General features: G+C 47.8%; 1 protein-coding gene across 1 annotated transcript; it reads left to right on the top strand.

Annotated features, from left to right (window-relative positions):
* The first annotated feature begins 33,120 nt into the window (after positions 1–33,120).
* Positions 33,121–63,826, top strand: LOC149324527 (uncharacterized). The gene is given in 4 exon segments (XM_089565451.1): positions 33,121–34,697; positions 58,566–58,695; positions 62,308–62,420; positions 63,771–63,826. Coding segments are annotated over 4 exon segments (1,848 nt in total). The 5' UTR covers positions 33,121–33,148.
* The last annotated feature ends 8,263 nt before the right edge of the window (positions 63,827–72,089 follow it).

Below are 72,089 nucleotides of genomic sequence, written 5' to 3'. Positions count from 1 at the left end.
TAGCGACAAGCGCGTGTACTGGTTTGTAAGGTGCGCCTCCCGGAGCTCCCGGAAAGTATTCACCACCCCAAGAGCCATCAGCCTGCTGTTTGAAGAAGTGATAGGGAGGTCAAGGGCACGTTTAACAATTTTGCGAAGGATGACCTCAAGGGCGTCCTCCTCTTGTTTCCGTAGGTGGAGATAAGGAGTCGAATAGAGAATTCGACAAGTTACGAAGGCGTTTGCCAGCCGCAAGGCATCCTTACTTCGTAACCCTCCGCGTTTGTTGGAAACCCGGCGGACCATGCGGCCCACCTGGTCCCCCACCTTACGGAGTTTGGCCAATGTAGTGTCTGGCCGCCTGTGTTTGTGGTTGTAGAGTCCGAGTACCCGTATCTCACCACTTTTGTGTATGGGACCACTCTCAAGAGAGAGAGATATTTTAGTTGTGCACTTCTGTGAGGGGCGGAGGTGCACAAATTCCGATTTTGAGGGGAACATTGAAGACCGCAGCGGCGGGCGTAGCGGTCTACTGTCGTCGCCGCTGTTTGCAGGCTGGTTTCAATGTCTCCTGTGCTGCCCTGCGTGGCCCACAGAGTGATGTCATCGGCGTACAGGGCGTGCTGCACGCCGGCGACACCACTCAGCTGGGCCGGCAGGTGCATCATGGCCAGATTGAAGAGCAGCGGGGAAAGTACCGCGCCTTGAGGGGTTCCCCGCGTGCCGAGTAGGTAAGGACCATGGTCCTTATCTTGAATTCGAATGTAGGATTGACGATCCATTAAAAATTGGCTTATGTGTTGGAATGTGTTGAGGCCACAGTCGGTGTGACTTAGGTTAGTGAGTATGATATCATGTGTTACATTGTCAAATGCCCCTTTAAGATCCAAGGCGAGTACTACCCGGTCATTATGGGGGCATTCGAGGGGGTCAGGGACTTCCCGATTGAGTTGCAGGAGGACATCCTGTGTGGATCTGTGTGGGCGGAATCCGAACATGGTGCTCGCAAAGAGTTGTTTGTGTTCAAGATATGTAGATAACCGATCCCGCACCATCGTCTCCATTAGTTTGCCCACACATGAGGTGAGAGAGATGGGGCGGAGGTTATCTGTGTCAATTGGTTTGCCAGCTTTAGGAATAAAAGCGACCAAAGCCGTTTTCCATTCGATTGGCAGGGGGGTGTCCCCGCACCAAATCGCATTGACGTATTCCAGGAGGGACCGGTATGCCAAGTCGGGCTGGTTCATCAAAAGCTTGACGGTGACCTTATCCGGTCCTAGTGCAGTGCCCCGTTTCATTTTGGCGAGAGCCGCCCGCAGATCATGGAGCTGGAAAGGTTGATCCAGCTCCGTGTTCTTTCTGCCTGCATAAGAGTACGCAGATCCACGGGGGTCTTGGGCTGTACACAGATTCTGGTCCCGAAGTTTCTATGCCAGTTGAGTCGTGTTGCCAGGAAAAGCGTCCAGGGCTCGCTGCAAAAGTTTTTGTGTTTCGGTTCGTGTTTGGGTTGGGTCGATTAGGGCTCGAAAGAGACGCCACGTGTTTCGGCTGGACATTTGTCGCGCGGCCGTGTTGCATCTATCTACCCAGTTGGACTCGCCGAGTTGGGCCGGGTACTCTGCCGCTTTCTGGGTAAGCTCGGCAATTCGAGCTTTAAGCTTTCTATTGTGTTTCTGGCGTCGCCAACGGCGGACGAGGCTGCGACGGCCTTCCCAGAGGTGTAGAAGGTGGTTATCCACGTCCGTGATCGCCTCTGAGAGCTGGATGTGTGTTTCATGCGAGGAAAGGTGTGCCAGCAGCTGTTGGGACCATGCTGTGTAGCCTTGCGCGGAAATGGGTGTATTATCAAGTGAGTTAAAATTTTGCCTGAATTTCGTCCAATCCGGGATATGGCTTGTGTTCTTGGACGCTTGAGGGGGCGTGTGCGTAGTGTAGTATTAATGATGCAGTGGTCGCTACCGAGGGTCTCCTCGGTGTTGAGCCAGTCTGCGTGTCGTATGTTGCGAGTGAAGGTTAAGTCCGGACATGTATCCCGTGTCACGGAATTTCCTAGCCGGGTTGGGTGGACAGGGTCCGTGTGGAGGGTGAGGCCCAACGTGGACGCAAGCTCCGCCAGCTTACGCCCGCGCGACTCCTCCTTGCGATACCCCCACTGCTGACTGGGAGCGTTAAAGTCGCCCACAATCAGCAGGGGATCGCGGCCCGCTACTCTTAGCGCGCGGCTAAAGAGGTCCGCAAAAGTCACTCGCTTTAGTTTGGGAGAGCAGTACACGTTGAGTATATGCAACGGTGGGTCCCTGCGGCGGACTGGTAGGAGGATCACCATTACATAAGTGTACTCTAGTTGGAGGTCGAGATCCACTAGGTTGGCTGTGTAGTCTTTGTGAACGAGAAGACAAGACGCGGGGTCCTTTTGGAACGTCGTGTAATTTGAAATTGTGGCGCCTAGGCCTTGCTCTTGGAGGGCAACCACGGCTGGTAAGGACTCGAAAGTTTCAAGGTAGAGGCGGAAATTGGCCCGCTTAGTGCGGCCCTTAAAGCCTCTACAGTTCCACTGTGTTATTGAAGTTGACATGGCCGAATTGGAGATGGCGGAACTCCTTTGATTAAGGTGTCTCGCCATGATTTAAAATTCTTGGGGGGGGAGGAGGAGGGATTGGCTGCCTCAGTGCCAGCTACTTGCGCCATCGAGGGGGTGATGACGGAAGGAGCGCGGCAGCTGTCCTCATTGTCCGAATCAATAATCAGACGTTTGAATTTTGAAGGACGGGATAGGTCCCTAATAGGCCCCGTCCGACGGAGGAGGCGGGGGTTGTCCAAGATGTGTTTTGATACTACCGCGGGGATGGCAGATTTGACCTTGGTCAAGATTTCGCCCATGGCGGTCTCGATCATAGATCGTAGTTTCGAGGTTAAGCGCTCCTCCATCGCGGAGATGGCTGTCACGAGGGCAGACGAGATCTCCGCGTCGCTCTCCATTGCGTCCGAGTTCTGCGGGCTCAGAGCGGCGGACGCAAATTTTGATTCTAAGTTTTGAATTTGGTTGAGCAAAAGCTCATTCTGTGCCCGGAGCACGTCGATCTGTTTTTTGAATTCCGCATCGAGTGCGGAGATGGTAACTGGGGAGGAGAGGGAATGGGAGGAGGAGGAGGAGGCGATCTCAGCCCAGCTGCTCATCTGCTGTTTGCCGTGTTGAGACGCTGATGCCCGGGCGCCGGCAGCGCCATTTGTCTTGAGCGCCGGGAAGTGGCCAGCGTCCCTGCCGCTGGGCGGGGGCGGTGGGGGCGTAGTCTTGTTCCCGGGTGGTGACTTCACCGATGATGATGATGATGACGTTTTGTTGTCATGCCTCGATCCCCGGTAATGAGCGCGTTCATGCGCTGGCCCGAGAACTCTCCTCCCGCACCCCGGAGGATTTAGGCACCCAACCCTGCGCAAGAAGCCCCATCGGTCCTTCTACATATCACCAAATCACCACATTTACAAATTCAGCCGCATGACACTGCCACCACCCCACAGTACCTTGTCACCCTTATCCAGTGCCACATGGCGGCAATTACAGGCAGGCTGCATTATTTCACCCCACCGTCTCTTATGCTTTCACCTCACCTTTCCTCCTGATTGTAACACCTGTGGCGTGCCCAAATCCACACTTTTCCACTACCTTTGGGAATGTCCTTCCCCACAGGCAGTACCCCCCATCCCCAATCCCACTAATTCTTTCTGGGAGGCTGCTTTACGGACCGCACAGCCCGCCGGCCACAAATGGCTAGTGGATCGGGCTTTACGTGAAGCACAAGCCCGTGGACTCCTGGACCAGTAGGGGACCACCCTGGAAGATTTTTTTTTTGTGTGTGTAATAAAGTTGTTTCCATCCATCCATCCTACCGTGCTCTATGGAAGGGAGGAAGGTGGGAGTTAATGAAGAAAGAGAAAGAGATGCCGTAGTGGAGGTCTCCTGAATAATTTCGACCACCGGGGATCTTTAACACGCGCTGACATCGCACAGCACACGGGTGCCTGTTGCGTTCCGCCTCCATCGAAACGCGGCCGCGGCGGTCGGGTTCGAATCCTGGTACTCCGGCTTAGTAGAGCAGCGCCTTAGCCACTGAGCCACCGCGGTGGGTGGCGGTGGTTACAGATGTGCGCTGCCTGCGTTGGCATTAACAGCGTTATGCCAGAAACGCGGCGCTGAAGCCATAGGCGCTGAAGCCATAGCTCGCATAAGTGGCTCCCTGGGTCAGCGGACGCCTGAACTGCGCTTATGGGTACGTGGGGTGATGAGAGAGATGTGGGCTGCGGGCATTGACAACGTTGTAACAGAAACACCGCGCTCAAACCATAGGCCCTTTTTGCGACTGAGAGAAGAATGAAAAGGAAAGTGCACGGGCCTGCCGATTGGCTCAAGCCGAGCCACCACCGCTGCCACGTGCAGGTAGAAGAGAGTTGAAAGATAAGAGTAAAAAGAAAAAAAGAATAAAGACGCGCGTCGCAACAACTGCGTCCGCCAAAGCGGACCCTGGCTTAAAAGACAGATAAGCTAGTAAGCAACACTCTGGCGCAGGCTACAGACACACCCTCTCCCCTCACCCTTTACTCTAGCCCCCTATCATCCCTCCTTCCCAAATCCGTCATGCGCCCTATGCCCAGAACCCTTCTCTTCTTTCCGGCGGAAGAAGAGAAGGGTTCTCTCTGCTCGGCGGACTCTGCCCCGCGGGACCTAGAGAACCTCAAGACCTTGGAGGACTGGGAGACCCTGCTGCGCTCGGAAGACCCGGCCGTGCAGACCATTGGACCTTAGGAACATAAACACTTGAGTGCAGTGGGGTAGTCCGGGAACCCTGGTGGTGGTGGTTGAAACATTTATTGCCAAGCAATGCAGAGGGGGCAAACCCTGCCTCCCCTTACGTGGCACAAGGCAACCCTTAGGGGGTTGCCCTTAAAGAGCAAAGGACAGTCCTTGGAGGGCTATCCGCTTCAAGGCGTCGGTAATTATCCGGCGCTGGTCAGCAGCAGCGGAGCTGGCCAGGAGAGTTTCCCAGTATGACTCCGCCGTGTTTGGGGATGGAGGGTGTGGGAAGGTGGGGCATGTGAGAAGGATATTAATAAAGTCTCCCGGTTTCCCGCAGAGCTTACAGGGGCGTGCCCCGAATTCCTATTGAAGTAAAGTTTTCCTCTCTATCTCTCTCTCTCTCTCGGTGTTTATTTTTTTATTGGCGTTGGCGGTGAAAACGTCCTATACTTCGATCATTTTAAGGAAAGGAGTGCGCATATTGTCTTCATGGGTGGTGGTGGTGAAAACATTTCTTCAGAAGGGCCAGGAGGTGTTTAGATCAGTCCGTAAGGGACCGATCCTTACAAACACTAGGTGGACGTCCCTAGTTTGGGACCCTAGTGGCGGTAGCCGCCGCCCGCGCGCGCCCGACTAAGGCTTGTTGGGCCTGTAAGTCGTGGCAGCCGAGCAGGGTCGCCTCCCAGTCCTCCCGGGTTGGGTTGGGGATGGGGGGAATGGCCAGGTTACAGGGGCAGGCCTACACCATGTGATAGGTGTTCGAAGACATCGCACTACAGTACGGGCAGTTGCCGCTAAAGGAGGGGTCGAAATGTTTCAGGGCTGCCGGGCACAGAAATGTATTGGTGAAGAGGCGGAGGAGGAGCCGCTCATCCGCCTTGTTGAGGCTTTTACATGGGCTAGGGTGGTGGTGGTGGTGAAAACATTTATTAAAATGAACAGGAGGTATGTTTGGATCAGCCCGCAAGGGACCGATCCTTGCTAACACTAGGTGGAGGTCCCTAGTATGGGACCCCAGTGGCGGTGGCCGCCGCCCGGGCGCGCCCGACTAAGGCTTGTTGGGCCTGTAAGTCGTGGCAGCCGAGCAGGGTCGCCTCCCAGTCCTCCCGGGTTGGGTTGGGGGGAATAGCCTTGATAGTAGGTTGTGATATCTTTGAACGTATAGACGGGATTAAAATCGGGTTCCTGATCAGGTGGGGAGGAGAAAACAGCCCGGTGAGAGAGCGCGCGGCCGGCTGCGTCTGCTGCCTCGTTTCCTGCCAGCCCCTGATGAGCAGGGGCCCATATAAGGTAACGGTGTGCGGGGTCCGTATCCCGTATGCAATTTTGGTATATTCGATAGGGTAGGAAGATAGTGCAGCCTTGTTCGAAGTTCCGACAGGCCCCTCTCGGGTCGGTGATTATGTATTTTGAATTGCAACGTGAGGCAGCGAGAGCAATCGCGACCTCTTCTGCTTGTGTTGCACTGCGGGCTCTGAAAGTGAGGCCGTTAACTGTTTTGCTGTTGTGAACTACCGCGGCCGGGTACCATCCCCCGTGGTGAGGGCCGGTGGTGTCCACGTAGTATACACCTGTTTTGTTGCCATAATATCGATCTAGCGCTTCCGCTCGTGCCAGGCACTGACCTATTAATTTTGCGAAGGATGACCTCAAGTGCGTCCTGTTCTTGTTTCCGTAGGTGCAGATAAGGAGTCGAATAGAGAATTCGACAATTTACGAAGACGTTTGCCAGCCGCAAGGCTTCCTTACTTCGTAACCCTCCGCGTTTGTTGGAAAACCGGCGGACCATGCGGCTCACCTGGTCCCCCACATTACGGAGTTTCTTCAATGTAGTCTCTGGCCGCTTGTGTTTATGGATGTAGAGTCCGAGTACCCGTATCTCATCACTTTCGCGTATGGGACCACTCTCAAGAGAAAGAGATATTTTAGTTGTGCACTTCTGTAAGGGGCGCAGGTGCACAAATTGCGATTTTTGAGGGGAACATTGAAGACCGCAGCGGCGGGCGTAGCGGTCTACTGTCGTCGCCGCTGTTTGCAGGCTGGTTTCTATGTCCCCTGTGCAGCCCTGCGTGGCCCACAGAGTGATATCATCGGCGTAGAGGGCGTGCTGCACGCCGGTGACACCACTCAGCTGGGCTGGCAGGTGCATCATGCCCAGACAGAAGAGCAGAGGGGAAAGTACCGCGCCTTGGGGGGTTCCCCGCGTGCCGAGTAGGTAAGGACCATGCTCTCTATTTTGAATTCGAATGTATAATTGACGGTCCATTAAAAATTGGCTTATGTATTGGAATGTGCTGAGGCAAAAGTCGGTGTTGCTTAGGCTAATGAGTATGATGTCATGTGTTACATTGTCAAATGCCCCTTTAAGATCCAAGGCGAGTACTTCCCGGTCATTATGGGGGCATTCGAGGGGGTCAAGGACTTCCCGATTGAGTTGCAGGAGCACATTCTCTGCGGATCTGTGTGGGCGGAATCCGAACATGGTGCTCGCAAAGACATGTTTGTGTTCAAGATATGTAGATAACCGATCCCGCACCATCGTCTGCATTAGTTTGCCCACACAGGAGGTCACAGAGATGGGGCGGAGGTTATCAGTGTCAATTCGTCTGCCAGATTTAGGAATAAAAGTGACCAAAGCCGTTTTCCATTCGATTGGCAGGGGGGTGTCCCCGCGCCAAATCGCATTGACGTATTCCAGGAGGGACTGGTATGCCAAGTCAGTGGACACCTGAATCGCACTTATAAGTACGTGGGGTGAAGAGAGAGATGTGGGCTGCAGCCATTGATAACGTTCTGCGAAAAACGCGGCACTGAAGCAATAGGCCGCCAGCGTTCATTGTGCTCATTGGCGTTGACAACGTTTTACGCTCGGATGATTTTAAGGAAAGGAAGTGCGCATAACAGGCTTCCTGGTTCAGCCAAGGGAATATACGGCTCTGGGTTCAGCGTACGCTGCGTGGGATGGATAAAAATTGGTTATTGAGGAAAGGAAATGGCTCAGTATCTGTGTCAAACTCTGAGGACACCTGATCCGCGCCATAAGGGAAGGGAGGAAGGTGGGAGTGAAAGCGGAAAGAGTAAAGAGGTGCTGTAGTAGAGGTCTCCGGGATAATTTCGACCACCTGGGGATCTTTAACGTGCACTGACAGCGCACAGCACGCGGGCGCCTTTTGTGTTTCCTTTCTTGTATGGATGGATGGATGGAAACAACATTATTACACACACACACACACACACACACACACACACACACACACACACACACACACACACACACACACACACACACACACACACACACACACACACAAATCTTCCAGGGAGATAAGGACATACACCGGAGAGGAAAATTCAAGGTTGGACGTAAAAATTACCGTCGAGGAAATCAAAGTCGCACTGATGAAGATGAGGCGAGGGACGGCACCGGTAGATGACAAGATTACGGTCGGCTTTTTGGCCAACCTCAAACATCCAGCTCTAGAAGATTTTACGCACTACATCAACGAATGCTGGGACTTGGGGGACTTACCGAACGACTGGAAAACATCTGTAGTGACGTTCATCCCCAAGCCCGGTAAAAAGATATACATAGAAAATTTGAGACCAATATCTCTCACGTCCTGCGCCGGTAAGCTTATGGAGACGGCAGTGAGGCAATGGCTCTCCAATTATTTGGAACAGCACGAGCTGCTGCCGCCCTCAATGTTCGGCTTCCGGTCGCATTTATCAGCGCAGGACGTGCTGCTACAAATCAATAGGTAAGTCATAGACCCCCCTTCGGGAACGCGGCGGACAGGGCTATTTTGGCACTGGACCTGAAGGGGGCTGTTGACAACGTTAAACATAGCAGAATTCTTGAGAATTTCAACGCCACCAATTGCGGCGAGAAAACATTCAGACATGTACAAAACTTTTTAGACAATAGGAAAGCTTATATACGACTTGGCAATGAAAAATTCGGGCCCATCGAGATGGGAACCCGAGGGAAGCCTTAAGGATCAGTTATTTCTCCGCTGCTTTTTAACGTTGCCCTCATGGGCCTCCCCGAGAGGCTTAATGCCGTGGATGGCGTACGCCACGCCATCTACGCAGACGACATTACTATCTGGTCGTCCCGGGTCAGCGTGGGGCAGATGGAGGGAGCCCTCCAATAGGCCGCCTCGGTAGTGCAAGACTACGCTCGGGAGTGTGGTCTGGAATGCACTCCGAAGAAATCAGAACTTCTACTCATTAAAACATATAAAAACTCAGCTGATAACATGGAAATTTACGTTAACGACACCCAGATACCAGTGGTGGAGACGCTTCGGGTATTGGGATTACAAATTAATAACAGGGGTAACAATGCGACGGCCTTGCAAAAAATAAAGTCCACGTGCGAACAAATTAGTAGGATGATTGGCAGGATATCCGGCAAGCATGGCGGACTTCTCGAAAAAGAAACCGTTAGCCAGGTTCAGGCGTTCATCGTCAGTCGCGTGGTTTATGCGGCGCCCTACCTCAAGCTGAGGAAGAGCGACCGCGGGAACCTCAACTCGATGATTCAGGCGGCGGTTAAAAAAGCGCTAGGACTCCCTGCCAAAGCGTCCACTGAGTGCCTGCTCCAACTTGGTGTCCACAACTCGGTGGAGGAGCTGATTGAGGCCCATAGAACAGTCGGTGTCCAGCGCCGGCAGACAAGTCCTTCGGGACCTCAATCTCGCGCTGCTCCCCACCACTGAACGCAGAGTCGACATCCAAGAGGCATGGAAAAATACTTAGTCGGTTAAGCCGCTCCCCAAAAATGTGAATTGGGAGTATAATCAGGGGAGGCGTGAAGCCAGGGCAAAATTTATTCAAGATTATTGCGGAATAAGACAGGCATATACTACGTCGATGCAGCGGGTCCAGCCGAGGAGGGCATCTGCACCATTGCGGTGGTGCACGAGGGATAGCAGGTGAACGGGCTCTCTATAAAAACTAGCGACGCGCTAATGTTGGAGGAAGTGTCGATTGCACTGGCCGCCACCCACTCCGACGCAGCGTACATAATGTCAGACTCGCAGCAGGCCTGCCGAAATTACGTGCCGGGCAGGATAGCTCCGCTCGCCCGCAGAATACTATTGGCATTTGAGAGCAATTCAAATTCGGCTATAAGTAAAAAACAGATAGTATTGGTGCCCGGTTATCAGGGGGTTGAGGGAAACGAGGCCGCTCACGCGGCTGCCCGAGCGTTCCTTCCCCCGGGTTCCACTCAATTCCCCGGTTCTGCCGCGGCAATCATACCGATTCCGCTAATCTCTAACGCGGATATCACAAACTATCGACACCTCTGCAGGAGGGTACTCCCGGGACCCGCCAAGGGTCTCGACAGAACGGAGGAGTGCCACCTCACAGGGCTCCAAACCGGGTCTTTCTTAAATCCCGCCGTTCTAAAACACATGGACCCGACATTCACGGGCAGGTGCAAATTCTGCGGGCAGTACTGCCGACCTATACCACATGGTGTGGGCCTGCCAGTTAAATACAAATGTAGCAGTTATAAATAAGCAATCTAGGGAGGGCTGAGAGGCGGCCCTGTCGAGCTCGGACTTGGAGGCCCAGCGGGACCTGGTCCAAAGAGCACGGGGAGCGGCGGCAGCCAATGGCGTCTCGGAAAAGGGACTGCCACCCAGGTCAACGTCCATCAACAGCTTCCCTTCCCAATTCAATACAGTGCTACAATAAATGTTTCTCCTCCTCCAGGGTGGTCCTCTACTGGTCCAGGAGTCCACGGGCTTGTGCTTCACGTAAAGCCCGATCCACCAGCCATTTCTGGCCGGCGGGCTGAGCGGTCCGTAAAGCACCTTCCCAGGAAGAATGGGAGAGATTGGGGATGGGGGGTACTGCCTTAGGGGAAGGACATTCCCAAAGTTAGTGTAAGAGTGTAGATTTGGGTACGCCACAGTGGTACAATCAGGAGGAAAGGTGGGGTGAAAGCATGAGAGACGGTAGGGTGAAATAAAGGAGCCTGTCTGTAATTGTCGCCATATGGCGCTGGATAAGGGCGACAAGGTACTGTGGGGTGGTGGCAGTGTCATGCGGCTGAGTTTGTAAAATGTGGTGATTTGGTGATATGTAGAAAGGGCCGATGGGGCCTCTTGCGCAGGGTTGAGTGCCTGATCATCCCGGGTCCGGGAGGAGAGTTCTCGGGCGAGTGCATGAACGCGCCCATTACTGGGGATCGAGGCATGCCCAGTTACCTACGACAGAGTAACCGTTCGGTCCAGAGAGGTGGCCGTGGTAAGAATACGTTGTGTTGCCGGCGTCGCCACGCCTTTTAGGTAGTGGCGATGCGGGGCTGGGAATTTGTGAAAATTTCGGTTACGTTTTTGTCAATGGTGGAGTGGGCCAGAGCAAGTGCGATGGCGGCTCCTTCCGCCTCTGCAGGATTAGTTCGGATAGTGGCGGCGGCCCCCACTGTGCCGTCTGCATAGGCTGCGACTGCCGTGCAATATCCTGCTTGAGAATTTTGTGCCGCGTCAACATAAAGGATATCGGAGCGGTTGCTGTATGTTTTGATGTAATAGCTCGCTCGTGCCTGCCGCCTACCGTGATGGAGACTAGCACTCATATTGCGTGGTAGGGGCTCCTGATATATGTGATCCTGCGTGCGCAGAGAAATAATGTGCGGTGTAGGACTCGTTGGGGTGTGAATTGTTGGATTGAGACGTAGCCGTCGCAGTAGCCATTGTCCTGTTTCCGTGCGACTCAGGTGGACTAATTGGTTGGTGCGTTGAGCCTCTATTAATTCGATCACTGTATTGTGGGTACCAGTGCCAGGAGACATTTCGTGCTAACCGTCCGTGAAAGACGTAGGGCGGAGGTGACCGCCATGCGTATTAGGATGTAGCAAAGCAGACATTTTGGCTAGTTGGTGTGAATTCATGGTGGAAAAAACAGCGCAAACTAAGACTGAAAACACAGAAAAGAGGGCAGACACTACAAGCGCTGGTGTCCACAAGAATCGCAAGGCCTGTACAACAAAACATGTGGCGCCTTTCATTCCTTGCAAAAAGGGTGTTGTATATCGGTTGCCACTGTCTTGCGGTAAGGAGTACATCGGGCAAACGGGGCGCTGTGTAAATGTTAGGCTCTTTGAGCACCGCAACCTACTCGGCAGTGACTTGCGAGACAACCTTCCCGCACACTGCCGGGTTTGCAAAAGCACACCCCTTTTGCCGAAAACTGACGTGCTTTTTTTCCACCAAGATAAGGTGACCCGGGAGCAGATGGAAGCGTTCTTTATCCGAAAAATCGGCAAACAGTGCGTGAGTGATCCTTCAGTGGCCTTGTCAGAATTGGAATTTAGGTACTTAAATAACCGGGTGCACACGCACGATGCTTCTGTTTAGATTATCTTGCACGCTTGCACGTAATCTGGTATGACGTACGCAGGCGTAGGTGGTTTTTGTATATATTGTGTTTTGTTCTTACTAATAAACCTTAGTTGCGAGTCAGCGCTTGTAGTGTCTCCCCTCTTTTCTGTGTTTTCTGTCTTAGTTTGCGCTGTTTTTTTTCCACCATGTATTAGGATGTCTGCCTGTTATCCTTGCCGCTTAGTGAGTATGTGGTATGGAAGGTGGTAGGTAATGCGTCTAATGATTAGTGCATCTGTCATATTGAGGGTCTCGCGTTCAGACATCCCATGATTGCGTGCTGCCACCTGCCTGATAAGTGCAGCGACCTGTTTGGTCTGTCTTTGCAAGAGCTGAAGGGTGGCGGTTGCATCGAGTGTGTTGTTAATGAGAAGACCGAGAATCTTCACCTGAGGCACAATGGGCACGGATTCCCGTACATGTGCAGTTGATGAGATAGAGATTTGGGCTGCATGCGTTAGCGCTGAAAACGGAAAGCGAACTCTCGCAATGAACCATTAACTTCCATCTGACAGGGTCGCAGGGTGAGTGGGTGCTTTATGTAGACATAAAGAAAAATAGGAATTTCTTACCACTTTTGCGGAGAACATGCCGTTCGTCTCGCTTGTAACGCACCTGAAAGCTGTAACAAGCTCGCGAAATACTTGCACATACCTCATCTTCGAGAACGAGGCATTGGTGCAGAAAGTCGAGCATATATGCAGCTATTTCTGCGAACACAAAGCTTCCTTCGTTACAATAAAGAACTGTTAGTGGAGTGTTTATTCAAGAATGGATGTGTGTGCAAAGTAACAAATTGTCTGTAATTGAACATACAAGCCTTGCTCGAATTCTCTGCCTCAATCTCTAGAAAAGCTGGAACAGCTGATGAGCTGCGCTCAAATTTCGCATTAGGAAGTAACGGAATCATCGGTAATTTAAAAAAAAAAACAGGCCTTTTTTTTAAAAAAAACGATGCACTAGTTCACTGCAGATTTCCACTTACCTTTGCAGTGTCAAAGCGAAAGCAATCAGACCACCATTAATGAGCTTTCTTTTCTGGGAGGAACAATCCTGCCTTTACTCTCAGTTGCCTTGTAAGCAGACCGCAGAAGCCATGTACCTAGTGTAAAGGGGCTATAAAACAATTTTTTTCTCTATTATATTCGACTGTTGTAGTCTGACCATCAGACTGGCTGATTCCAGTGCCAGTGAGGGCATGCGAAAATAACTTCTTGTAATAAGAGTCAGGGTGAAACAGCAGTCTAATGTCTCGCCTCTCCCATCTTTTCGTGAATAATAGAATACAGTAAATCTCCACGCGTTTGTTGTAATTGCGCCTGTCAGTCGTAGAGAGTCATGCGCAGTAACTTGTCGCGATTGAAATTTCGCTGTTAGTCAATGTTTTCAGCCATGTTTTCGAACATATATCACCTGCCAAAATAATATTTTTAGAAAGATGAGCTGGATGCCTTGAAGAAAACGGCGCTCATGATCCTGTAAGCATAACACTACAGTGTGGAAACTTATTGGACCCTTCTTCTGCCCGTTTTTCTTCCGCCAGAAACATCACGAAACGTATTTTCTGACACTTCTCTCACATTGCCATGCAAACGTCTATGCAACAGCGCTCATAACCTATCATTTACAGAAGTACTCTGACAGTGACATATCAGTGTGATGGCGGAGCTCTCAAGCAAACGCAGAAAAGGTGAGGCTGTGTGTTTCAGCCCTGCCTGGTCTAGTTTAGTGTCACCGCTTCATTGCCTCAAACTCCTGAAAGTCCCCAATAGCACCCCATAACGCTAATTCTCCTCTGATGAAAAATTTCGTGATAGTTTTTCTTCCAAGAACTGCTGAAAAGAAAAAACATCATTTAATCAGCAGTGGTCGTCTTCGAAAACGGTCCTTCGGCTTTTAATATACACTAAAGTATTGTAAAAAATTACACACGATTATCAGCGGCTCCACCAATGTCAGTATATCGCGGCGTTTGCCAGTTGAGGTATAAGAAAATGCGATTTATATTTCATACGTTCTACGGGTGTTTACATATTAAACAGGTAATGCACAGATCAGAAAATGCGATTTATATTTCTTACGTTCTGCAAGTGTTCACATGTTGAATAGTTAATATTGAGATCTACAGATATTAAGGGCCGGTATTTACTTGAGGAGAACAAAGTCGCACTGTTCTGTCGGACATCTGGGCGAGAGTTCCCCAGTAGATGGGACCACTGAAGATGCCGACCTATAGCGCTTTCTTTCACGCGCGTACCCGGACTTAGGCCAAAGCTTCGCATTGAGTCTTAGAGTGCACATATCTGAGGCATGTGTTTCACTTGCGTAGAAAGGAGAAAGAGCCGCAACACAAGAGCAGGACGCTCTTGCCTTCTCCCCAAATACATCGGCCGAGTAGTATTCCAGACCGTTTCGAAACAGTCACACTTCTAGTGTTCATAATACCGAGAAAAGAGCTGGAATTGGGGATGTGTAGGGCTTAGCAGTAAAAAATAAAACAATGGGTATTCTTCAAGACAAAACTTTAAAATTCCACTTTCCAGTTTCCATCGCCTGCCTTCGCGCCTTCTCGTTTCTACAGTGTTGTAACGGTGTTGTCGGTGACAAGCCACTCCCGGTCGATGCATCAGACAGCGTAGCCAGGCCTGCAAATGCCGCTTTCTTCTCGGATCAAGGGGTATTATATAGCCAGAGGGGCGAGGAAAAGAGGGCAAGAAAGAATGAAAGATCGGTGTCGTCACCGGTTCAGAGTTCGTGGTTTATCTCTTCTGCTATCAGCAGCATACAGCTGCCACTGCACAGCTCCACGACGCTTTTCCGTCTCTCGCTGTGGATAAAGAATTGTCGGACTGCACAAAACCTTCGTGTGAGTGCGCATTCTAGGTGTTGGTGAGGGAAAATGTTTGCTTCAACCACCTCTTGTACGCCTCTCCTTCCAACTGCGCACATCGGCTGAGAAAATGTGAACAAACCGCGGTCAGCTATCTGCGCGCTCCTACTTAGTCGCTTTGGGACGTTAAGCCCCATAAACCAACCAAACCAACCTATTTATACAATAAAATCACTGTCTAACACTCTTTGTGCTGCGCATAACTTGAGGTCAAAACTGCATAGATTAAAGGCGGGGAAATGTCTGAGAGACACCTTTCGGGCGTGATAGTTTTACCGAAAGTTAGAATATGTGTCCAGAGTTAATAAGAATGATGACCACTCAACATTGTGCTCGGGCGACTGCTGAGATATTACTTTATCATCTGTTAACATTCTGGCTTCCAAAGGAAGACTATCGACATTGTTCAAACGCCTCTACAGGAGGTCAACAAAGTCTGTGCTCCCTTGTGAAAGCCATGCGCTTTACAGACTTTACAGGAGCTAGGAAGAGCATGGCCATTGTTCAAACGCCTCTACAGGAGCTCAACAAAGTCTGTGCTCCCTTGTGAAAGCCATGTGCTTTACAGACAAGAGCAACCAATGCTGTGAGCTGCTTTTGCAAACACCTCTGAGGCTCGCAATATACAGCACGTGTGAAGAATGCTGTCTGGCTTCCAAAGGAAGACTGTGGACATTGTTCAAACGCCTCTACAGGAGCTGAACAAAGTCTGTGCTCCCTTGCTAAGTAAGACTGAAAACTGATCCGGAGTGCAGCACTCACTATTCATCCAGCCGGAATAAGCTGATGTATATAAAGTCCTGTAACGATAAATTTCGCCACTGTCTTGTGCATTAGCGTACATTTGTATACCATTGCGTTGGGCGAGGGAGTCGTCGAAACGCCTCCCCTGAGGACTGTCGCAAACCAGTTCCGCTGCCACTTCCACCGTGTCAGCACCAGGTACGCACGACAGTGCAGTGAACACTATGCCGACGCCCATGGAGCTCTTATTGCGCACGTCTAAAAAAGTATAAATTATTCGATGTATTTGATCGGTGTTTGTAGAACAAGAGCAAGGTTACAAGAATGGACACATTGACCTTTCTTCTTTGCACGTTGAATTATAAGAGTGTTCGCACTAATAGTCACAACCAGACGCTTTTCAATACACGGCAAAAGATAACACGTCGACATTACAACGCGGCAATATATTTCTGCCGTGCAGATGTCACCTGTTCGTTCTGGCATTCCCTCAGCGACTGCCGGCGCATAAAGAACTGGCGCTTGAGGTTTTTGATATGTTCATTTTTTGTAGAGCAAAATACTAACTTTCTGCTGCTCTTAAAGCATCATCAACTCGCAAGACAGCTCTTTGAAAAACGGCAGCTCTACATATGATTTCAACAATACGAATTAAATCCTTACCGCAACCGGGTTATTCAAGACTGTCTTAATATTCGTATACGAGCGGCGCGGCAGTGGTTCGTCCTGCACACCGCTGCTGTTAACGACGGCTCCGAATGCCAGGGATGGCAGTCATCCTAGTCCTGCTCATCCTCTCATGGACAGAGAGAACTGCTCTCTTTAAACGACCTAAGGGTTGCTTTTTTCACGAAGCCTTCTTTCAGAGTTTTTGCCCTCCCCCTCGCACCCCCCTGCGCCCTTCCAAATAAAATAGAATTGGTTCTTAGCCCTTTTCTTTAGAAAGTGTTTGCCCGGTATGGAGACGGGGGGGGGGGGGGGGGGCTAACTATCAGCCTTCGCTTAAATCTGGGGCACTTACTACACTTTACGAATATTTCACTCAAGTTTCCATCTTCATAATAAAGAGCATCCACGATTTACAAAACATGGTGTATGTTTAAGGCTTTAAGTTCCCAAAGCGAATCACGCTATAATGGACACGTAGTACAAGGCTGCAGATAATTTCGACCACCTGGAGTTCTTTTAGGAACACTGACATCGCAGAGTACACGGGCCTTTAACATTCCATCTCCATCAAAGTGCGACCGCCGCGGACAAGATCGAATCCGTTTCTTTCTGGTCAGCAGCCGAACACCACAACCACTAAGCCACCACGGCGGCCTTACAAAATAACTATTTCACGAAAAAGAACAGAAAGCGCTTACAGAGAGACTATAGAGCCCTGAACGATTCACATTTTGCATTTTAACCAGTGCCGAGATTAAACAGCTACGTGCGTCTTCAAAAGAAATGTCAGTACCCGAAGGGCATCATATGCGATGTGCATACTTATTTATGTTGTTTTGGAAAGATTTCAGCCTTCTCTAGGCTTCGATGCTATATTGACAGCTGGAAGAAAAGTCAGAACCTAAGCCAGTATTGCAGCTGAATGGGTTCACTTGATTAAAATAAATTTTTTGTCCAAAGTTTTGAGCAGCCATGTGCTTTACAGACAAGAGCAACCAGTGTTGTAAGCTGCTTTTGCAAACGCCTCTGAGGCTCGCAATATACCGCACGTGTGAAGAATTCTGTCTCCGCAGAACAGTGCAAGTGACGGCTTGTGAAAACATAAGCATAACATGCGACCTTTCGTTGTCAGCCCCACGCGATTGCTTTATTCACACAGTTTTTGGATTTTCATTCCAAGCGATGCCTGCTTCTGCACCTCTTAAAGATCGAGCATCTTGCTTCAAGAAAAGAAACTTAACGTGGAAGTGAAAGAGAAATATTAGATGATCGAACTGGCTTCCGCAAGCATCCAAAAAAATCAATGTATATTACATCAGACGCAAGCACCAGATTCTTCTCAAGATTCGCCACGAGCCAATTTTTTCAACTATATAAACGCAGCTTATCGCTTTCTGTCCAATTGCAGTAGCATTCCTAGCTTCCACGAAAGCTCTCTTCCCACGCTTCGCCAAGTTTGGAAGAACTTGGGCATTCTTTAAAGTTCACTGGATCTTGCGTAAGTTTGCAAATGCATAACACGAGATATTTGTATGCAATTCTCCTTCTTGGTCAATGTATCGTTTTTTGGGAGCAAGCCCAAATGGGCGCTATATGGTTATCATATGGGCATACCTGAACCATTTTACCTATAAGCTTGCTGCCCTGAAAAGCACGCTTCTCGCTATTATAACGGTATACAGTGTTCAGGCACTCTGGTTCTGTCGAGCGTATATACGACCACTAAATCTGTATAGACTCCCTGCAGATAAAGCAGTGTTGTCGCCGTGTACTTATATTTCGTGCTGCCGCATAAAAGGTCTGTCCCTTCCCTAACTTTCACGGAATAAGGAGCCTTATGAATGTTCTAGAACATGCAATACAACTTGAAGCCGGCCAAGATTCTTCTGCCACTAACATGCGCCTAAAGCCTTTGGTCCCTAAAAAACTCAGTTAATATTATGAGTAATATAGTTACATTAACATTTCGAAAGTTCTCTTCCTCTGTAGCATTTCTTTGGGCCTAAAGTTGGTCGCACCTTCTAACGTCACAGTCAAGGTGGTTCGAATGCTAATGTTTGCGAAATGCCCTCTTCCGACACAAGTACAGCATCGTAGCCGGCATTGGATTTTCTGCTGTGCTTTGTGAAGAGTCGATCACATGAATCTTCGCACAGCTTTTCGTGTGAGCGTTGCGGTTAACATAGTAACAGGAGCTTTCCTGATAGTATTCTAAGCAGTTCCTGTGCTTTTCGTGGCCTTCATGCAGTAATCTATGTGTAGATGTAACGGACATCACGTTTGCATGATGTGATACAACAGAAGTGAATTCGGATGTACAATGCTGAAACTGTTTCGCTCAGAAGTTTGCGCTTCCGAACATACCGAATGCATGGCAGGATCAGGTGCTTTTCAGCGACTGACTGCAAAACTCCATATGGAGAAGAGAGGCATTCACTGAAGGCGTTCACTCAAGCGCGCCTCGGCGCGACCACGGAGGCTACTCGTCTCGACTGCCACTGCGTCGCCAGTCGAGATGTTTCTGCTCTAAATGTATACGTTTAAAGCAAAATTACTGATGAACCGTTTGAAGTAAATGTGATTGTGGCTCGATCTAGCCGAAATGGACGGACGTCTCTAAGCTTCAGGCCTCTTTTCTGGGGTGCGTGAATAATGAAATTTCCTCATAAGAGTCGACTATAAATATGTAAAAAATGGCTTTGAAAGTAGAACTGATTATTGAATGTCTCTTCAGTTTGAAGAAATTTTTAGCAAAAAGTTATATAGAAAACTTTTATTGTTTCTTCATTCTTTTTCAACACAGTGTATTGTCTTCAAACCGCAATCAACAATGTTAGACTTACCACTATACAAAAAAAAACTTCATGTGTACGGAGATATCATGTAACTCACCTGAATAAGCAGCAGTAAAGCTGGGCAAGGCAGAGAAGGACGTAACGATATCCAGTTCAGCATTGTTCAATTCCATCAGTTGCAAGCAGCAGTATTCAACCCCAAACCTAAATCAATGGACTTCTTGATTAAACAGTGTAGCAGCAGTCATGGTGAAATGTGGGCATGAAAAATGAGTAACAAAAAATACAGGATATGATACATGACTGCAAACTAAAACTAACACTTGAGGTAGTAGATCCTCATAAATTTCAACACAAAAGGACCAATACAAATTTCCAACTTATATGCAATGATTTTTGTTAAACGCCTCCACTTTCCCCACCTCAACAACAACAAACAAATTCGGAGTCAAGTTCATTTTCAAAATCCGACCCGATAGCCATAGAGGCTACCTAAGGACTCTTGGGGGTCCCTTTTCAATGCATCGACATGTTTGTTGCCATCACCTACTGCTTTATTACGCATCCTCGGCCATATTTGCTTCGGTGGAAAACATGTTTCTATGTGAAGCATACTAGCCGCGCAACCGAGCTCTTCCTTGTTGCGCCGCGCGCGGCCGCGTAGCTACCACTTGACCTACATCGGCGCACCACGTGATATGACGTCACCACAGCTGTGAAAGCTGGGGCTCAACTCGTGCGCTCGCTTACGGACGCGCAGCCTCCACCGGCGGCCTAACTCCCGCTCCTTCCGCTAGGGGCGCTGACGTCACAACAGCTGTGAAAGCTGGGGCTCAACACGTGCGCTCGCTTGCGGACGCGCAGCCTCCGCCGGCGGTATGCTTCGCATCCTAGGCTTAACCATGAGCTAAGCCAGGCCATTTTATTCCCTCCGTCTCGGCGCTGCCGCCGTTGATCACCATCATGCGTCGGTACCATGGTGGAAGAATGTCGGAACAGCGTTGCTTGGGCGAAGAATAAGTTCCCTCAGGCGGAGAGGAGGGGGGTGGGGAGCTGTAGAGAGATGAGAGAGCTACGTCGTAGGCTATGCTGAACTCCCCAGAGCCGGTGACAGTCTGTGCGGGCTTGAGCCAGCGCCACGAGCGGTTGTGGCCGTACACTGTCGTCGCATCATCGCCTCCCGCTGCAGGCGCACAAATTGTCCGTGGCCCCTCGCCACCAGACTTGCGGTTCGGGGCAGCAAAGCGAGCGCAGCAAACCCGCTCTTTCGCAGCCTCCCCCGTAAAATGCAGCGGGATTGGTTTGTCCTATGAACGCAGCGCGCATGTTATGTCCACGCCGCTGTTCTCGACGCATGGAAACGTTCGCGGCCGATACCTCCGAAATCTCGGTCCTTCCCCAGCCAGTTACTCAGGAGCACTTCTTACGTAGCTTTCTATATCTGAGGAATGGCTCGTTGGTCCTTGGTAGCTAGCTAGCCCACTCTGGGCGTTATTTGCAAGTAGCATCTTAGTGCCTACACTTTTTCCTCGCTTTGTTTCCTTGAGCGGGGAGGAAGACTCTCTCGAGAACGCCACACTAGCGACTTTAATGAGTATATCTGGTTAAGCAATTGCTGCTGAATTGTATTTCGCCTATAGTGCTGCCTGAGGTGCTCGACCAAGGCTTCCATATTTGTTTCACTGAAAAATAGTGCTAAGCGGTGTGGAGGAAGCCTGCCGGGCTCCCAACCCAAGGGACGGCGGTTCGATTCCGTTCAACAGTATTTTTCCTTTCCAGCCAAACTGTCTTTCTACGTTGCTGTCTTCTTGACCAATCAGGAATTTCCATTCACGCAGACGCCGAGTTTTCCAACTAATTGTACCTGTACCGCTATCGACGTAAAAGTGCTGACCTTTGCAAAAATGTCAGCAATTTTTCTTAGAATGCTGCATCGCACGATTAGCAAAAAAAAACAGGGTATGAGCATGCAGTCGATGCGCGGTGGAAGAACAACGCAGATGTGAGCGAGGGGAACGTACATTTTCGTCGGAGCAGGAAGACTGCTCCGGAAAAGAAAGGGAAAGGAAGGATAGACGGTGTGGCAATCAGCGTCCAAAAACGGTGCCAAGATGATTTTGCGTCGCTAGCGACAAAGCTCAGAAACCAAAACTTAGCGGCCAGGCTATTTGACGCTCAGCAACAGGCACCCACCGATTGTTATCGTACCTACTTTAATTAGCGTGTAGAATTTGCGGGGCTTGCAGTTCACCATACAGAAAGTGGAATTTATAGCCGATCCCTTGCTATGTGAAAAACTACGGAAATGGGCTTTTGAGCATATCATTTGTAACTAAAGAGAGATGGCCGCACTCACGCTATAAGAAGATAGGACCGGTTAGATTGGTGTGTGAGTTAACTACTTATCATAGTACGGAAGGATCAAACAACGAAATCAAGACGGCCGTCACTGTAGTTGCTAGGACATAATACGGCACCTTCCTGTTTGCAGCCTGAGAATTTCTTGTTATTTGATACATCCCGGCTGTAGTGGTGAAATCTCCCGGCATTCCGTTCCACTCAATGCACGTAACAAGGCTCTTAATGGCGCTTTTTTTGTGCATTGCGTTCGAAAGAGGAGCAGAGCTGATAAAGGCGGCGATACCCATCTGCCATCTGCTCTTTCTGCTGATGATCTCTAACTTTACTTGACTAATCGGCCAGCAAGCTCATGAGAAAGTGCTTCACGGTGATGTTTGAGGCTCTTTTCACCAGTAGATGTGAAACTTGCCAATAATTGTAAAATTTGAAAGGCTTACTGGTAGAAAATGTCTCGTACGTGAGATGTACTACATTTTCCGAGGATGGTTGCTGGTTGAGAAGTTCGTTGGAGGCTCATAAAAGCAGCAGTACCAAGCTGAACGAAAAGTGCAGTTCACCTGTTTCGTCTGCGCAAGATAGTGCAATTGTGTTAAAATATCAGAAATACGTTATTATCATAATTTTTTACTTCATGGCATATTTATTAATACACTACAATTCTTTAAAGCAAACATTACCTCTAAATTCTGCTGTGTCACATGAACTGAAAGAATACTGAGTCTTCATGCGAAATAAATATTGTTAATGAGTCATACCTACAATACGTCTACAACCACTTCGGCTTTTCCCGTGCCCCGCCGCGGTGACTCAGTGGTTACGGCGCTCGGCTTCTGACCCGAAATGCGCGGGTTCGATCCTGGCCGCGGCGGCTGAATTTCGATGAAGGCGCAATTCTAGAGGCTCGTGTGCTGTACGATGTCTGTGCACGTTAAAGAACGCCAGATGGCCGAAATTTCCGGAGCCACTTACTACGGCGTCCCTCATAGCCTGAGTTGCTTTAGAACGATAAACCCCAATAAACCTAAACTTTTTCCCCGTGGCAAATATTTCCTAAATCTGGAGCCACGACAACCCATAGTCGCACTATTTCCGATATTTCGCAGGGCTAGTTCAAAATGCTCTTTTTCATAGAATCAGGTTCATCCTGATCACACATCCTAATTGTTTGCTTCCAAGCCGTGTGGCGTGGCTCTCTAGAATATTCCACAGTCCTCTGCTTGGAAGGATTGGTTTGATATGATGCTTGTGTACGAGAAATTAGGGTCGTTAAGAATACGAAACGAGCGGAGCTGCACGTCTCAGGATGAAGCCACGCTTGGGCAGTATATTTTCGTCAAACTGTATATGCTGCTCATGGCGTTCTATCGAATTACTTCACTTTGTGCCGAAGACTAGAACGCAGCAGGATATCATTTATTGAAAGTTGCACCTGCATTAAATCTCGTACTGGGTCTTGATTGCAGAACTCCATTTTTTTGTAGACTCTGCTCCGGACCCCAGAAACGAAATTGTCGTAAGAGAACTGATGAAGTATGCATAACTTTGTAGAACATTTCCTCACTTCTGCCCTTAAATCTCACATGGCATTCATGGAATCGATTTGGATGTGCTTTTCCCCGCTTCCCTCCTCACTAAAGCTGCGGTGCGCCTCCTTGGTCAAAGACTCGGAGCCGCAGATTTTCTTGATATTGTTCACAGCGCAACAAGAACGGGAAAAACGAAAGACGATAGAGTAACACAAACAAGCGCTGACTATCAACTAGTTTTTGTTGTGTTACTTGTGTTGTGTTTGTGTTCTTGTTTGTGTTACTCTATCGTCTTTCGTTTTTCCCGTTCTTGTTGCGCTGTGAACAATATCATGATTACTTACCAACTCGCCCAGATTTCTGCTTTGCTGAACGCAGATTTTCTGACTCCCTTTACCTTTGGTGTCACTTAAAACCGTGCTAAAATTTTAATTTAGGACAGATATTTCAGCATTTTCTCTATGATTGCGAGCACTTGCACCTTTGCAACGCATGTAGTGGGCGGATCGATTTGGGCTGCTACTTGCAGGAAGCCTTCTTTAAGCTTTCTTCATCACAGAAAAGAGGTTTCGTGCACTTTTTTGCACAATTTATTTTCTGCAAAGGTGAGATGGGGGAGGGAGAGTAGTGTTGACCTTGGGTTTCTCCTTAAATCTCCGGCTGTAACCCCTTGTACTCGCATTAAACTCCACATAAGAAAGGACATAAACGCACGGCAGATTATTACTTTCACGAAAAAACACAACTAAATAAGAAGGCAAGAATATATTCGCCTGTCAGTTTCACTAGAGAAACAGAGTAGCCAACGTGCACCCTAAATACGCACACTTTCCGAAGGGCCCAAAAGCGCAAGCTCCCCGGTTTGTTGTTTTGTTGTTAAGATACCTTTTAGTCTCCTAGTGTTCTACTGCAAGTAGCAAGAAATGTCCAAACTGAATCCACACTTGCCGCTCAGCTAAGTCCTAGGCAGTCGTGCGGTTTCACGCTGAATCTGTTTCAAAATAATTTGCCGCTCAGTTCAAGCTGACCACGCCCTCCACTCCCTCCGAGGAGGGAACAGCCAGTTGTATGAGTTTGAAAGCTTCTTTTACAAGCCTATATATGGCCTACCTCTACCGCGTAGGCGTACATAATTGGATTCACAAAGAGTAACGCCTCCAGCATCTGGCTTTCAGCCGCAGTTTACACACACTCCTTGCTTTTCACCCTAAGGTCGACGTCTGCAATACCGTATGGGCCTATAAATTCCTAGCGCTGCCGGTGTGGTCGTCTAAAAATTGAAAGGCAAATTTGAAAGAAATAAGCAAAATAATTCTGCAAGGCAGCTGACGTTGTTTTCTTCTAGAACTGGATGTTCCCGCCCTAAAGAAAAATGTGTGCAATCCACAGCCAATGCGAAAGAAATCCCACCCCTCCGCATTTCATTACGCGATAACTTTCAGCTATATAAGATCAGCTTGCCAACGAGTAGTCGACTTGCTTTTTGGAAGAATCTCTGCAGCTACGGTGCTAAGGTTTGGAAACATAGTTTTTGTTGTTGAAGTCAACAGGATATTTTGGTAAGTGTTCAATCTATGTGATGTCATATTTTTCCTGTATTTCCCGACACAAGGTAACTTTTTCCATTCACGGAGAGTAGTTCAAGTAGAGCTCGTGCAACACAAATTGCCCTGGGCTGAATCTTGATATATATAATTTGTTTCATCAAGCAAGTCATTCAAGCCTTCGAGAGCAATCATGTTTTGTGCCACTATGACTTACACAACCCCCCAAAGTAGCTATTTTAGCTGCAACGTATGTTTAGGGTACTATTGTGTTCGTTTATTTCAGTTTCACGATACAGCAGAAGCGCTGTGCATGCAAGTTTATTTTGTTTGAATCTCTGAAGCAAAAATTCAAGAACATGCTCTATAATCGTAGCCGAAAAACATTTTTGTGCTGCTGAATGGTTCCCGTCTAACTTTTTCGAGAGTGGCAGTATTTTTGAAGTCCACCCGAAAAAAAAAAACGCCTCCATCGATACGTCTTCTCTTGGCCTAAGAATGATCTTATCGTCTCTCTGATTACTGAAAACGGTTTGGTCGCTTGTGCTGGCAGTGAAAACTCGTGCCCATAATCATTCCTTTGTTATTTTCTGCTTTGTTATGGACAGTCTTCTTATTACGATTCCTAAGGAACTATGTCCATTCGCTGGTGGAGATTCCGAGTAAAAATCAGGAATCATCCCTTTATTTTATGCTCTGTTACGAGCAATCTGCTGCATTGCGATTCCTTAAAACCACGTCCATTCTGTGCAGAAGATGGCACAGGAAGAACTTATTTGCAAGGCTACGTTTTTATGCGCAACTCATCGAGTTCCTGGCTCCATTTTATGCCTCATTGATTCATGATGAGAATGTGTGGAGGAGCCGGAGGAGGGATGGGGGGGCTAATGTAGAACTGCGTTGGTGTAGAGATGGTTAGGCATCTGTCACAGCCGCACTGCTTTCTTTATTCATAAACTAATCGGAACAGATGAAACCAGATAACAACCTAATACATTGAGAAACATTTAATAGAACTCTTTCTCGTAAATAGTTTAGACCTATGCGAAAACAGGGTTTAAAAAATAAGACATCCATAGCTAAACTGATAAATTATTCACCCGTTTTAGTACTACGAAAAGCTTAACCTTCCTGGCGCAAAGAAACAATGCTTCATGAAATGCTCTTGAGTATACAGAATTCTCGGTATGAAGTACTAGGGTCCCAAGTGTGTTTTGAGGTTTTTGGAGCTTATTTGCGAAGTGTTCAAATCGCGGAAGTAAAAGAATCTACAAAGGAATTCATGACCCCTACTTTTCTTGCTTCGTCGAATTTTAAGGAAATGTTTTTGTGAAAAATTAGCCATATTTATGCATATATCTGCCACTGAATCAACGCCCACATTATGCCACCTTAAAGTAAATTGCTACTTTTTTGAGAAACTTCAGATGATGTTTATCTTCGATGTTTTCCTGCACAAACTCATGCAATCTCATTTGCATGGTGAGGGAACAGTGCAAGGTAGAAGACAGAAGGAGAGAACTAGACAGACAGACAGACAGATTCGTTTGACATCATGTGCACACAATGTCGGGAACATGAGCAAAAGCCGGAAAAAGAGCGGCTTGACAGGGCCCATGTTACCTATTAAAAAAGGCTACATATGTTATGAATTCTGGTAACAAATACAATTTGACAACAGCAACGATTAGGAAATGGTACAAAGATCACCTTTCAAAATATAGTTTAGTATTCAGTTCGACATAGGAGCATGAAGTAGCAATGAGGGTTATTAAGAAAGTCAATTTGGAATACAAGTGATTAGGATATGTTACAATAATAATGCTTATTAATAGTTTACTATACAATTCAACATAGCGATATGAAGTACCAATCAAAAATGCAAAACAGAGTTTGGAAAATACAAAACTATCAGAAATTATCACAGTTCAACTCAAACAGTATGAAAAAGTTTACCACACAGACATTGATCGCTGGACACAAATGATCATGTAATATTGCCGAGTGAGTTGAGTAATGATGGCAGTCTGTAACTTAGTGCCTGGGTTCCGTGTTACTTCATGTTTTTGGAATGTACCATGTTTCGTTATGCCGGGTATCGTAAGCGTTAGTATTCTTGTGAGGTTAGATAGCTCTTGAAATAAATTGTTACCCTGTTTTTTACTTCCTATAAATCGCCTAAGGAGTAAGTCATTGTATATGGAATTCATGGTGGCTATGGAAAGTCTGATAAAAAGTGGTTCTGTGTGAGCAAGGCGCGGTGCGTTAGCAATTGCACGGACAGCTTTCTTTTGTAATAATGACCGCAAGGTGGCGCCGCCCTGGTTAGCTGGCTGACTATCATGCTCCGTTTTTCACCTGCCCCTGGCGTGGTCCAGGGCCTAGCCCGCCCCTGGATTTACACTCCATCGCGTCAGGAAGACATCCGCACCACGTGGACACCATTGGCATCACGGCCCGCTGTCGAGCTGGCGCTCCAAGCTTCTCCAAAAATCTGCTGCGGCGCGGCGCCTCACTAACCCTAACGCGCCGCGCCTGCACCTCTGGCATGCAGCGTCTCAACAAGCCCCTGAAGCCGAGACCCAGCCATACCTCGCCGGTGTCAACTTCTTCCGACGCGGCCGCCGCGGGGCCTACTCCAACCACGCTTACAGCCATGTCTCAACCGGCTGCGTTCAACACCGGCCACACCACTGCGCCCCTTCCCGTCGCGTTCACCGACGCTGGGAGCTCCGAATCGACATCCGCAACGCAGCCGGCAGCGTTCGTCACCGCCGCGGCGTCCACTGCTGGCCAACTCCACGCATTAAGGGAAGCCAAGAGCTTCGGGCCCACAGACGCATCGCAGTCGACTGCGTTCGTCGCCGCCGCCAGTGCCGCCGCACCTACTCGGACCACACTTCCCGCTGACAGCAAGTCCAGCACCTTGGTACCTGCGTCGCAGATTGCGGCTCAGGCTGACGACACAGCAGACATGGACCTTACGGCGTCCCCGGTCGACGGCCATCTCATTGCGGCCCCTGAGGTCGGCTGGACCACCATCGGTGCCTGCCGTAAGCCTGCCTCCGCCACCCGGCCCCGCACCGAGCTCATCACAGTTGTCATCCAGCTTCCCCCTGGCACCCTCAACCCCAAGATACCGCTCTACGACGTGCTCGCCGCAGTCGTCTCAGCTGCACAACTTTCCTCCGAGAGCAGTGCGGAGATTACCCTGCAGGCCTAGCCAGCCCAAAGCCTCGTCTTTTTAAAAACTCAATCCCCTCTCACCGCCCACCTCCTGCTTTCTATCACGCATCTTCAGCTTCACGGTAAGCCTATCACCATTAAAACATATGCCCCTAATCCTCCCATCTCATGCCTCGGCGTAATCCATAACGTCGGTGGCCACTTCACCCCTGATGACCTCATGCTTGATATCGAATCATTCAAAACCGATATTCTTGCTGCTCGTATGATGGGCACCACTCAATCGGTGCTCATAACTTTCGCTGGAACCGTAATCCCCCACTTTGTGTATTTCAAACGCGTTGCCTTCCGGTGCCGTCCCCATAAGCCTAAGCCTCCCACCTGTACCCGTTGTCTCGCTCTTGGACACCGCGCCCACCATTGTCCACAGCACAGCGTTCCGGAAAAGTGCCGTCGCTGTGCTGCTCCTCTACCCGCCGACCCTTCCGCTCATGTATGTGCCCAGCCCTGGTGCGTTCATTGCCAGGTAAACACCCACCCCTCCCTCGACCCCACTTGCCCCTTTCTCCTCGGTAAACAACGCGAGTGTGCCAAAGCTGCGTACCTACGACGCCTAGCTTTGCGCCGGGCCACGCAACCCACCACCTCCTCCTCCTCTAATCATGAACCTCCGTCAGCTCCGGTCACGTCACCACCAGGCTCCTACGCCGCCAAAGTTAAAGGCTCCTCGGTTCCAGCGTCCCTTTCCAGCGTCTCTTCCACTGCACCACCCTCTCCATCACTGACTGACGAGAGCCGCTCCTTCGACCTCCGGCTCGCTATGCTGGAACGCCAGCAGCGAGAAGAACAGCGCATTTCCTACGACCTACAACAACAGATCCACGCCATGACCCAAACCCTCCAGACAACCACCTCCTCTCTTACCTCCCAGCTTACCAAGCTAAATGAGCACCTTGCCACACTCACCACTCCCTCCTCCACCACCCAGGTCGCCCCTTTGGCTGATCTTCTCGAAACCACCACACAGGCACACCAGACTCGCTTGGTTCAGCTAGAGACATCGGTTCTGCAGGTTCTTACCACCCTCCAAGCACAATCCAAACAATTAGAATCCTTCACTTCTACGCTCCAATCCCTGCATGAGTCACTGCCCCCGGCCAAAAAGAAGGAACGCGTACCCTCACGAAGTTCTACCTCTACACTATCGTAATGGCTTTTGGCGAGGACCTCGAGATTGTGCAGTGGAACTGCCGAAATCTGTGCCATAATAAGACCCCCCTCCACCAGTATCTACTCGCCCGCCCCTCCCTGCCCCATTTTCAGGAGACCCGGATGGCCCGCACTGTCGCAGGCTACCGCGCCTACCATGCCACTACGGCCACACCACTTGCGTCTATTTATGTACGTAGCGACGTGCTCGTGGAGCCACTTGATATCCCCTCCGTCCTTCTTAAATATTTAGTTGCTGTGGTCTATTACCACCCTTCTTCCCGCGTCTCACTCGCCCTTTTGTCTTTCTACAACCCCCCTGTTACCTCCTCTTTATTTTCCGCCCTGGGCAAGTTCCTTCACTCTCTTCCTTCTAACTCCCATCTCCTCATTGGTGGTGACTTTAATGCCCCTCACACACTCTGGGGCTACCCTCAATCCCTCAAACCCGGCCGCCTCCTCCACTGTCTGGCCCAGGAACGCCACCTCACCCTTCTCAATACTCCTGGCTCCCCTACTCGAACGGGCACTCTACAACACCCGATCTCACTTTCTCTCGGGGTTCACTTTCATTTCACTGGCAAGTGACAGCCGAAACTCTTCTATGTGACCACTATCTTGTCCACATTTCCACCTCTCTTTCCCACATCCCTCGATGTCATCCGGTCACTCATACTGACTGGCACGCCTTCCGCGCTAATCTCGCCTCTGACTCCTTTCAATCCTACGACGACTGGACGTCGCGCATCACTGCAGCGCTCACGTCCAGTAGCCGTCGTGTTCGCTCTTGTCACCCAGTCCCAGACCCAGATCCTCACCTACTCTGTTTATGGCGTCGCCGTAAACGTCTTCAACGCTCCTTCCGCTGCCAACCCCACAATGCCCAACTTTCTTCCCGGATCACTGCTCTGCGGGCCGGGATCGTCGCCCACTGCGCCTCACTCGAGCACTCTCGTTGGAGTGCTCTTTGTGACCGTCTTGACTCTGCATTGCACTCGCGATCCACATGGTCTCTCTTCAAATCCCTCCTTGGCACTAAGCCTGCCCTTGCTCCCACTCTAGCAAAAGACCTCACTCAAGGAACTCCCTCCGATGTTTTTGATCAGCTCGCCTCTCTCTATCTCCCGCCCCCTCTGGCACCCTCCTACCCGGTGTACTGCGGTGGACCTAACCCCGATCTGGACCAATCTGGAGCTCGAATCGGCTCTGGCTGCTAATGCTACACGCTCGGCTCCCTGTGAGGATGCGATTACATGCACCACACTTCGCAACCTTCCTGACTGCGCCAAAGAATTCCTCCTTAAAACCTACAATGATGCATGGGACAGCGGCTGCCTGCCGAGCTCCTGGACCTCCTCCCTCATTTCTATGATTCCAAAGCCGGGCAAGCCTCCCTCTCTCTCTAACCTCCGCCCAATCTCCCTGACATCATGTGTTGGTAAGACCCTTGAGCGAATGGCCCTGACTCGCCTCTCTAATTTTCTCGAGACGAGGGAGTTCTTCCCTCATTCTCTCATCGGCTTCCGACGCCACGTCTGTGCACAGGACAAGTTTCTGGTTCTCCAGCACACGTTTCTGTCACCTACCCCCACTCAGATTCACGCACTTGTGACCGTCGATGTTCGCAAGGCCTTCGACGGTGTTTGCCACGACCACATCATTTCCCAACTCGCCTCCCTAGACTGTGGCTCCCACATGTACTGTTATATCCGCTCATTCCTCTCTAAACGTGTCGATCTCTTTCGAGTCGAAACCTATCTGTCCGACCCCCACAACCTCACCCGAGGCACTCCTCAAGGTGCTGTTCTCTCTCCTACCCTTTACAATCTTGCTATGGCCCCTCTCGCCTCCCAGCTAGCTGAAATTCCCGACCTGCATCATATATTTTACGCCGATGACATCACTCTCTGGTGTTCGTCTGGCTCTCCCGGTCACGCACAGGACACCCTGGAACGTGGCCTAGATCTCATCGACTCCTTTCTCACCACTGCTGGCCTCTCTCCTGCTCCTGAAAAATCTGAGCTCCTTCTCCTCAACCATTCCTCATACCAGCGCTCACACAACCAATTCGTCTCTCTCCACCTTTCTGGCTCTCCCATTCCTGTCGTCACTCAGTGCAAAGTTCTTGGCTTTCCTTTGCATGCAGCCAAGAACGTGCAAGCCCTCCATCGTGCTGTCACCACCTGCCACTCCGTAACTCACCTCCTGCGGCGCGTGGTCACTCGGCGCTCAGGTCTCCACGAGGCTCATGCGTGCCGAGTTGCCCACGCGCTGGCCCTCAACAAGGTCTTGTACTTTGCACCCTACGTTTCCTTCAATCAGACTCAACTTAACGCTCTTGAGACTGCCCTTGTGGGCCTCTACAAGGCAGCTCTCAACCTCCCTATCTCTACCTATACTGCAAAGATCTTTGCAACAGGCCTCTTTCATCCTCTCCGTTCTCTGCTCTCTCTCCATCATGACTCGCAGATTGCCCGGCTTTCCCTTATCCGTCAGGGTCAGTGGTTACTGACTGAAGCGGGTATCTCGCCCATTCCCTGCGCCCCGTTTACCTCTCCTATTCCCACCCCGGCTCCCAATCTTCGGATCCTCCCCCTTCCGTCCAACATGTCCCCGTTCTGCACGCCGGCCGTCGTCATGCGGCCGCACAGCACCATTCCCCTCTCTTTGATACCCAGGGTGTAGCTTACACGGATGCCTCCTTCGTGGCTCCTCGAGGTTCCTTCGGATACGCCCTGTACCACCCCCACCTCCCCGCTCCTGAAACACACCAGCGGGCCGTTTCTACGCCCTCCGGATGCATTGTCCCTCGAGGTCCTCGCCATTGCGCATGCCCTCCAGTCATTTGCCCGCCTTCCCCTCTTCAAGAGTACACAGTCTATTCAGACTCACAAGCCGCTATACACCACATACAGAAACGCACCCTAACCCTTTCTCTTCAACAGGAGGTCGAACGAGCGGTCTCCGCATTGCAGCCTTCCATCGTTTTCCTCCGCTGGGTCCCTGGGCATTCAGGGATTGACGGCAATGAGCTGGCTCATCAGCTCGCCCGTGACACACTTTTCCGGGCACCGTTGATCCCCTGGTCCAAGCCCTCGGAGGACGGTGGGAGACTCACCCTTCGCCGCACCATAAAAGAGGTCTACCTCGAGCTCCGCCTCGACAAACGCCTTTACCCTCCCCCTCATCCATCACTCACAGTGCCGGAGGCTCGCCTTCTTCGGCACGTTCAAATGAATGCAGTCATCACCCCGTCTCGCCTCTTTCTCTATCGCTATCGATCGGACCCTTCCTGTCCCAACTGCCCCTGTATCTATGCGGACCTTGCTCATTGCCTCTTCTATTGCCCGGCTGCTCAGCAGTCGGGTTCCTACCCCCCACCTTCTTTATCCATCACCACCTGGCTCGACTGGCTTGGCGCTGAAGGGGAGGAAGAACAGCGACTTCTGGTCGCCGAGGCGGTCGACATGCTCGGCCTGTAAATTTTGGCCGAATAAACGTCTTCTACTACTACTACTTTAACAGCTTAGTAATGTTAGTTGCGTTGGCGGTACCCCAGACCAGGTGGCAATAGTTAATATGCGATAAATATAGTGAAATATATATTAGCACCTTAATGGCCCGTGGTAAGAAAAAGCGTAATCTTGTTAATATGCCAACACCTTTCGCAAGTTTTTTAAGAATGAGTTGAACGTGATTATTCCATGTTAGGTGTGCGTCAAATATAACTCCAAGACTTTTTGTGTACGTAACAAGTTCAATGCTCGGGCATTCGCGGGCGTTCGCATGTGGACGGACGCACTCCACATCGGCTCCGTGTCTTTTCGAAGATTCCGACCGAATTTTCACGTGGGCCACCGAAACTTTTCGGCTACATCGACGGATAACGTCACCTGGACCACGGCGACACCACTCTTGAGCCGGTAGGCCCATTTTTTGGACTTTTATCGGACTTTTGAGTGGCCACCTGCGGCCGGGAGCGCTGAGCCTAGCGTAGGCCTTGCGCGCTCCCGGGGCGGCCCCGTGCGGTGCTTGCGTGTCTAGACATCGGCCAGCATGGAACCCCGGGACGCTGACGACCCTATCATGAATGAACCTACCCGGACCTCGGCCCAAGGTTCGGCGAATATTGAAGGTACGGGGGAATCTCCTGCCGCGTCGCCGGTCAATGCGAGCCCCGGACTCGGGGACGCAGTGACCGAGGCCATGGAGACCTCGCCACCGCAGCGGGACGACGGGGCCGACATCGACCCACTGCAAGACGAAGACATGGATCGTTGGGAGCTTGTTTCTTACAAACGGCGCCTAAAAAGGAAAGGCTCGAAGAAAGGCTCGAAGGGGCCAGGCGATCCCCGGGAAGAAGCAAACAAGATAGCGCCGACAGCCGCAGCTGGTGGAGCAGAGACGCAAGCGAGTGGCGTGCCGCGCTTTACATTAAAACCACATCTGGCGGGAGCGCAGCGGCAGATAAGGCCACGTCCGCCGCCGCTACCGAAGGATGATATCAAGATCATTTATCGCCCCAAGGGAGGCCTAAAAATCAGGGAAATCCGTGTCGACCAGGCAATGCAAGCCCTCGTCGCGGCCAGCGGATGAAAGATCAAAGAATAAGACTTCATCATGAGACTCCGGCCCGGATCGAACATCATGATTGCGAGCACGCCCGACCTGGACATCGGCGACGTGCTCAGGAAGATCGAAAAGCTCACGATCAATGACCAGACGTATGCGACCAACACCTATCCAGCCCTACCGGACGACCTGAAGCGTGCGGTAATCCACGGCGTCATGCCGGGGCAATCACCGGCCCTACTGAAATCGAGGCTGCGGCTTCGATCCCAAGGAGTGAAGATCCTGGAAGCGAGAATGCTGGGCAAGTCGGAAACTGCGCTCATCACGTTCGACGGCCCGTATATCCCGCAGTGGGTCATCTACCGCTCCGGAGAATTCAAGACCTACCCATATCGTCCTACGAGGCAGATCTGCTACGTGTGCGGAGAGCAAGGCCATCGTTCGGACGTCTGTCCAACGCCGAACACCAAGCTCTGCAGGACGTGCGGCACACACGACCCACCAGAAGGCCACCCGTGCAAGGCCAAATGCATGGTGTGCGAAGGCGACCACGTCACCAGGGAGTGCCGTCGACGCCTCAAGACTACTGACGAGCTCCGGGGCAGCACGACCGGCGGCCGGCAGTCCCGGAAACAACAATGGCAGCAGCAGCAGCAGCAGCAGCAGCCGCAGCAGCAGCAGCAGCAGCAGCAGCAGCAGCAGCAGCGGCAACAACAACAACTGACGCAGCAGCAACAACCGCAGCAGCAGCAGCGGAACCCGCACCTGAGTCGAGAGCGCCGACCCAGGTGGCTTAGCTCGGAGCGGGACCATGGCCGCTCCTCGAGCCGAGGCCCTAGCACCGTGGGAGATCGCAGCCAGAGCCGATCCAGGGATGACTCTTTCCCGCCGCTCAACCGGTCAACGGCCAAGCCGAAGCAGCAGCAGCAGCAGCCGCCGCAGAAACAACAGAAGAAGGGCGGCGTCAAGGTGAGCTGGGGAGCGGGCTCTCCAAACCCACTGATTCCGCACTCGGATCAAGATAATATTATGCGCAACTCGAAAGAAATTAAAGCACTAAGAGAGGAGAATGCACATCTCCGAAAAAAAATCGATGACCTCATTAAAGAGATGCAGGCTCAGAGAACAGGGCACGTACCGCGGCCCCCGACCCCGGCGGCCGAAGTGCAACGATCTCCAACCCCCTTAGCAGTGAACCCCGAAGAATTAAGAGCTTTCATGCAGCGCATGGATGATTTCATGATTCGCACCGAAGGACAGTTCCGCCAAACTCATGCAAGATTAGATGCCATGCAGGTCCAACTCAACCTGTCAGAACAGAACGTCACATTACTACAGCAAAAAGTTTCGTTGCAGGACCAAAGTTTCCGCAACCACGTCAAAAGTCAAAATACGCAACGAATAACAAACGAGGCCCGGGACAGGCTCATACACGAGCGCCGTTTCGGAACTGAAGGCTCCACTCAGAACAATGCCCAAAACCATGGCTAAACAAACTCCACTTGAAATCTGGCAATGGAACTGCAGGGGGTACCGCCAAAAGCAGGGACTCCTAATGCAGTTTTTACATACGCAAGGCTCCACACCCGATATAATAGCTTTACAGGAAACTAACACGACACCTTCACTCAGGGGATATACGTGCTACGATAGCGGACGCACGGCAACCTTGGTCAGCAAAACGTTGGTAGCCATAGCCCATGACCAAATTCCCAACACCAAAATTGAACACTTAGTGACGGAAATTATTCCCAAAAAGAAGCGTAAGAAAAAGAGTGTCTTTATCGTAAACCTCTACAGCCCGCCTCGCCAGCGGGACGCGAATTTTGATACACTCTTTCTAGGGGCCAGCAAACTTGCGAAAAGCAACTCGTTGCTCATTGTAGGCGACTTCAACGCTCGCGGACAGCAATGGGGATACCCCACTAATAATCACAAAGGTATACAGGTCGAGGACGCGGCGGAAGCGAGCCAATGTACCCTCTTAACAGACGAACTTCAACCCACGCGCCTTGGCACTTCGATCTGCCCGGATACGTGTCCAGACTTAACGTTTGTCAGGGGAGTGAAGCACGCAACGTGGGAGAATCTGCTGGAGAATCTAGGCAGTGACCACTATATCCTGAAGACCACGATAGCAGCCACCAACATCAAGCGCAAGCTCGGCACAGCCAAGATCACCAACTGGCCGGCTTTCCGCAAGGCTTGCGCGGACCTGGAAGGGGGGATTACTTCCATAGATGATTGGTGCCAACAACTTAAAGACATCCAGAAGCGGTACACTCAGGAAGTGGATCGCACCGAGCAAACACCAGAGGTGGACCCTCGGCTCATCAGGCTATGGGAGGCACGTCGAGGACTCACCAAGCGCTGGAAGAAGCAGCGCTTTAACAGGAAGCTCAAGCTCAAGATCGCAGAAGTCACCAAGATAGCGGAGGAGTACGCGACCCAACTGGCCAGGCAGAGCTGGCAGCAGTTCAGTAGCTCGCTGGACGGCACCCTCAGCACGGCCAAAACGTGGTGTATACTCAAGACCCTCCTCGACCCTACCCAAACCAGGGCCGAAAGCGGGAAAGCTATCCGCAGACTCGTCCACACCTTCGAGGGTACGGAACAGGAACTGCTAGATAAGGCCAAAGAGAAATGCTACGGCACGACCTTGCCTGCGGCATACGCGAAACCATACCTGGGGAAACCGAACACCCACTTAGACAGGCCGATCACCAGGGAAGAAGTGTTCGCTGCCATAAAGGCATGCACGCGCAACACTGCGGCGGGAGCAGACAAGATCCAGAACGCACTCATACGCAACCTCAGCGACGAGGCGGTCGACCAACTGACCACCTTCCTCAACGGGCACTGGGCCGCAGGAACGGTTCCTGAAGAGTGAAAGCATGCAGAGGTCGTAATGATCCCCAAACCGGGTAAGAAACTCCAGATCGAAAATCTCCGACCTATCTCACTCACCTCCTGCCTAGGCAAGCTCTACGAGCGAGTCGTTACTCGGAGGCTCCAAAGCTACATGGAAGACGAAGACCTGTACCCCCACAGTATGTTCGGCTTCCGAGCCCACCTCTCCACCCAGGACGTCCTCTTACAACTGAAAGAGGAAGTCCTCACCAACGTCCCGAGCGTAGGCGAGAAAATGGTTATGGCCCTGGACATCAAAGGAGCCTTTGACAACGTTAGCCACACGGCTGTAATGGAAGGACTTGACAACCTCCACTGCGGCGAGAAGATTCACAGCTACGTGAAGGCCTTTCTCTCCAACCGCACTGCAACGGTTGGGCTCGGAGACCTTCGCAGCGCTAAATTTTCGACCCCCAACAAAGGCACACCTCAAGGGTCCGTCATCTCGCCACTACTTTTCAACGTGGCCATGATCGGCCTCGCGAGACAACTCGAGAAGATCGAAGGCATACAGCACGCAATATAAGCTGACGACGTCACGGTCTGGGTTACCACTGGGTCGCTCGGCCAGAAAGAAGAACGACTGCAAGCAGCGGCTACCTGCGTGGAAGAATATGTCAGTGCACGAGGCCTCGCCTGCTCCAGCGCAAAATCAGAACTCCTGCGAGTCCACAAAGGGAAACACAAGGAAGGGTCCCTCAATGTCTCCCTCGAAGGACAGCTAATTCCCGAACGAGACAAGATACGAGTCTTGGGAATGTGGCTGCAGAGCAACCAGCGATGCGGCCATACGCTCGGCCTTCTCAAGCAATCGACCACTCAGGTCGCCAGAATGATCACGCGCGTGTCGCAGAAGCGGAGCGGCATGCGAGAGGGGGATACCCTGCGCCTGGTTCAGAGCCTAGTGGTCAGTCGCGTGGGTTACGCCCTCCCGTACTTCAACCTCAACAAAGGAGAAGTGGATAGTGCAGATACCATACTCCGCAAAGCTTACAAGACTGCCCTGCATCTACCAATGACCACCTCCAACGAAAAACTACTGGCTCTTGGAATTCACAACACCTTCGAAGAGATCAAAGAAGCCCAACTGGTCACGCAGTTAGCTAGGCTCCAGCAGACTCCTACGGGGCGCTCGCTCCTTAGGCGACTGGGGCTAGGCCGAACTGCGGAATTCGAGAATCGTACTGCGAGCATACCGGACGCAATTCGCCAGACGCTAAAGGTTCGCTCCCTTCCCCGGAACATGGACCCCAACTTGCATGCGGCCCGTAGGGCAGCCCGGGCGAGGTATGTACAACAAAATCTAGCTACAAAATCCACAACGGTATACACGGACGCGGCTCCGTATACAGGAAGCTCACATAACAGCACAGTGGCGGTAGTTATTGATTCGAACTTAAAGGAATTAGCTAGCGCCTCAGTGAGGGATTGCACGGTAACCGAAGGGGAGGAGCTGGCCGTAGCTCTAGCGGCGGTAGCCGGTTATCGAAGCAACATGTCCCTTACCATCCTTACAGATTCGAGAGAAGCGTGCCGTAACTACATGAACGGCCTCATAGGTCGCGCCGCGCTCCGGCTCCTCCAGAGCGCGACCCCACCAAAAGTCACACACAGTATTTACTGGGTGCCAGGACACACCGACATAGCCGGGAACGAACGCGCCGACGAGGTAGCTCGAGGGTATACGAGCCGAGCTTCCTCCCAATCGGACGATCTACCCGACCGAGTCAGCCCTACGTACTCAGACATTCTCAACTACTATAAGGGGGTACGGATCCGCTATCCGCCGCCTCATCCTGATCTAAATCAACTAGAGGCAGTGTATTGGCGAAGATTGCAGACAGGAACATTCCCAAACCTGCATATCCTTAGCAAGATTTACCCGACGCAATATCGGGACACTTGCCCGTGGTGTGGTAGCAAACCATCGTTGTACCACATCACGTGGGAATGCAGTAAAAACGACAACTTTCGCAGAGACCCGAGTGCAGAACAGTGGGAGAGCCGGCTCTCCAGCGGCGATCTGGGTTGCCAACAAGGTCTTATCCAGCACGCCCAACGAGCAGCGAAGCTCAGCGGGGCCCTGGAATAGGGGCACCGACCCTGTGAGAAGAAGGAAGATGGACCTCTTCTTTCTCGTCTGCTACTAGCACCTTTCTAGAGAAATTAAAGTCTTTCCTACCTAATGCTCGATGTACCTATAACGAGGTCACTGTTAATGAAGGTGTTTTTATTTTTTGCTTGAAATAACACGGCCTTAGTTTTAGTGCTATTAATAGAAAGTGAGTTGAATGTGCTCCATTCGTGTTATTTACTTAGGAAATTATTCCATTGTGTCACAAGATCATTAGGATCGGAAGAAGTAAAAAACAGGCTGGCATCGTCAGCATATACAATGAATTTCGCAGTATTATCAATGTTTGTGATGTCGTTAATGTACAGATTAAACAGGAAGGGCCGAAGAATACTTCCTTGTGGTATCCCAGAATTAATTTCCATGATGTCAGAGGTGTGGGTGTTGATGATAACCCGCTGGCTGCGATGCTGTATGTATGATCTCAGTAGATCTAGAAATACTCCTCTAAACCCTTAAAGGTGCACTGAAGAGGATTCTGAACGCGTCTTTTTGCCGCGGGAACTCGATCTACACGTTCCTAGCATTCTTAGAAAGTGCAACTTATTGCCCTGTATGGCCAATTTCGCTAATTAAATCGAATTAACGTCCGGCTCCCGCCCTTTTTTTTGAATTCTGCCTCGTACGATGGGCGGAGTCGACCAACGCGTGAGGTTCCTTTCAGCCAGCTCCGTGGAGGCTTTGCTTTCGCTTTATTTTGTTTTTTAGGTTTCCATGAATAAACAGTTTCATTCGCAGATAATATAGCCGCAAAATAAGCCCGCAGAAATAAAAATACGCGCGGACTATTTCCTACTACGGACTACTACGTATTACTCCGCCGATGGCAGAGCGGCAAGCCGCCACGGGATTGGGTGAAAGGCACTCCACGCGTTGGTCGACTCCGCCCACCGTACGAGGCAGAATTCAAAAAAAAGGGCGGGAGCCGGCCGTTAATTCGATTTAATTAGGGAAATCGGCCACACAGGGCAATAAGTCGAAGTTTCTAAGAATGCTCGGAACGTGTAGATCGAGTTCCCGCGGCAAAAAGACAAGTTCAGATTCCTCTTCAGTGCACCTTTAAAGCTCAAGTTTCTTTAATAATGTTTTATGATTAATGCTATTGAATGTTTTTCAAAAGTGAACAAAAATACCTAGAGTTAAAAGTTTGTTTTCTATTGCCTTCAAAATTAGTTCTTTTTGGGTTAAAAGTGCCAACTCTGCTGAACGACCTTTGCGGAATCCAAATTGAGAATTCGTCAGTATGTTATGTTTATCACGAAATGTCGTCATCCTGTCATTAATTAACTTTTCTATGCCTTTCGAGAATACTAGAAGGATACATATTGCTCGGTAGTTGAACATTTCTTTTTTATCGCCACCTTTAAAAAGAACGCTAACTGTTGCTAGCTGCATTGCTTCAGGAAATATGCCTTGCGTAAAGCAGATATTATAGATATGCGTAAGGACGGGAGCTAGGATATGTATGACGTACTTGATTGGTCCTATTTGAACGACAAACACGGGCGTTCGTTGTGTATCGTCCCTTGCGCTGTTGCCGCACCATGCAATAGAGCCAACTAGCCCGCCAACTCTCTCTTCTAATCACATTTACCTCTGCACTGCATATAGTGAACGGAGGAATAGCCTAGCGATTACTTGTTACATGAACCGTAGATACGTCTTTTAGAAGTACAGAAAGGTGGGCAGGTTGGTTATTACTTAAAATTAGCGCTCGTGTTGTCGTGTTTGTTCCGTCCTCGTGTTTTTTTCCGCGCTGTTTTACCATGGATACGTCTTTTCTTTTACATCTTTTCTTTTACAGGCTCAGCAAAGAAAGAAAAATGATTCTCGGTACTTTCTTCATCCTGTGCCTTGGGTTTTGCGCTGCGGAAAGTGAGTCCTTTGGATGTGCTTAAAAAGCATAACTTTAAAGAGATGATGCTCAGTTTTAGTAATATCGGTAATGTTTTTGTTTGCACTATTACTATTGAAATTTAACAGCGTATAATTGCGGCTGATAATTTGCAATCAAATAAATGACTTAAAAGGCACGCCATCCTTTTAAGTCAGTATTGCTTCTTATCAAGAGGTAATCTCTTGACCTTAGTAGGAATATCTCAGATGCAGAGCGAATTTCTATTACTCAGGAGTTATGAACTCAAACCCGGATTTCCATGTTGACGTAAGAGACATAGTCGGTGGTAAAAAAAGGGGCGAGCGTTCACACATACCAAACAAGCTCCACGTCTCAGCTCGTCAAGGTTTATCAAATGCTGATGTACACATTAACCCTTAATCTGCCACTCCCGAGATAACTCGGGCTACCACATATGCACACCCGCTGGCTCTCCCGAGTTAACTCGTTTTGGCTTTTTAACTCACACCCTGCCGCTCCCAATAATACTCCTGTAAAACAAAAAACTATGCATACATGTAGCGCCATCTATGGAGAGACTCCGTAAATTGATAGATCTTGTAGGGTAAATTTTAAACAACAGTTGCCGCGCCCGTTTCCACATCCGAGTCACTTCGTTTTGGCCCAGGGTTGCCAGGTTTGGCGATTTCTCGCCAAATTGGCTACTTTTAGAGGCGTCTGGCGACAAAAATTTGAGGTTGGCGACTTGGCTACTTTTTGGCGACTTTTTTCGCCAATAATTCGTATACTACTGAGTTTTACCGACATGTTACATGCACTTTAAAAATAGAAATGGTTGCTATACGAAGCAGAAAGAGGCGCCAGTAGGCATATGTACCCCCTTTGCCAAAAGTAACCGAGCAACAGGTTTTTGCTTCTCAAACGTATAACGGAGCGTTTACAGCAGCCCCAAAGAGCGAACGGTGGCATAATGTAAGTTCAAGGTCTCACCTTTCTTTACACAGAATCAGAGCTTAAGGACTGCCATATCGCTACGAAACAAACCAGCTCTGCCCGGTTACTTTTAGCAAAGACTGTATATGACAGACGCGATTTTTGGCGGGAACACCGAGGAAAAAGAAAGACGCCCAGGCTTACCTCGGTTAAGCCAAGAATGCGTTGCATATTGCGCGGTCTTTTTGCGCGAGGTATTGCTTGGCGGCACTCGATTTTCACAGCATCTTTTCCTCCGTGACGTATGGACGGATGGATGAATGGATAGGAGCGCCCCCTTTGAAACGGGGCAGTGGCAACCGCCACCATGCTCAGCCGTCCTTTTTTTTCTTCTTTCTTTCTCTTTTTTTCACACGGTTTGGTGACGTGACGTCATCACGTGACGTCATGTCACGTGGTTTGGTGGCTGCCCGGCCACCAAAAGTTAAGCTGAAAGTTAAGGATGTCTTCTAAATGATTGGTATGATTGCCACACTTCCTATAGTTTTCAAATGGTGACATGTGACATACAATAAATACTTGATCTACTTCGTGAGCATCCGGAATGGAGACATTTTTACTTTCGGTCACCCATAACGGTCTTTCTTCCTTGCAGCCACACGGAATGCGGGTGTTTTCACTTATGATCGACCTAAACAGCGGTTATTTCGGTTAACAAATAGTAAAACATCTTTTTGTCTGGAGAAATTCTTTAGCACATGTATCGATGTAAAAAAATATTAATAATTCTCGTTTTCTCCTACTTTGCCGACTTTTTTGGCTACTAAATGAAATGTTTGTCCCAGTTGGCGCCTTTTTTGCTACTTTTCGGAAATGTTTGGCGCTTTTCTTCCCCGAGGACCTGGCAACCCTGTTTTGGCCTGCGCACAGCAGCCATGAGGCTATGTGCCACACTCGTCCGCGCTTTGACGGACGAAGAAATTCAAAATTGCTTGTGAATACGGAGTATAATGATAATGAGAACGAGGAAGGAGCCCACCTAAGTGCCTTGTCGAGTGATGGCAGATTTTACAACTAATATCTATAAGATTATCCTGAATAAACATGTCTACATGTCCTGCAGAGCACTTTAGTGTGTTACTAGCAAAAAATTTCCAGGAAACTAACATGCAAAAAAAAAACCCGGCAGGGTGTGTGCAGATGTGAGTAAAAAAACCTAGCAGTGAATGGGTTAAGGAAAACAGCTCAACACGCTACTTTAAGAGAACTAGGACGCGTACAAACTCGATCAAAATTTCAGTGCCGCTGGCAAGTTCCAAATGCTAATTTATTAGAAGGCGATCATTTGCTTCTGTTCATCAGAAAATTTGTGAGCTGACTCGCGGTAACACTGAAGTCGTTTATTTACCATTTAGTTTGGCCACGTGTGTAATACTGAAGTTCAGGACTTAAGTTTGGCAGATGTCACCTATTAACAAGGTGAAACTACGTGAGCTGGAATATAAAATAATGTTATATTAAAAGTAAACAGATATTACCTTTTTATCAGTCTGTGGATGCAGAAAGCGATTTGCTAATGAATGTAGAGCCTGGACAAAACAAAAGGTGGATAAAATTGATGAAAACAAATTTAGACAAAAAATCATCAACCAGAAAAATTGCGCGTTGAATGATATGGAGTACCGCCGAATATCACATAAGGTCAACAGTCGAACTAAAGCACCTGATCAAGCTGATAGGAAGGTGAGCGAGTTAAAATAGGCCCGAATAGTACCTTCTGCAAACTGCGCGTACAGAGAATTTTATCTTCTTTTGCTGCTTCGTTTCGTTTCTGTATTGCAATCTTGATATGCGAATTTTCTGGTCGACTGTTATTTTGATTGAGCGGATATTTAAAAATTCGATTTTACTCTGTGTTGAGGTCTGTACATAGTTCCAGAGGCCTGAGAAGCCAGCCTTTTACCAGAGCGGCCCCTTTCTACGGAAAGGAAACTGAAGAATTAATTTTCATTTGAATTCCCGGGCTTAGTACCATCTCCATTTCAGGAGCTTGATTCAAGATTCTTGTCTTCGAGACACCACTATGGTGTGCCTCACTTTTGCCCTTGTCCTCTTCCTGCTGTATTTCCGACAGAAATCCTGTATTTTTCTAGCTTCAGAGCTCATTTTCTCCTAATATTTGAAGATACAGACATCTCTTAATAGGGCCTCATCGTTGTACAGGCCTCCTTTGGTAGCATTCTGTGGGCGCTGAAGTTGACCGCGGTTTTCTTTTTATTACGGTGCACTCCGACGTCCCTACCTGCCTAACACCCCGATAAAGTGCCTGGCCGTGCTTGAAAAATTGAGAGCTAGGCGAACAGCACGGAGAAAGGAGTAAGCCACAGAGCACGATCAATGGCAGGTATTTGAGATGTAGCTTCAGTTCTAAATCCTTCAATCAACGAATAATAAGTAGCAGGTACAGTGAACTTTTAGAGCATATAGCCTCCGCTAACAGTAGTGAAAAGGCAAATGCTCATTGGTGCACTGGTAATACGGGTGGCTGGCGCTAGCTTCTATAAATCATGATTTTCAAATGGTGCTTTTGCTTTGAATGCCGCGGCGGCGCATGGGTGTGGGAGAAGCATGTTTCTGTTTTATGTACGTTAAAACCAGTTATTTATAGTGTGAGAAATGTTTGGAACGCGCTAGTATGCTGTGTAATGGGTTTTTCGGGTGCGCCTCGGAAGGGTACAAGGCGACGAAGTTAACGCTAGGCATTGAAGATCAGCACTTGCCGATGAACAAGAAAAACGTCTGCGCAAGGCAAGGCTTGCTCGTGAATCGTGGGAACGCCGTATTGGCAGCCACGATGAAAGGAAATTGGACGCTGCTTGTGGGCTTTCTTTTATGTCTACTGCGGGCATATAGGACTATGCAATCGCGTGATCAAGAGCCTATGGAATACTAGCAGCTGTCGTCCTTACCACCGATTTTAGACTTATCGGCTCAGTGAGGTGGACAACTACTACGCAAGAGATCGGGGACCTTCGCTGCAACAGCTAAAACTCTAAAAGCTCAAACCGGTGATAACTGGCTCGCGTGAGCGTCATTGAAATAGGAGACTTCTTTCTCTGCCAGGAAAAGCGCAAACACATTCGTACGTTTCTCCATGATTCGCTGCTTGGTGAAGACTGTTTTTTTGCCCTACTATTCGTAAGTTCCTATTTAGGGGCCGTACGACTAAAATGCTATCTAAAAGTAGTGAACTGCCTAACTCTTTTTTTGTGGTGAGAGTGTTTTTCACCATGCTACTTCAGTCAGGTATTGCCAAGTCGATCAGTTCAACCTGCTTCAATTTTAAGATATGTTGGAGGATTGCCGTCAGCAACATTAGTGGCGCATCTCGTAAATTTAACGCTATTTCTTTGGATTTTATGAATATGCTGGTTATATTCTTAAAATATGACGCGGACCGGGTAACACAAAGCTACTGCTGTCAGTGCAGAAGTTGCTATTGAGAAAATGTGTATAGGGTTCATGGTTTATTGAGGTTATGGTTATGAGGGACGCCGTAGGGAAGGGCTCCGGAAATTTCGACCACCTGGGGTTCTTTAACGGGCACTGACATCGTACAGTACACGGGCCTCTAGAATTTCGCCTCCATCGAAATTCCTGGGCGCGGCAGGTCGACCGCCGCGGCCAGGATAGAACCCGTGTCTTTCGGGCCGGCAGCCGAGCGCCATAACGACTGAGCCAGCTTGGCGGCTCAGTCGTTCAGTTGACTTGGCAGCTTTGTCCTCTCCGATCAAAGACTTTGCACAAAAGTTTGAAAAACAGAAGTCCTTACGTTACAACACGAAATAGTTTTGAGAGGCAAGTGGCAGTATTTGAGCAGCAGAACATCCTAGTTCCTCTAACTGCTGTGATGGTATCAGCACCGCCGAAGTCTAGGAAGCGTTTGTAGGAAAAAGGAGAAATATACAGCTCTGGAATAATTTATGTTTTGCTCGGTACTGGTCGATTCCTAGCGTGGAGCCAAAACGACTTCAATGCATGACGGACGCATTTACTTTGCTCTCTAAAAACTAAATTGTTTTCCATGCGCAGACGCGAAATAATGCAAAAGGGAACACTATGCTTTATAAACTGTTTAAGAAGTGGCCACTTGAATTTGGAGGATGAAGACTTTCCGCAGCTAACTTCGTATGCAGTTGTCAAGGCGCCCATCAGCTCAAAAAGAAGTAAATGAGCAATTAAAGAAACGGTAGGTGTATTTGACAGTATGCCGTGAGTCATCCAAACAAACACGCCACGCATTCGGAGTGAAGCATTCAAGTAATATATCGTGCGAAAAAAAAATAAAAACTACATGCAAATAAGGAAAAGTGCTACGAGAAAGTAGTAGGAAAGTAAATACTAAGACCTCGACCAAAATGCATCTTGCCCTCAACTGATTATTTTTGCTTTTTGTTTCCTTTCACAGCATGATATTAACTTCTTTTCTTACACTGACAGCTAACAACATTCTGCTTTCAAATATCCAGCTGAAGTTTTATTTTTCCAAGAGCTGGGTCTTTCTCTTCTCTTTGCCTTGTTTCCTCTTATCGCAGAGTATAGCTATAACCTCTCATTTTCCCCATCGCTTTCGTACAGAAGTCTACTATTGGGCCGCAAGAACGGATTGTTCATGTCTCTTATAATTGCCGTTGTCCCGTAGACACTTTCGTAAACAGTACTTATGCCTTTGTTAAGTTTCAGAAAAACATAACAAATTATGCGTTATTACCACTGATTTAAACAGTTCAGTAAATATAATATCGTAAAGATATCGCTGAATAAAAGAATTCGTTATTGGGAAAATGTGGAGAACACGACGTTCTTGAGATAAATGCGCACAAATTCCATCGTTTCTTTTCGGTGGTTAGCTGAAAAGTTTGCTCTTACGGACTGTCTTTTCTTCTCTAACTGGCATCAAGGGCGATCGTGTACTCATACTGAGAGTTGTTCTTGTGGTGATAATCAAATAATATCTTCATGTTCTCTATTTCCATAGAGCAGGCTGAAGGACGGAAACCGGACAAAAGCCAAATGATTTATAGGCACGCATTAATGGTACGTAGAATTCTACTCTTTTGGGCCTACTTAGAATTCTAATTAGAGCAGTACTTTTTCAACTTTGGTCAACGTCCGCGCTGTTCCCCCGCTGTTCAAGCAGAGCTGAGCCACTGACAATTTTATATACGAGGGGGTACCCAAAAGAAACCGGACTTATTTTTGTTTGAACTTATTTGTTCACATTTTAAGCATAGACCTTCAACCTCCTTCAAAATATTCCCCACTTGAAATGGTACGCTTGTCGAATCTTTCATTCCATTTTTCAAAACATTGTTTAAATTCATCTTTTGTGATACTTGACAGCGCCTCCGTCGTTTTTTTCTTCACCTCAGCAACATCAGCGAAACGCTTTCCATTCGCCTATTTTTTCATTCTAGGCAACAAATAAAGTAGCACGGGGCAAGGTCGGGAGAGTATAAGGGTTGAGGAATAGGGGTCATGCCATTTTTGGTCCAAAATTGTCGTAGAGACAGGGCAGTGTGAGCAGGGGCATTGCCATGATGGAAAAACCAGTTACCCGACCGCCACAAATCTGGCCGCTTCCAGGGCACACTGTTGCCCAATGTTTTCGAAACATCCAAGTAGAAAGACTGGCTAACTGTCTGACCCGGCGGAACAAATTCTCAATGGACGACTCCTCTCACATCGAAAAAAGAAATCAGCATTGTTTTGAGGTTTGGTTTCACCTGACGAGCTTTCTTGGGGCGAGGTGAATTTGAAGTTTTCCATTGGCATGATTGTTGGTTTGATTCAGGATTCGATTCAGCAACACTTGAGTTGCCCCCATAGCATCGTCCTTGTACGTCTTTCATAATATTTCAAGAGTTTCCATTCAACTTTTTCCGAGCAAAAATCAGAATTCACCGGCGCAAGCTGGTCACGAAAATCAGCCATTCCAAAAACGACATTCACACAAAACAGTCGTCACTCTAAAACTCTCCCTAAACTAGTCTGACCTCCTTCAACGACGGCTCTCGGCTTACTGACTCTGGAATGTTCGTTCTATGCGCTCCTAGTGGCAAAACGCGGTACCACAGAAGCTTTGCCGACCAAAAAATTTAGTCCGGTTTCTTTTGGGTACCCCCTCGTACATCCCAAACCACTCAGATGGCGATGCGCAATCACTCCTGCGCATCAGAGAGTGGGCGAGAGAGAGAGAGGGAGGGAGGGAGGGAGGGAGTCTGTCGGTGAGGCGATGTAGAGCACGCGGCGGCGGCGGCGGCGGCGGCGGCCCCGGCGCGCCAGCTGTGCGCCGTGTGACGTCACCCTCTCCTTGCGCATGCACAGCTTGGCCTTTCCAGAGCTCCGCGAAATGGCTCGGCGACTAGCGTAGTGTTGCTTTCGCAACAATAAATTGGTTTTTGAGTGAAGGAAATGGCGCAGTGTCTGTCTCACATATCTCAGTGGACACCTGAACCGCGCCGCAATGCAAGGGAGGAAGGTGGGAGTGAAAGAAGAAAGGGAAAAATAGGTGCCGTAGTGGAGGTCTCCGGAATAATTTCGACCACCTGGGGATTTTTAACGTGGACTTACATCGCACAGCACACGGGCGTCTCTTGCGTTCTGTCTCCATAGAAACGCGGCCGCTGCGGTCGGGTTCGAATCCTGGTACTCATCCGGCTCGGTAGACGAGCGCCTTAACTACTGAGCCACCGCGGTTGGGACCATAACGCCTGTGTCATCTAAAACTTTCTAGACTGGTCATTAGAGATCGTTCTCAAATCAGTGCTCACATGGATATAATTTAGGAAATCACTCGATGCCTCCAAACCAGTGATATTTGTGAGCAACGTTTTATATACCAGGAGTACACAATGTAGTGCGCGGAGAGGGTGTCAGATTTTAAATCGGGCTCCGCCTTCCACAATTGCTGCTTTTCTTTATGAATTTTAGAAAATTAGGATAATCGGTGGGCTGGCAACTGTAGATAATACAAGGTTTGTGAGCTGAGCTAAATTATCGAATGAATTTATTCTGGGCTAGTTGATGTGATTTGATTTCTGGGGCTAACTTGAACATTGCGGCATAGGCAAATTGGGAACACTGGAACGGAAAGAAGACAGCAGTGTGTTAACGCCCGCGTATTCAAGCTGCGCAGAAATTATACTGAGTTGCTTATTTCTTCAGAAGCGCCCAAATATTTATCCTGAGATAAGCAACGGAAGCTGAAGCCATAGGCGCAGCACATAAGGTTTAAGCACCAGTATCCTAGTCTCGAAGCCACTGTCGGTAACAGAAGCATTCTCGGTTTCGGCTTAGAAACACGCACTTCGTCAATGCTAGCTCTATTCCAGGTCTTTCGTCCTTCCGTTCAGTAAAATCCGTATTGTACTGCGACCAAAGAAAAGTATATCTTGCCCGTAGTGTGCAAGTCAGATCGGAGAGGCCACCACCCACCCAACTGAGCATACAGTAATGACATTGGCCTTAGCATCCTTGTCTTGTGAGTGCCTTGTCAACGGTCCGTTTAATCAGACAGCGCCACCTTACAAAAATCTGAATATGTGAGGTAGAACCACACTCGATGAGTGCTTTGTGCTTTATCCAAAGTTTTAATTAAGCGGTGTCCAATTCAACACGTCGAATAAACTGAACTAATCATCGGTATTTTGCCAACGTTATTATCAATTTTCCCCAAAATCACTTGATATAATGAGAATAAAAATAGAAAAAATAGGTTCCCTTGAAAAGCAGCTCGATCGTTCAGAGTACGAACGTTAAGCTATATTGTTCATAAAGAAACGAAACCTACAGAGTGCCACATCTACCGCTGAAAAAAATTACGCTGAATGGTGCAGAGTCCTGCACTAAGGGATTTATATTTCTTTTCCAGACTGTGCGCGTTAAGAAATGCTAAACGAATGAAGCCTATAACAAGAATGTTTCTTTGTGACAGCAACGCAGCATTTAAGGCAGCAAATATGTGGACGTAATCATCGCCTGCCTTGTCGCCGTCGTAGATTTGGTGACTTCTCTTGTACCAGTTTCCATAGTTTATACCACAATCCTGAAGTACTACCATGGCTTCTTCTGGGAGGGGGGGGGGGAGAAGGACCGAGGCGGGGCAATCCGTTTTCAAATTCTTCAGGTCACTGTAGTGGTGGAGGCCCGTTTCTTGTGTCTGAGTTGATATTTTGACTATGACATAACTAAAAAAGCATGATAGATGCTGTTGATAGGCTCGTAAAGAAACTTGACTCTGTTTGGGTATAGCTTTACAATAACTATCTTGGCAGCTGTTGAGACATACACGATGTATATTATCTAGCTGCGTGGGAGCGCAGGTTTATGAGTCTTGCTAATGAGCCTATATTTCATGTAACAAACCGCCGCGGTGGCTCAGTGGTTATGTTCAACTGATAACCCGAAAGGCACGGGTTCGATCCAAGCAGCGGTGGCCGCTTTTCGATGACGGCAAAATGTTAGAAGCCCGTGTACTTTTCGATGTCAGTGCACGTTAAAGAACCCTTATTTCGCTTATTTCCAAAGGAGGGAAACAAGCTGGTGAGGATCAGGTAACATCAGATTTGTTGAAGGACGGAGGAGAGATTGTGCTAGAAAAACTAGCCACCCTGTATACGCAATGCCTAGTGACCTCGAGCGTACCAGGACCTTGGAAGAACGCTAACATTATCTTAATTGATAAGAAAGGAGACGTCAAGGACTTGAAGAATTACAGACTGATCAGCTTCCTGTACGTTGCCTAGAAGGCATTCACTAAGGTAATCGCTAGTACAGTCAAGACAACCTAAGACTTCAATCAACTAAATGATCAGGCAGGCTTTCGTAAAAGATACACGACAATAGACCATATTCACGCTATCAGTCAGGTGATAGAAAAATGTGCAGAATATATGCAACCCTTATACATAGCCTTCATTGATTATGAGAACCCATTTGACTCAGTGGAAACCTCAGCTGCCATGCAGGCAATGCGGAATCAGTGTGTAGAACAGTGTTATGTGAGGATATTGGAAGATATTTATAACGATTTCACAGCTAGCGTATATCTTCATAAAGTCAGCGATAAATATCCAATAAGGAAAGCTGTCAAGCAGGGAGTCACGATCTTGCCAATGCTATTCACCGCCTGTTTACAGGAGGTATCCTTGGGCCTGAAATGGGAACAGTTGGCGATAAGAGTTAATGGAGAATACCTAAGTAATCTGCGTTTCGCTGATGACACTGCCTTGCTAAGTCACCCAGAACATGAACAGGAAAGCATGGTCAATTATTTGGACACGCACAGCTGAACGGTGGGGCTAAAAATTAACATACAGAAAATGAAAGTAAGGAACAGCAGTTCGCAATTGGTAGCGAGGGGCTGGAAGTAGTAAGAGATTATGTAGTAAGTAGTAAGAGAATACTTAGGGCAGGTAGTGTCCGCTGATCTGGATCATGAGAAGGAAATAACTAGAAGAATAAGAATGGGGTGGAGCGCATATAGCTGGTTCTCTCAGATCACGAATGGCAGTTTGCCAATATCCCTCAAGAGAGAAGTATACAACAGTTGTATCTTACCGGTACTCACGTATGGGGCAGAAATGTGGAGGCTAACAAATAAGGTTCAGCTTAAGTTAACGCCGACGCAGCGAGCTATGGAAAGAAAAATGGTAGGTGTAACGTTAAGAAATCGGAAGCGGGCGGAGTGGGTGAGGTAATAAATGCCGATGAACGACGTTCTAGTCGAAATCAGGAGGAAGAAATGGGCTTGGGCAGGGCATGTAATGCGAAGACAGGGTAACCGCTGGTCCTCAAGGGTATGGGAGAGGATTCCAAGTGAAGGCAAACGTAACATGGGGCGACAGAAAGTTAAGTGAGCGGATCAAATTGAGAAGTTTGTGGGGATACGGTGGCCGCAACCGACAAAGGACAGGGTTTGATTGGAGAGACATGGGAGAGGCCTTTGCCATGCAGTGGGCGTAGTCAGGCTGATGGTGATGATTTCGCTTATTTCATGTATCAAGGAGTAAAACGCTTTTGACAGTTGTGCCTGGTATCTGTTCTATACAAAAAAGGCTCTGAATTCTTTCCGCCTTCTGGTTTGCGCCTAGTTTTCAGCAGTTAATTTTGACTAAGTTCAATGTATTGCGAAGAATAACGGATGGCTCCAGCTCGTCAGCTATGTTTTGCGATGCCACCTGTCAGTGCATGGTATCTTGTTTTAAAAAATATCGCAGCCAAAATCGATGGTGATCACGTCAAAAAACCATCATACACTAGAGACATATCCTGGAGGTAGATTTCGGCACCCTGAAATGTGTAGGTTTCATGATGCCGGAGGCATTGTGTCCGCGAATCTTTAATGCTGCGATTTCACTCAGGGGTCTGGATGCGGTCTGCCTACGACACTTTTTCAAGCATTTCACCTCAGAGGAGGTGAGCAGCAGCCCGTGGAGAATTTTGTACCCATTAGAAAAGCGATGGGTACCCTGCAGCTCTGGCGATTAAAAATCAGTACCTCCCAAATGTCGGGCGGGCGCTCAGAGAGCTAGGCCACCAGTTTTGATTAGAAATGAAGCTTATTTGGATCTTTTTGCAAGAAAAAAACTTTTTATTTCATTGTAAAAATTTGTTCTCATGTGTTGTTTAGACCCTGCATAAGGAAGATGATCTTCATCTACTGTGGTACTCTTACGAATTGAGAAACCGCTTGACGAAGTGCATGGTTTCGCACTTCATAAACAAAACGACAAATGGAGCTCTGCGCTCATTAGATACGAACGTCAAGGAGACCGAAAACTCGTGAGTACCAGTTGAGTTTTTTTTTATTAGTTGTTTCAGATTGGACGTTATCTCAGGGCACTTAAATGTTCTCTCGATAGCTATTCAGAACTTGTCCTTGCTAGTGTCTTGGGTACAACGTTCAAGGAATAGATTATTATGACACAGTAGTAGTTGGGAAGACTGGAGTGATGTTATAGGGGCGCGGACTACAGGGATAAAAAACGAAATAAAAAGAGAAAGTGCCGGGCCGATAAATCCCTTTGCGACGCAAAGCGGCATCGTACTTCAATGGACACACCGAATCTAGAAAAATGTTATGAAAATAAGAAGCGCGCGTGCTACTGCTAAATAGAGTTTCGGATAATTTATATAGAGTGTGTTGGTATGTTAGAAATTATATGCTTTACACGTTTCATAGATATTAAGAAGGTAGTAATATTGGATAGATTCCTTGTCCTTTATTTTCAATTTTCGTGCACTTATTTTGTGACGAGCTGCGGGATTTTCGCACCTTATCCGGACCCTCTGTGACTCCTTCTAAAAGAGTGGCGGGAATTCAGACGCCTACGTTCAACTTCAGTTTATTCAGGGCCACGTCTGGATGTTCAGCAAGGCGAAAAAAGCCAACAAATTCGATGCTTTGGAGGGAACCGCGTTTCTGTTATAGACAAGAGTGGTGACAGCGCTGAATCTTTGCTTACTAAACGGAAGTACAGCATTTCAAAGGACTACTTAAAAACTGAAATTCAGAAGATGCGCAACACCGTGAGGTTCGGCGTACAGTAACTATACAGACTATGCAGACATTCATCATTGACAACCTTGTTTTCCAGCGCAGAGATTTTCGTTTGCATAAATAGTTATTTGCAAGAGTAGAAAATACAAGAACTACAATCAGAAAAAAAAAACGCATCATGAGGAGTAAGCAAATACCCTTGAATTGCACCGAAGATAATTGCGGGTAAAAAAGAGGACAGTTTTATGCAAAGCATTGCAGTTTTAATTTCTTGGCTTTAAAAAAGTTGAGCCCCGTATTTTAGGGCTGTTATGATCAGAGCGCTAAATTCTCGGGCACTCGCGATTGGTTCTTTTAGCCATGATTTAACTTAGCAGGATGTGGGGCAGTACTTTTCCTTGTAAAGGTTTGATTCACAATGCTTTATATTATTCTCCTGTGTGCCTTATCATTTTTTCTCTACTGCTGTATTTTATGCCTTACATTAGTTTTGTTCTCATATTTTTAAGATAGGCTGATAAATGTGTAGCGGGCTAGTCATGAAAATTTATGAGTCAAAATTTGTAGCCCCCGAGCGCTGGAAATTTTGACTGAAAAGAATATAGTATTTTTTAGTTCTGTTGAAGTGACTTCCTTATGAGGTAGACAAGTGATCTGGCTTTCAAGTGCCTCGAAATAGAAGGAGTCAGACATATTTCGTAACGAAACTCCTCTTGCAAGAAATTCTAAATAACAGTAAATAAAGTGAAGCACTATGAATGTGCCTTTTCACGGCGACGAACCTAACAGCGCTTATACGTGCACTTGCCTGTTTTATTATCGGAGCACCCATCTCAATCAGGATATCTCTTTTCCTGGAGTAGTATTTGACTACAAGAATGGAAAGGCAGTTCTGACCGTGGCTGATCAGAGACTCACTGTGACTTGGAAGTGGAGAGGGATTCCCTTGCAATTTTTATGCACTTTTGAAAGTGCCTTCGTATGCTATCAAATGATATACTGGCAAATAGCCTTCGAATACGGCAAAAACTCCGATTCTATCATAACGTGTGGCTGAACGAACACACAGAATTAAAAGAGTTTACTACCTTTTTACGCTAAACCGTTTGAAGTCCTGTCTCCAAGAACAGATCAGAGGCGCGCGCCCGTGTGTTTGCTAGAGACATTCAGCGCATGCGCCCGGAACGAGACGCGAGAAGACGAGAGCTTGGCGCTTGCTTCTGTATGTGCCAGCTGTTAGCGCTCGAACTGTTGTCTCTCGCACATACCGGGAGTGTCACACTGGTTTGCAATAATTGGAATATTTCGATTTTCCTCCGACTCTTTTGTTCTCCTTAATTTGAGATGCATGTCGCTTTTTAACGCCTCTTGCGGCTTGGTACTGTACGCACAAGCATGCGGCACGTTTTCTGCCTGGTCTCCAAGATTTCACCGATTTAATGACAGCATTTTCAGCTACACGTGTAGGATCTGAAGAGCCGAACTCTCAAATGGTGCCTCTATACGGGCGATAAAAAGTTTGAGAGCACTGCAGTCTGCTGCATTGGAAAAAAATAAAAAGCATTTGTGTTTTAAGATTAGCAACTTTTTTTGCAAGTAATTTATGTTACGTGATACTTGTCATGTGACCATTGGATGACGTCAGCAACTTATTTTTGTAAGTCATTGTTGTCTAACATGAGTACACATCCCCGACACACTCCACCTTCATACAGAGCGCGTTCACTTTGTGCCCCTCTAACACGCTTGAACCAATGGCCCTTTGTTGCGTATGTGTTGCACGTCCGCCTGGCGTGCAGACGGCCTAGGTTCGCGCCGCAATGCCGGCGAATTTCGTTTTTGGATGCTGATTTTGGTCTGGGCACCCTTTGCCGACAGGTCCTGTACAAGCCACTCATGAGACAAGAAGCGTTTTCGCATCAAAAGTAGCCAGGCCTTTCCGTGTTCAAGCCGGAGCAACCAATTAAGCTGAGTGCATTTATTGAGGCGCTGAGCATCTATGAAGATTACTGCTCATCAAGAACCGTTCCCACGACTCCTAAAGTAGGCACATGCAGACGACACTGTGCCGCGACACAATACGCCTTAAGGTGTTGTAATATTACAGGGGCTGATATACCTACCGGCCACAATTGCACCCCGGAAAAAGCTCAGCATTGACGAAGATAGTGAGAAAAAATTCATTAACTCATATTTGGTCCACTCAGCGCACCAAATTAAGAAGAAAATGTAATAAAGAAAAATTACTGTGTGACGCTTTAATTTTTGAAACGAACAAGCCCATTTTATTTCTTTCAGAGCGATTTATTTTTTGGTTAGCTTTTAATACTCAGTCGCACCTTTTGATATCCATGTGAGTATGAGGAATTCGGAGAGTGATGCTATGTAATATCTTTTTTTTTTTCAGAGAGGGACACGGCCCACACCAGCAATCGTGCGTATAATACACAAATATACTGCTCTGTAACTGTGGTTCATACAAGCGACAAAATTAGTTTTTTTTTATGTTTCGGTAACAAGTGGAATTATGGGACCAACCCAAAGTTCCGCTTCAAGAAAATTGTACATTTTGCCAAACCATCCGATGAAACAGAGTGAACTGCCTTCAGTCAAAGCAGATACACACGTGAATGACTTATGAAGACGGTCTTCCGCTACTGTAAAATTTCTCGCGACACCCCCAATAATTAGTCAACTGGAGGGCTCCTCTAAAGTCTTGCCGGTTTGCATGTCTATATGGCGTAATCGAAGCGTATTTTCTCAATCTGATCTCTAAGCTGTAATGAATACTCCTTTGGTCATCGAAAGCTGCATATGTAAGGGGGAGAAGGCAATAATAGAATAAGTTGTGTAAAGTTTCCGTGGGTTAGGTAAAATCCTTTTTACGTTACATTCACTTTACAGCATGTAGTGACATTTCTTTCCATAGTTCTCATATAGTATCGCTTGTATTCTTTTTTTTAACCTTACAGAAAAGCCAATGTAACAGTCACGTTGCAGGAGCAAAGTCCCTATCCTTTACTGGATATCCAACCTTATCAAGGTAAGTGCGTATTTAACAATAAGTTCTAGAGGCCGCATTTAAGAGGTGTGCGCTGTGTTTGCTATAAATACCGAAAGATTGAAATTCTCAGGCTGTGTAAAAAGTAAATACGCACGGCGCATCCCTGCATTATTTACATTTGAGAGCAGGTAGCGTTCTCTCCCTTCTGACTTCGTTCAACCTGATACGACCCTAACAAGAAAGTTTTTTTTTTTATTCAAGCTATGAACTGCCATTACACTTCGCATGCAAAATACTGCTATGAGTTCTGAACGAGAACGCATACCTGCTTACGCACGGATTAGGCTTCAAATATGGCTACTTTAGTTTTTACAACTTCAACCAAACAATGGTAGAAGAAAGTGCACAAAAACCAGCTTTCAGTGGAGGGTAGAAAAAAAAACCGAACCATTTCAGACTGACCCCGAGTTGGTCGCGTTTTTGTCTCTCCGCAACAAAGATTTCTAGGCGAAATTAGCACCTTTAAGCGGCAATAGACATCGGATGTGCTCTCGAAAGTTGGCGTGAGGACAGTAGCGTTAAAACCTATGGCTACGAAATTGGCTAACAGTATTCTATATAGGTGCAACTGCATTAAAGCTGAAAAGTAGGCTGAAATTTTATCTAGTAAGATTTATTTGTAGTTTCTTTGACTGCTGTATATGTCTCAAAATTACTGAATGCAGTTTTGAAAGTTTTCGTGAGACTTGAAGCTCATTTTCTTCCCAACTCGCCAAAATTATGCGCCTCGAACAAAAAGCAGTTGAATTATGTTTTTAGAGCGCAGATCAGTGGCGCCCGTTTCTGCGTTTCGCGGCGTCGCCGTCGCCGTTGTCCGTTGTTAGAAAGCAGTGGACACATTAGCCGCGCTTTAAGCTGCGAAAGCAATGGAGCGGGAGATTGGAAAGGAAAGGGAAGGCGCATAACTGCCGTCTTGCAACAGTGGACACCTCAGCTTAAACGTGGCGGTAGTGACAGATGTGTGGTGCATACGTTGGCATTGACAACTTTGTGCCAGAAACGCGGCGATGAAACCGTAGGCCGTCAGCGTCCACTGTGTTCTTTTGCATCGGCGTTGACGTTGTACACTCCGATCATTTTAAGGCAAGGAAGTGCGCATAACTGGCTCCCTGGGTGAGTGGACGCCTGAATCGCGCTTACAGGCATACGTGAGGAGATGGCAGAGGTGCGTGAGCGCTAACATCGGTGAGCGAACTCTCGCGATCAACCATTAACTGCCACCTGCCAGGGTGGCACACTGGGTCGGGACTTTAATGTCGTTATAAAGAAAAACGGCAATTATCTTACCACTTATGCGTGTGAACATCCCGTTCCTCTCGCTCGTAACGCCTGCCGCGGCTGTGACAACCTCGCGAAATACTAGCACAGAACTCGGCTTTGAGAACCATGCATTGGTGCAGCAAATCGAGCATATATCCACCTATTTCTCCGACTTCAAACCTTCCTTCACGGCAATAAAGAACTATCAGTGGAGTGCTTCTTGAGGAAGCAATATGTGTGAAAAATAACAAGTTGTCTGTAATTGTACATGTCTTGCTCAAATTCTTTGCCTCAATGTATTGAAAAGCTGAAACAGCTGATCAGGTGCGGTCAAATTCCGCATTAGGAGGTATCGTAACCATCGGCAATTTTTTTGTTTCCCATTGAATAAAATAGCCACAAAATTAATCATTATTCCCACTAACGAAAATGCGAACGCGAATATATAATTTACCGTGATAGCTGTCTGGTAAAAGACATTGTTTAAAAAGTTTGGAATGTTTTGTTTACTTATGCCCTATAGTTGCTGAGAGAAAAGTACACAATGCTCCAAAAATGCGATTTTCAAAAAAATGCAAACAAAACTCCTTAAAAACATGGTTTTCCGCTCGATGTGAACAGGAGCAAAGATTAAAACATTTTTAAATGCGGCAATGTTGATGTAAACTCTACTTGGAGATTCGTGACAAAATATTCTCTAGTAAAATTCAAAAATGTTTAACGACCAAACAAATTGCATTCTCTGTGAACTCCAATTTTTTAGTCGATGTGACAGTATTTTGGTGTAGCGAATACGCATGCACAATGTATTTTCTGAAAGTTGAACATACCTCTGACAGCAAGACTATTGTTTTTAGATTTTAGATACTTTTAGAAAGCATGGAAAGGGACTGACATTCACTTATGAGGCACCGGATAACGACGAACTTCATTTTTTAGATATTCGGGTGAAGTTGGGTAGAGATCATACTTGTTGGATCTACGCCTCTCGTGTTCAGAAGCAACTCTTGCCTTAAGACTCTACTCATTCGAAGGCGATAAAAAGAGTCATAGTTAGCTTGTGTGTGGATTTGGCAATTGAGAAATCGTGCGTCCATTAAATGGAATCTAGCTTTGAGAACCAATTGGCTAGAAATTTGGCAGCTGGCTACCCCTTGTCGGTTGTGGCTTCTGTTGCAGAAGCTTGCCTGAAAAAAGTGAAGGCATGCACAGCGAACCCCAAGACGAAGGAGAGGAACAGGAACCCGCGACTGGAAGTTGCCCGCTACCTACACAAACTGTCGCATAACGTGAAGAAGGTTGCGAACAGGTATGGGGTGGCGCTCGTTTTTTCGGCTCCGAGCTTTCAAAGCTGTGCCCTCGTATTACCGGAAGCGGAAGAAGAAGAAGCCGGTGTGGTAAAAAGCACCCCACGCCCTATGTGCAGTGCGCTTCTGGGGTGGTATACGAGCTGCCACATTCATGTGGAAAAGTGTACATCGGTCGAACGGGGCGATGTATCAACGACCAGCTAGGGGAGCACCAAAGGAATTTAAAGAATAAAGAAAATGTGCACTTGGTTAAGCACTGCCAGGCATGCACGCCTTGCTTGCCACGTTTCTACAGTGTTAGAATTCTAGGCAGCAGCAAGTTGCAAACGGCACGTGGACTCCTGGAGGCCTGTCACATAAAGAAAAGAGCAGATTGCTTTATTAGTGATGCTTCGGATTTTATGTACACTTCGGAGTTCAACCTTTTTGCGGCAATATGATACGATGTTTTCTGGTGTTCCTTGGCACATGGTTGTTGCGGTTTTTCCCTCTCTGTAGTGTGCAGACGCGTGAGCCTTTTTTATGCTCGAAATCTTTTCGCAATAAACCAGTTGTGAGTGCAGCGTTCGTCCGTGTTTTGCGTGTTCCTTCTCTGTGTGTTTGTGCTTCTTCGGGGCCGGTATGAATCAAGAGGAGAACTATGTTATGGAGTGGTTTATGGGTTATGTAATTTTCATTGCATAAAAAAAGAAAAATATCAGCGCCTTGAATTCTGCGTTTTCTTTCTTTTCAATAGGTCAAGTTGAAAGCTCCTGGACTGAACAGAAGGATGTGTTATTTGCAACGAAAAACTGCATTGTTCTGGAAGCCCTTAATATGCTCAGGAGTAAGTACGATCGCAGTGACAAGATAAGAGCATATAATTGAAGATGCCAAATTGTTTAGATTAGTTTATCAAACAAGCACCATTCTCCACACTCGGCTGCAGAAACATTGCCTCGAAACGCACAGTGAAAGTGAGTTTGCGTCGAAGCTTAAGCCTGTAATGCCTAGATATCTGCACAAAGAATTAAAGTTATGAACCTCAGGATTTTATCGCGAATGGAATGTTCACTGCTTAAATACGAAAATAGAGGATTTACTTCCAACGAAAAATATATTACTAAATATAAATGCACATAAATTTCATGGCTTCTATATGGCTAAGAACGAGAACCTCTACGTAAATGCGTAAACGCATAGATAGGGCAATAAAGAAAAAAATCCTGAACTGGCGTTTACTTTACAACGCAGCAGAGACTCCTTTATCTGACATCAGGACCAGAAATATTAGTTTTTCATCACGCCTCCTTCGTTTTTGGCTTCTGGCAGTTAGATTGGTGGTGAAATATGGTATTTTGTCTCTCATGTTATCAGTTGATCAGGTTTGACTTCCAGATAAGAAAATTATCCACGTTATTTTCTTGCTTATCGCAGGGGATACGCCTGGTATTCCAAGGATAACGCCTGAATCAAATTAATGCGTGCGGCAAAATGAATAATTTCGCAACAACGATGTGAACAAGGAACAATAATTAAGAATTCTAGTCATCGAAAGTACTTTTAATTCGGTAAACATTGCTTTCAACAAATAAGCATTTACCTTCTCATGTCAAGAAAACCGATGCGTCGGCGAGACCACAGAGCAAATTCTCTTTAGTGCGTGATGCAGTTAAGGCTTTGTACTCACCTCTTATCGGATGCCTCCATTATCCGCATCTGCTAAATGAGGTCAACAAAACTTTCCTAGGTGCCTGAATTCTGCCTCCTTTCTAAGGAAGAGTGAGCTTCACGTTGACGACTTCACTTCCTTCGTGACACAGAAGAACTGCAGATGAACACTACCAGCGAAGCTTGTACAGAAGACTGTAAGCTAAGAACAAGTGGGCTAATTGTTGCATCGTACGAAGAGGGCCAGAAGGGTGTTTATTTCATGGGGATGCTGCCCGTTGCCCTTAACTGCCGTGCGAGCATGCAGAAGAGGGCGCACACACATACACTTCATCGTCACCGCAGGCGCCAAAGGTGCCACCTGGCGGGATATAACACTTCTTCCCCCGTTGCGGCAAATAAGTTTCCGCAAAAGTTTGGTTTCCTAAGCCGTCTTCTTCACGAATACTTCGGAGACTGGCTGGGTTTGAGAAGACGGGGTCCGCAATCGGTGAGAAGCAGTCGCCGTCAATTGATTCGATTACCACCTCAGGCGCAGCCGCGGCGTTGTTCCCATATTTGGCAGGCTCGGAGTGTGCCAAGTGTGGAGTATTATGAGGCGCCGACTTCAACTTTGGAGGTTTGCCGTTGTCGCATATGATGGACGGGCTCGCGATGTCCGCGGCAACCATGGCAGAAACTTCACCTTGCTCAACTGGAGCAGTGCACAAGTTGTCCGTGGAGGTGCTCCTTCCAAGGGAGGGCTGCACGCTGGCTGGGGAGACTGGGGATGGGAGCAATAGGTCCAGGTGATGAACTGTCCATGGCAGCAGTTGAAGCAGCTGCGCTGTGTTCTTCGTGGCCACGAGGACCCCCACCCTCTGGCCTGACTTTGGACGCGTTCGTCTGCATCGTCGCCGTCGCCGCAGTTTACACTGCTGTGAAGCTGCAGCCTGCTCTGAAATTCCAGAGTTCCTTGACATCTTGTCAGCGGTCGCATTGAATACAGTGAACAGGTCTGTTCCAGCAGCGAATGAACAGGAATGCGGCTCCACTTGATGAGCGTACTGCTTGCGTATGCACCGCTTTTTTAACAAGCCTTTTCTATGTACTCGTTCTTTTAGCAGCAACTGAATTTCGCGCTCCTCAATCGATGCGTAAAAGCGGCATGCTTATCAGAACAGTGGAAACAAAACAGAGGACGGTGTGGCTTGCAAAAGTCGTGTTGAGTTCCCCTTACATCGTCGTAGTACGCTGCCAGAACTTGTGCCTTGTCCGCTGATGGCGTCCGCAATTCAGACTGTTGCTGCAACGATGACTGTGCTTCTAAAGGCAAGTCCAATGATATTTGTCACGTAATGTCATCGCTGAGGATATGTTGCTGAAGAGACAAGTCCCGGACCCCCCACACCAGTGGATCACGAAGTATCACGTTGAGTAGCAGCGTTGTTGATGTTATGCTTGAGGTTGTCGTAGAGGAGAGTAGTCGAACGCGTGGAAGTCACCACCGGAGCTGACCCAGAGCTTGCATCAAAATTACACTCCTCAGTGACCTTCCTCAGCTTTTTGACGTACTGTGAATCGGTATAGGAGGGCAGTTGATTGCCTGTATAGAACTGTTGAGGTCCGAGAAGGTCCGATGTCTTGAAATCGAAGTGTTTGGGAAAGAGACAGGGTGTTTCAGCTTAAAGAAAGCTTGGATGATGCTGTATGTGTGATCACAGCATTGCCTTAGGAGCAACGCCCGCTTCTTCTCAGTCGTAGTGACGTCATTATTCTCTAAATGGAATTTCAGACTCTCAGGCCAGGATGTCTAGTCAGAGCCCTGTTCGAACTCCTCGATAAGGACCTTGGCCATGCTGCTGAAAGATGTGCACGGTTATGTACCTCGTGCTTTATCGGCCGAGAAGGGCCGGCACGTGATTTATTTGCTGAATAAGGGGCTGCGGCCCGTTGCCTTAAAATGCCATGCGCGCACACAGAACATCGCCAGATGCAGGCATCGCCACAGATGCCAAAGGCATCGCCAACAGGCATCGCCAGATGCCAAAGGTGCCACCTGGTGGTATAGAACAGGCATCGCCAGGTGCCAAAGGTGCTACCTGGTGGTATATAACACTAACCTTGCTCGCTTAGTGCCATCCGTGCATTGCACGCAGAGTAAACAAAAAAATGAAGGGACATTTGAGCTCTGCCTTAAGGGCATGGCGCCATAGCTCTTATTCGTTAATGCGCATTTACACAGAAGTCGTCATTGTCTACTCAGCATTCATAGGTCAGTGTGAGTCCTCTTGCCTCATCTATCATGCAGGCATAGCGGAATCAGGGTGAGGAAGAGTGTTATGTGAAAATATTAGAAGATATTTGTAACGCGTGCAAAGCACCCATAGTCCTCCATAAAGTCAGCAATAAAATTCCTATAAGGAACGGTGTCACGCAGGTTGACATATCTCGCCATTGCTATTCACCGCCTGTTTACAAGAGCTATTCCGAGACCTGAAATAGGAACAACTGGGGCTCAGAGTTAATGGAGAATACCTAAGTAATTCGCCATTCGCTGGTGACATTGCCTTGCTATGTCACTCAGGACATGAACTGCAAAGCATGATCAGTGGGTTAGACAGGCAGAGCAATGCGGTGGGTTTAAAAATTAACATGCAGAAAACCAAAGTAATGTATAACAGTCTAGCTAGGGAACAACAGTTCGCAATAGGTAGCGAGGTACTGGAAGTAGTAAGAGAATATGTCTACTTAGTGCAGGTAGTGTCACTGTTTCGGATCATGAGAGGGAAATAACTCGAAGTATAAGTATGGCGTGGAGCGCATATGACAGGTTATCTCAGATCGTGAATTGCAGTTCGCCAATATTCCTGAAGAGAAAAGTCTAAAACACCTGTGTCTTACCGGTACTCACCTATGTGACAGGAACGTGGAGTCTAACAAATAGGGTTTATGTTAAGTTAAGGACAACGCAGCAAGCTATGGAAAGAAAAATGTTAGGTGTTACGTTAAGAGATCAGAAGCGGGCGGCGTGGGTGAGTGAAAGAAACGCGGCTTAGTGACATCCTAGTCGAAATCGAGAGGAAGAAATGGGCTTGGGCAGGTCATGTAATGCGAAGGCAAGATAACCGCTGGTCCTCAAGGGTAGCGGAGTGGATTGCAAGAGAAGGCAAACGTAGCAGGGGGCGGCAGAAAATTAGGTGGGCGGATAAGATTAAGAAGTTTTCGGTGATACGGTGGCAGCAACTGGCAAAGGACAGGGTCAATTGGAGATATGTGGAAGAGGACTTTTTCCTGCAGTGGGAACAGTCAGGCTGATGATGGTGATCATGATGATGACACTAATAAGTTATGCGTCATTGCTCTGCGATGTCACCCGTGGGGCTTGTGCCACCCATGCTGCTCTTTCCGAGCAACATTAAGTGCCCCCTGCCATGATGCGCAGCTTGCTCCCAATACGTTGAGCAGGCTGTGATGACAACACAAGGTTACCTGATCTAGCTGGCCAAAGTACATTTTAGGCTGCTTCTCTGCGGATTTTGACTAGATTTTTGGTGACGCTTAACGACGCCGACACCGGATTTACTGTGACAAGCGTCATCAGCTCTATCGTGTTAAAGGTATGGTCAGGAGAGCACCGTGCCGGGCTAGTTGGTGATGCATTTTCTGAAGAAGTTAGCGCTAAGTTCTGCGCTAACTTTTTCAGAGAATAAAAGTAGTATCAATATATTAAATAAATGTGACTTCAAAGCGAACTAGCATTTGGTGGAGCAAAAATAGTTCGAACATCTCATCATTCATTGACTCAGACGATAACAGTACAGAGGAAAAGGACACGCCTGCGTTAGTTGCAATTACTTTTTATTTGAAAACCAGCATTCGGTGTGTCGCCTTCACACTCGACCAACGTGCGGAGCATACAATTACAAGATGATAAAGCCCCAATAGGCCAATGCATTTTTCTTAGCACAAGGAAGTATACTGTTCTAGAAGAATTCCTGCTCGGGCATGGTTTTCTAGTACGCAATTCTGCCAGCAGCCGGCCGTAACAGACGTCTGTTGATAGAAATCCATGCTAGAGAGAGGGCAGCCAGATGGTTTCTTGAAACTCACAACGTGAAGAACAGAGGGAAGAGCCTCGGGGTGCTGGCCAGTGTTTCGACAAGAGGGCATGTCTTTGTCTCTGGAAGGGGCTCATCATTATCGGGGTTTAAATAGGGCCTTCAATTCGAGTAGGAAGGTCTGGTAAGGGAGAGGAGGCATATAGTGGGATGTGTGTTAGGGTGGGGAACGTGAATCGTGTCGAGGCATGACAGGATTAACCGTGTGACTTTAAAGGCAATAGATGGCAGTTTTACCATGAAAACAGCCAAACCAAGTAACAAAATAAACTGATGGTCAATTTCCATAGTTAGGCCAAATGCGAATTAGGCGCGCTATCACTTCGCTTTTGGCGTCCGTCCAATCTTCATGGATGAGAGTTGTTCGAATAGAGACGTAATTTCGGATAGCGTTCGGATAGCGCCCAGTTCTTCGGAGAGCGACGATGCGCGTAATTTGTAGTTCTCTGTTTTACATTTATGCGTCCTTGTTAGTCCTCGTACCCCTAGTGGCGCAGTGGTGCAGTTGCGAAGCGATGCGCTACTCCCCCGGCAGGTGGCTGTATCAAACAAGGCAGCCAGTGGTGCTAGTGGGATGTAGGTTTCTCTTCCCAAGCAACCTCTCGCAACGGGTCATCAAGTAACCTGCCACGGTGGGTAGCTCGCTTACAATGCGGTGGGCAAGTAATCAAGATATCACTAAGTGAAATGGCCGAGGCAGTCGGGACATCTTGTTCGCTCACAACACGACGGTGACGAAAACACCGAGAATGTCGGCTTACAGATATTGCGCTAGAATGGCATACAGGCAGCCGAGGAAGCGCTATGATAAAAGTGCGACCCCACAAGACCATGCGACGTAGGGGCAGTTTTAAATGCACACAGAATAGAACTGGTGTCTTCGCTAGGAACGCCGAAATGAATATTTCACCCTATTTCTTTGGAATCCCAAGCGAACACGAACAGATTTTCTGCCTACTCAGTGTCCCCAGGCTGGCCTATATGGAACGCAGAATGACTACCTCTATCCTTGCTTTGGGTTGCGTCATCGAAATCGGGGGCCACCATTCTTTCAATATCGATGCAGAACAGAAAACTGCGCAATGTGGTAGACTTGAAATTTAAAACCAGTGGTGGAAAAGCCCTCTACTACTTCGTCAATGTCCTCTCTGTTTCGTAACGATGATGTCAAATGGGTTTTAAAGACAGACTGGTTTTTCAGTTTTAGCCTTTTACAGCTTTACGACGGCTGGCATCATTATCAAAGACAAAGCCCGTTTAGGTTTTCCATGCCCGGCACGTAAAATTACTTGCTTAGTTACGCTGCAGATGTTGAGTAGCTTTGGAGTGCTTGCCAGCGTGTGACAAGCCATACCCCGCTTTGCTCTCGTGTTTCAAACGAACAATAATACTTTTACACGCGGTACCCCTCCCACTCTCCAACTCCCGCCACCATCACCTCCCAGCATCTGTGTTTCCTCGCACTCCCCCTCAGCTCTGAAAGTTGAGGGGGGATTTTACTCACTTTACTCATTCCCCTTTTACTCAATCCCTCTGCTTTGGGTTTTACTCTCTCCTCTGCCAACCATGGCTTTAGACGCGGGGGGCTAACCGGTGGTGAATAAATAGGTGTTCTAAAGCTGAAAAAATTGACTGGGGGTAAGTGAACGTTGCGATCCTGCAAGCAAAGGACGCCGGTAGGGTTTCAAGTACACTGAAAACATATCCAGGGAATCGTGGACAGTCGAGCGGCATACCAATGCATTCGCTAGTTGCTTGTGACGTGAGAACCAGCAGAACACTTCGAAGGATGCGTCAATGGCTTCTTTTCTTTGCTTCACTGATGCAAACAAAAAAGGAACTTATTTCTAATCGCAGCGGTATCTGGAGAGCTTTTATTTGTGATGGGATGAATACAAAAGCAGTACATAATTCAAGAGCATAGCGAAAGCACAAGAAGAACTACATAACTGAGATAGTAGGTAAAATCTCAGAGGTTTGAAGAACACATAGCGGAGCCCAAGGAGCGAAAAACTAGTTCTTAGTACTACGCACTTAAATTGACCATTTATAATAGTTAGAGGTAGTTGCAGATGATTTGGAATCTTCGCTTAAAAGTTTCTCTGCATCTAATTGTTACTAGAAAATACTCTGCTGTGTCACGTTAGATCAGATGGGTAAGTACTCTAATTATATTTTTTTAATTGCTAACATTCTAACATCTTTCTTTCTCTTTCAGGGGGATTGGCCTGCGTAGTTTGGGGACCCCAGACCAAGGGGAAGTTATGCTTTGAATATGTCCAACGGAACTGCACAGCTGGGCAGAGAGTAAATCTTACACAATGTGCAAACTTTTAAAAGAAGCCCTTGGAAACGGCAGGCATAACTGATATGGTCGTCTGTTGTAATACTACATTGGAACCTTGTATCCTGGGTTAGGTTAATAGATATCAGTTTACCTCAAAATAAAGTTTGGTTTAGTAGTGTAACTGTTTCGACAATCCTAAATTGACAACATCATGCAGCACTGCTATGCTGTTGCATTATTCTGCTTATATATTCTAATGGAAGCCTTTTAGAGAAAGAACGATTTCGAGGAATAAAAGGCACTCATATCGATATACTCATTTGTGTGCTGAGCGCGCAATGCTGGCACCCCTGCTTATGGCTTAAGTTCTCTTAAATGCGGCAGAGCGTCCGAAAATGTGGTAGGCAATTTCCTGGAACTCAAGCGCGTATTTTTCCTCTCCTGCCGGACGGATGCTACCATCTGCTCAGTTTACCGTGCTGACACATGACCGCTGCAGCTTCAGCCTTCTTGTCAATCCAGTTTTTTTAATAAACAAGGGCTTCCTGTGTTGCTAATGAAGGTGCTTATGGATATTTATCTGAATGCCGTATTAAATTAATGCCGCTGTGTGCTCATTCCAGCCATCTAGCCACCACGGTGGCTCAGTGGTTATGACGCTCGGCTGCTGACCCGAAAGACGCGGGTTCGATTCCGACCTCCGCGGTAGAATTTAGATGGAGGTGAAATTCTAGAGGCCCGTGTATTGGGCGACGTCAGTGCGCGTAAGAGAACACCACAGGTGGTCGAAATTTCCGGAGCCCTTCACTACGGCGTCTTTCATAGCCTGAGTTGCTTTGGGATGTTAAGCCCAATAAACCATAAACCATGGACCATTCCAGCCATCTCAAAAAGTGATATTCATGCTGAGCTCCCGCAGTAAACTGCCATCGAAAGCAGACATGATTGCAAAAGTTCCGTTGCTTGTTACACAGCTGGTATAAGGGAAAATGAACCATAGCTGCAAGCGATAAAGATTAAGCAAAGCAACATGCTACTCCGATGAAATATAACTACGAATAAATGACTCTGCCTAGATTCCTGTTGTATCGAAGTTCGCTATCACGCAGCATTACTAGGGCACCGCTGTAGCGCTCTCTCCGGTCGCCGTTTTAACTCTGAGATTAGGTGGCTTATTAAAGTGCAAAAGCACCAGCCGCCGGCCCATCTTCGTTTCGTTTCCAGTATCGCGGAATACAGTCATTCCGTTCTGTCTGAACCACACTGTACGTTCAGTTGCATTGTTCCCAACGCCACATAAAGGCGACGAGAATGCCCAACCTGGGGCGCTATGCCGGAAGGCCCGAGTTTGGCGCTCGCCCGAGTTTCATCCGAGTTTGCGATGACGGCAGTCAGTGAACGAATATAGCGCGGAACGTGCGCAGGCAGCGGACAATAAATTTTAGAGATAAAGCCACGTAATGGCGATACAAGCGCACCCTGCGCGCCTGATTCACACTGCATCACTTAGTCTCGAATAATTTTCGCAAAGACGGAAACTGTGGCGTCCGTATCAGTGCAGCGAAATGCTTTTTGCGCTACGCTTCTTGCGCAAAACACCGCAGGAGCTGCCTCATGGCATCGGCGAAACAGCTGGAGCTTGATGCAAGGATGACTGTTGACACGTTGTTTACGTCGCAATTTTAGTAGCTAGGTCGTAGCTGCAGGCTGCTTTCGGTGCTGGCAGCCTCCGCTAAAATTCCGATGAGGTGCCAGGTGCATTGCCTACGAGCCAAGCGAAAAGTTATTGCTTGTTTGCACGAATCAGGTGGCGCACTTTCTTATCCTCGGGCATGTTCGGATCTGGCCTTTTGATCAAGCGGGTCTCCTTCTATCGATCTCCTTCTACCACTGGTTCCTGGATTGAAGCGAAGACTCTATTCAATCGCGTAGGTCGTTGTTGCCGTAGGTCGCCAGCAGCTGGCTACGAAACTGTTCCCGAGAAAGTAGCATTGCTGAGCGATAGTCATAGCACGTCCGCGCCGACGCGTCGAAAGCGAAGTTAACATTGTGGAGCTTCTACTCCGCATCCCAGGCGTTGTAACCGCGACGGGTTCGGATTGGAGAAGCCAGTCCTCAAAGTCCTCAACACCTCGCCATGGAAGGGCAGTGGCATTCACGGCTTGAGGACCAGGAACTGAGCGGGTGAGACAGAGCAACTTGTATTTGCCGCATACGACCTCTACATAGGTGCTCCAGGTCTGGTCGTAGGGGTCAAAGGCCTAAACCGGGCGACTGACCTTGGAGTCAGCGGCCCGCACTGGGGTGGACCCCAGTTAAATTCTCCTTCATGGACAGCCTAGGGGGGAGGGGTGGGGGGCACATAGGAACTGAAATCTCCCCAGTTGATTTCCACCAGAAAGTCCCTCGAGGAGGTACACTAGGGTCTTTACTCTTTAATACTTATTTATTCGATATTGACAATATTAGCCATAGTGAGAAGTTTGTCATCAATACCTATGATACGAGTCCATATTTTACTAGTAATAGCATTCATGAGCTTATCGATCACCATAATTGCAAAATAATAGCTCTCGGGGATTTATGCACAGTTAATTTAATGCAGATAACCGAGTATAACGCAAAAGCCCTCGTTATGTAGGCCACATTGCATAAAGATATTATTTTAAATGTACGCCCTAAAGAAATGATGAAGCTGATCATACGCGTCGGAGCAATATTTTCCGCAATTATGAGATGTCTCTGTCAGATGTGAAAGAAAACAGCGCGAATCACTGGTTTAATAGCTACTTTAAGACATATCCTTCTCAGAAAAACGAAAACGTTCATTCACAATAGTCTTTAACTCACGTTGAGATTGTTGCCAGTTAATCCATGGTACTACACCATTCACTAACCTCGAACACAATCATTTAATCAGAAAGAGTATTTCCTACATTAATATAATTCACTGTAGCCTTCCTTGGTCGCTGCAGAGTGATAAAAGCATATCTTGTGTATAAATGCCACCTTAGTGACAACTTTAAATCAGAACTTGGGGGCAATAGAACCAGCCTAAAGAATTAGCCAAGCTGAGAAAAAAGCATTAGGCAATCCAACAACTTACTGCTCGACTGAATCTGGGAAAACAAATTCCATCATTGCAGTCTTCCGCATGTGCTTGACAGGTATGCTGTCATTAATTTCGATTTCTTTTCTATTCGCGCCGAGAACTTCACACTATAAGTAAATAAAGGCTTCAGTTCACTCGTCCCTGTTTTCCAGTTTTGGGTATTCTTAGAAAATTTCTTGGTGTATTTGACTGAGTTTTGAAACTCTTCAGCTCTCTGTACTGCCTCCCGGCAAAGCATTAGGATTCTAGACTCGCCCAGCTGCTCATATGCAACTTTTTTCTACCAATCCTCGATTTGTAATGTAAGATATGAAAGATATCGATTATACTTTATTTTACCAATATAGTGGTCATAACAACTCTTCATAATTTCTTTAGTGGCTTCTAAATGGCATTTTTGTTGAATTCTAGTGGGTATTCGTAGGTTGAAAGGCTATTTGGCGTCACTATCGTACCTGTAGTGTAAAAAAAGGCATCAATGTTATTATTATGTCTCTGATACGGTTACTTTCTACCCACATTTTAATAGAAACTATTGCAATTTCTGCAGTTTAGCCCTTGCACTTCCTTTGTCTTCAATGTCGCAAATTTCTGTGTTTGTATGACCTTTCAGTCGAAGAGATGATCAAACAAGTTTTCGAGCGCCCAAAAGCTGGCCGTCCCATTGCACGAATATTTCGCTAAACGCAGTTGAGACGTCTGTATGCTGCTAGCATCCGCCAAGAGCATTACGCATTGTGGTTAGTATGAATTTTTTGTTCTTCGGAGTTGCTGAAATCATGATCGAAACTTAGGTGGCATTGCATCAAAATTAGAAATACCATGTGTTGAAAAGTCCATCTCCTCAAAAAAGAATGAAGTATTGACATCATGTTTTATTCACAAGTTAAAGGAACAGAGTTGACGCGCGGTCAACCACGAACGTCAGAACACACCCTATGCTAATTCCGCAAAACTTCTTGTTGAAATGTTCTCTCTTAGAGCAATGCCGAAGTATAAGCACATTATTTATTGCGTTATCACTAAGGCATAAAATCTCGAAAAAACACGTAATATGTTTGACTAAAACCAGCTAGAAGTTCACGAATAAAAATTACAGTCGAGTTAGCCCACTTTCCAAATGCGAAGTATGTGCTCTAGCCGGCTGTTTCATTTCGTTTTTGGTTCTAGGAAACATATGGTTTTCTTTAAGTTGCTTACCTTCGAAAGTGACTTAGGCTATGACGGACGCCGTAGTGGAGCGCCTTGGATAATTTCGGCCTCCAGGTTGGGAATCGTATGGTTTGCTTTATGTTGTATAACCTACTATAAAACTTTTGGACCGGTTAACGCACACGAAGAGGTCACTGTGATAGCGGTGAGCGCACTCACCATTGAACACGGGTGGAAGATGATCGCGACTACGACAAGCAGTGCACATCGCGAGAGAGTGCAAGTTTCACCACTGAGTTAGGTGGTCCCTAAATTTTATTGTGGACTACCGCTCTGGCCCCCAATGACCAATTTCACCGATCTTTGCCTGAAGCCTCACCTTGAAACTCTAGTCTGGAAACAGCCGCCGCAGTTTGCTTAGTGATTATGGTGCCGGACTGCTGACTCGAAAAGCAGATGTATTGCAATGTTTAAAAGCGGAAAAACATTTAGGCAAGCAAGCTAACACGGAATAGGCTTATCTCAGCAGGAGAGATACCAGGAAGTGCGTATACACGTAAAGAAAAGAAGCGAATAGGCAGTAGGTCGATACCCTGAAGGGTGCATTCCCGGGATAAGAAGAGCTGAGGCGCTATGCCGGAAGGCCCGAGTTTGGCGCTCGCCCGAGTTTCATCCGAGTTTGCGATGACGGCAGTCAGTGAACGAAGATAGCGCGGAACGTGCGCAGGCAGCGGACAATAAATTTTAGAGATAAAGCCACGTAAAGGCGATACAAGCGCACCCTGCGCGCCTGTTTCACACTTGAAACATAATACACTGCGCAATACCAGACCGCAGCGCTACCTGAAGTTATCAGCGCCACATCAGCAATCGCGAAATCGTGACTCCTCTGCTATCTATCTGCACACTCGCCGCTAGCTGTTTGACACGCCTTTTCGGGCGCGTCAAAGGCGTGTCTTCTCTTTCAGGCTCTATCTGTCTCTCCATTTCCGAAGACGCACAGTGCGCACTCGGTGCACTCTTGTATCAACCCTTTCTCTTCTCTCGAATACGTTAAAAGGCAACGGATAATATTATGAACATTTTTTCATT

Source organism: Amblyomma mixtum, unplaced genomic scaffold (genome assembly GCF_055824585.1).
Source record: "Amblyomma mixtum isolate Tamu unplaced genomic scaffold, ASM5582458v1 scaffold_26, whole genome shotgun sequence".
NCBI classification, from domain to species: Eukaryota; Metazoa; Arthropoda; class Arachnida; order Ixodida; family Ixodidae; genus Amblyomma; species Amblyomma mixtum.
The sequence above is the reverse complement of the archived record's forward strand: the minus strand, read 5'-3'. Positions and strand labels throughout refer to the sequence as shown.